Source organism: Aptenodytes patagonicus, chromosome 3 (assembly GCF_965638725.1).
Source record: "Aptenodytes patagonicus chromosome 3, bAptPat1.pri.cur, whole genome shotgun sequence".
Lineage (NCBI taxonomy): Eukaryota > Metazoa > Chordata > Aves > Sphenisciformes > Spheniscidae > Aptenodytes > Aptenodytes patagonicus.
The window spans coordinates 111,654,551-111,725,536 of record NC_134951.1 but is presented as its reverse complement, the minus strand read 5'-3'; the positions used below and the strand labels follow the sequence as shown (position 1 = coordinate 111,725,536).

The 70,986-nt window shown below is 45.7% G+C and overlaps 1 protein-coding gene across 1 annotated transcript; it reads left to right on the top strand.

Annotated features, from left to right (window-relative positions):
- The first annotated feature begins 35,274 nt into the window (after positions 1-35,274).
- On the top strand, positions 35,275-69,614 carry PARP1 (poly(ADP-ribose) polymerase 1). The gene is made up of 23 exons (XM_076334680.1): positions 35,275-35,409; positions 39,455-39,617; positions 40,494-40,612; positions 41,711-41,925; positions 47,435-47,531; positions 49,196-49,312; positions 50,288-50,464; positions 50,791-50,932; positions 52,539-52,679; positions 53,416-53,658; positions 54,663-54,731; positions 55,514-55,646; positions 57,119-57,314; positions 58,602-58,730; positions 61,988-62,071; positions 62,895-63,017; positions 63,459-63,587; positions 64,345-64,443; positions 65,003-65,155; positions 65,449-65,576; positions 65,975-66,036; positions 67,139-67,253; positions 68,789-69,614. The coding sequence occupies exons 1-23, from the start codon at positions 35,290-35,292 to the stop codon at positions 68,868-68,870; spliced, it is 3,036 nt and encodes a 1,011-aa protein (XP_076190795.1). The 5' UTR covers positions 35,275-35,289; the 3' UTR covers positions 68,871-69,614.
- Positions 69,615-70,986: the final 1,372 nt, after the last annotated feature.

Genomic DNA, 70,986 nt, shown 5'->3' with positions numbered 1-70,986 from the left:
TTAACACTGAACTAGCATATATCTAGGGACTAATAATCATAGATTCTTCTCTTAGTCTGCCAAGTGCATATAGCATTATATATACTCTGAATAACCAACAGGGACATGTATTACGTGTACTGAAATAAAATAGAGTTGCAATCATGCTGCTTTCATCAGCTGCTGCAGCGGCAGCTTATTTATGTAAAGGGAGGAAATGTTTTGAAGTGATTTCTTTTCCTACTGGCACCAAGAGGACTAACTCATTCTAAAACACTGAAATAGATCAGCCAGTTCAAATGAACTGAAGCAGGCCTGAAATACAAATCTGTATTTGGATTCACATCTGACCCTGACCTTGGGCCTGTCTTGATTAAGCAAGCCAATGTAAATTCATTGACTTACACTGACTTGGACAGGAGCAGCATTGAGCACTGAGCTACTACAGAAGAATGCAGAATGAGTCTTGGTGTTTTATTTCTTTACAGTGGTGAGCAGTTTTTTTTTTTTTTTTTTGTAGTTCTGAGTACTTCTTTGCCATGACTTTAACCTGGTGGGGACCAGACTGCAAAATGCAAAGAGAGGGCTAACCAGGCATGCACAAGCACACTTGCCTCGTATTTGGGAAACTAGTGTTCAAGTCCCTGCTCTGCCACTGATTCACTGTCTCACCCTGAGCCAGGCTGTTTAGGCCCATAGCCAGAGAAGTACTAAGGCTGTTGTCTTCTGCTGACTTAAGAGTGATGGGCAGAGCCTGCTAGGGTCAGTGAGACACAGCTGGAGTGGGAGAGACCAGCTCTGACCATGGGAACTGGAGATTCTTAAGGCAGTATGTTGCAAGCCTGACTCTTCAGCCCCACTTCTGCAAATGCCAGCCTCGGTGGCAGGGTTGGCGGTAGGGACCACGGGTACCTCCCTCACCAGCTTTTGGCCCCATCCAGCAGGGCACCGGTGCCGTGGGGGTGTGCTAGAGCTGCCAGGCCAAATGCAGTCACTGGCACTGACCCCGTCAGAGGGGCAGGAACTCCCTGCAGAGGGACGGGGCACACAGCTCAGCTGCTGCAGTGCAGAGCCCCTTGTCTCCCTGCGCTGCGGTTCCTTGGGGGCCCTTGGAATGGGGATAGCAACACTGCCCTCACAGAGAAGTTGTGAGGATAAGGAAATTAAAGGTCACAAGAGTGCATACACTAAGTTAATCGGTGACAGACAATTGCCTGAGACAGATGTCAAAATATAGCTTCCCTTTCTCTCATCTTCCCTAATTACACAAAGCATTTGAAAGGCCTTTATTATTCTCTGTATTACACTGGAACATAATCTATGGTGTTTATCAGTAGAAAGTGACAGAAAAGCCATCACAGCAACAGGCTGCTGAAGGAAAGATTGGTTTCTTTCTTTTCTTTTTTTATTGTGCTAGGGTTTTCATTATTCTACAAGAAATAAAAAGGCTTTCTCGCATTTATTCCTGCTGATTTCCTTCTACGTTGAATTCGGTGCTTCTCCACTCAGATATTGGTTTGTTAGATATACTTCAGAAGCCCAGAAAGATCTCAGGTCAATTTACTGCCCTAAAGGTATTCATCCCCATGAGCTATGCTGCTGATACACATGCTAAAGCAAAGATGGAGTCTGTCACTGTGCAGCAGGGACCTCTGGAAGATGAGACATCTAAAACGCCAACTCAAATGTTAAGAAAATCAGGAAGTGAATGATTACCCCCTAACAAAAAGATGAACTACAGACCCCCTAAAGATGTGCAGTCAAGCAGCTGCTTCACACATGTGCAGTACAACCATAGGACCACAACTAAGCCTCTGTCTGCTTGGGTGTTAGCTGAAAAAAGTCTTCAGCATAACAGCTACCGTTATTTTTTTTTTATTTTGTGATAGCGCTGCAAAGTCAAGCAGGTCAAGCCCCATTGTCTGAAGCACGCACAAACACACTGCAGAGAGCTGATAGTCTGAGAGGTGAGACTTTTAAGGTGGCTAAGACAGAGAGACAGATCAGAGACAGCCAGCAATGTAACAGCAGCAGCGATTAATGTCATGGCTGTATTCAAAGTGATGCTCTCTGCTCTTTCACCCCATAAGAAATGCTGGAGCCGAGTGAAGGCTCACGTGGCTGGCCTCTTCTTCCTCAGGCTCCTATTTGTGTGGTCAGTTATTTTCTATGCATCTCATTTAGGGGAGTTTATACCCACAGCATAATCCAACCCTTTTATTTAGGTACCATCTTACTTCATTGTCTGAACCATAAGATGACACACAGGTAGGTATTTGACATGGAAATCTTAAATCTGCTCCATGGAAAATTTTTCCAAGTTGGAGACCACTGAACGTATGGCCTTACAGAGGGGAAACAGTCAGGACACATCATTTATAAGCAGTGCTCATTTCCTCAGCAATAATACAGTGTGTGCCCAGTGCCTTCTAGTCTTTTTTTCATTATTCTTCTCCTGCATGTGTTACTGATTGTCTGTGGCAATGCATGTGGAAATTAAACAATTTTTCTGTTACACTTAAAAGAGAAAAGAAAAAAAAAATGTTAGAAGCAAAGCTCATGCTTTCTTTTTTCTCATACTTCATAAAGACCCTATTTCTAATAAAACAAGACATTCTGCACTGACAAGTCTTCCACTTGCAGCATTTGGCTAAGCTGTTTTACTGTTAGCTGGGGTACTTGTTCCTTCGCCATTTGACTTGGCCAGCTGCTAGTGTTGCCTCTCAATCACACTGGTTTAATCTTCAGTCTCATTTCATTTTGTGATTATTTCTTGCTGCTCTGTGCTCTTGTTTTGATAATTCAAAAGGGAGTATTTCCATCAAGTGCCAAAGTGTGACCAAATGCTGTTTTAGTGTTTTTTATTGTTTGGGGTTTTTTTGCAATTCAAACTTCATTTTCCTTCTCTTTTGCAAGATCGTAGGTCAAGATATGCAATGGCCTAGATTCATTCCCGCTTACTTCACTAGGAATGTGCCTGCTAACTGACTGGGGGTTTCTTTACCTATTGCATTTCTTCCTGCCTTTTTTTTCCCATGCAGACCCCTCCATCCTCTCAATTTCTCTGCATCTCTATGCACTTCTGATTGATTTCTCTGTTTTATGGCCACTCCTGGTATAGCCCCAGTGACCCAATAGCAGTTACAGGATTTGAGACCGAAGAAGCTGAGATGAAAGCACTTCACCCGATGCAGCTGTATTTTGTCACACCTGCATCGGTGGCACGAGAGGGCACTTAAAACACTAAACTGAATCCAGACTGAAAGGCCTGCCAGTTTTGTGGTTCTCAAAGCTCAGCTGCCTGGGAAGATTTTTAGTAGTTGCTGTCAAGTTCTCAGAAAGACTCGGGTCGGCTGAGCACCTAAAATTCAGAGCAGAAACTATTTGTGCAGCCCTTGGTCCATGTGCCAGCCTCCTCAAGGAGGGATGTGTCAGGCCTTTGCAGAGCATGAGGCCTCTTCAGTCCTTGAAAGTAGCACTAAAGTGGCACCTGGTCCCTTCCACATAGACAAGGAAGTCAGAGAATGAGCTCTCAGATTTAATCTGGGCCAGCAGCTTTAATGGAAATCAATGTTAATTAAAGAAAACTCATTCCTATTTAGAATGAAGCAAATGCTGGTGAAGTTGCAGGATTAATCACTCCAGGGGCAGACTGGCATTTCCCGTTTTCTCTTGCTCATGGGTAGAAACCACCTACATGTTTATAACTTCCAGCTCCCTCCTGCTGCTGATGGCACGAAGGTGCAGATTTGCCAGTCTCTGGGGACCAACCATATGAAACTGTTTTCTTTGCTCAGTCATTTGCAGAGGGTGTAGGGAGCAGAGCTGTGTGGCTGGCTTGCGCCTGGGAAAGCCAGCTGGTATTGCGATGGCTGCTTTAACAATTAGGAAAGAGTGCTATTACTGCTGTCTCTGGGGAAGTAATCCATCAGAGACAGCAAATATCTTTTCACTGAGCACAAATGACCGTTTCCACGAGCACGGAGCCAGGAATACCTTCCTAACTCACTGCAAAGGAGGTCAGGGCCTGTGGGAGAAGCTACAACAAACCGCAACTACTGCTTCTCCTGGGGAGCGCAAGGGTGGAGGGAAGAGAAATCAAAGCCTCGGAAAGGGCTTTTCCCTTCCCTCCTGATAGATTAGGGTACACTAACCTTAATTACAGCATTAGTGTAAAATCCCTGTGTCCAGAAACCCTTCAAGTAGCAGTTCTCCAACTTTTCCGGTGTTGCCACCTTTGAGCCCCAGGCCCCAGCAAAGGCAGTTCTGGCCCTGTTTGCCTCTTGCTCACCTCGTCTCCTTGGGCTCAGGTTAAATGTTATGCTCTTCATGCCACTGCTAAAGAGAGCGGGTCTCAGTATGGGTGAGAGGGAGGGAAGAGGCAAGGGCAGGAGCCGACTTCCCTGAGGCTGCTCTAGCCCTGATGGGAATCAATCAGCCCCTCTCCCACCTGCAAGCAGAAATGCCCAAGTGGGCAAGTTTGGTGTCCACCCAGGAAGAAGCAGCTGGCAGCCGTGAGGGATGGAGAGGAGCCCTGTGGGGAAGGGAGATTTGTCACTATCTGCTGACAAGTGGTGGAAAATAACTTACTAGGGCAGGCCTTTTCAGGTACAGCTTGGGGCATTTTGTCAGCTGATGAAGGGAAATAGCCACATTGACAAAGCGTCAGCCTGAGGCTGCCCTGTAAGGGACCCTAAAAAAAGAAAAACAAAAGGAGAAAGGAGAGGAGATTGTTTTGTTTGTTGGTTTGGGGTGGTGGGTGGTTTTTTTTTGTAAATTGGCCTTTTTTAATTACAAAATTATTTTTAATTACAAAATCTCTATTAAGAGTCACATGGACTCTTCCTTATGAGATTCAGATGGATACCTGAGTGGATCTGAGGCAGTGGACAGGCACTTGGACCAGAGCAAGTGGCTGTGATGGCTTTGAGGAGGTAGTCACAGCTGCTAGGTAGCAAGCATTGGAGATGCTGCGGGGCCTGAGGGATGGGGCTAGGATGGCTGGGGCTGAGCAGATAGCCCTAGGCGGAGGTGTCCCATTTTAAGAAATATGCGCTAAATTGCTTCTCTAGAGGGGGTAAAGAAGGCATCCCTGGGGTAGAACAAAAGTCAGGACTGGTGAAAACTGGAGGAAAAAGCGCGTGAGGCATAGAGAGGCAGTTAATGCAAAAACACGTCTCATAAGAGCACCTTCACTGCAGGAGGACTAGGATTAAGAGGGTTGTCTTCTGTCCTTTCCCACTGCCTCCCCCAGTACAGCTGCCTGTTTTAGACCCTCGGTCTCAGCTTCCCGATCTGGGAGGACTCACGACCTGGGCAGCAAGCTGAAATGATGGTGCTCTCCTGTAGAGGGCGGAGGGTAACACTGTTCAAATTTTCCCCTGAAGTGCTTGAGCCCTGCCCCCGTTAGAGCCTGCCAGGAGGGTTTCAGATGCAAATTCAGGTGTATTCACCGAACAAACTTTTCCCCATCCCGCAGAGATTGTAGTTTAATCAATATAGCCTAAAACCAGACCATCCTACAGCTGCTTTCCACGCTGCTGGTTTTTGCCAGGAGCAGAACGGTTCTGTATTATAAACTCTGTGGCCCCAGAGGTTGGTTTGTGCCTAGACTCCCACTAGCCTGGGAGGGGAAAGAAAATAAAAGCCAAGTGCAGACAAGGCAGGGAAGCGAGGCCTGCTGATAGAACTGAGGACAGATGGCAAGCAATGCAACTGAAAGTACTCCAGGGCTTACTTCTGATCCAGTGGATAGTTTGGAACAGAAGAGGTAACACCCGTGGCCTATCCTTGGCCTCTTATCAAGAAGAGATTGATTACTGTAGGAGTGGTGGTGAGCCATGGGCATCTGCGAGCCCCCACATGTTAGGCTTCATGTCAACTTTCAGCCAGTTCTAATCAGAATCTGATTTAAGATGCAAGTTTTTTTTAGGCTATTCCTGGTATCTTTCAAGTTTTGTTCAACCTTTAAGTATCCTTTTCCAAGTTACATGTTTCTTTGGACATTTTTCTACCAGCCCAAACACAAAATGTCTCGCAACCTGGACAGAAGTGTCAAGTTACTTTCTAGATGTCTCACTTGCAGCTTCGTCTGTCTTATAGTGAAGGCGACTTTCCCCTTCATGCCACCTACAACTGATGGATAAATTAGACTTGCTTTTCCCCAGAGGCTGCAAGATCTCATGCACCTGATATTAACTGAATTATCGAACCAGCTTTTTGTGCAGTGTAAACCGATATGCTAAGGAAGGGTGTGCCTAGTAGTCAAGCATTTTCTAGATTACTCTTCCATTTACTAAAAGCAAGCAATTGCTCAAAAAAAAAAAAGCCAGATTTCATCTTGATGTGCAAGATGTGCATTCCAACAGCTGTAGGTTTCTCAAAAGGCTTTTTGGAGTTATTCAGCAAAAGGGCAGGCAAAATCCGGGCCAGGAGATTTTCTTGGCAGATTTTCAACCTCCGTTAATAACAGCTCAATCACTTGCAGGGTGGGGGAGCAGACGAGATGGGGGGTGAAGGCAGATGCACTGAGCTGCTGGAAGGAGCGCTGAGCTTTGCTGCACTGTGATGGCTGAGAGAGGGGAGAGGAGTCGAGTTTCCAGACTGGCAAGACCACAGCACCAATATGTGGCACAAAGCACTGAGCAGCTGCTGGAAAGGGACAATGTTTCATTGTATGCATTTCCGTGCCAGTGGCACCCCAGTGGGTGCCTTGGCCATGGGATCAGGGCTTGTGACCTGTGTCCAACCTCAGGGATGACAGCAGGGAGCTGCCCCAGGGGCTACTCTCTTGCCTGGGATTGCTGCCTCCTCACTGCCCTGACTTCTTGCTCCAGCTTAGCATGGGCTGAGAGGCTTGTCTGCATCGTTCTTATGTTCGCTTTTCTGCTTCTGAGAGAAACAGGGCACTTGGACCTTTGCTTCTCTCACCATCTCCAGCATGTGCCCAGCTGGGGGGTCACTGGTTACCTGTGCCAGGAGCCAGCAGCGTGTTGCTGCTTTGGAGAGCTGCTGAGTGGTCCTTGGGAGAGGTTTCCTGGCCCATTAACAACACAGAGATGTGTCTGGGAACGGCATGGAGAGAAGCTCCCCTGTATCCTCGTGTCTCTTTGCACAAGAGGCATGTGCTGGGGCCAGCCCGCTGGCTTGCAGAACCCACATCCTTCAGCCGGCTGCTCTGGCCCAGTGCTCGCCAGCCACTCTCATGCCAGAAGTCCTGCCACACAGAGTCCTGAAGTCTGTGCTTCACTCTTGCTTTCTCTCGTATTTGTGTTGGCAGAGGAACCTGGGAAGAATTTTTGATGCCAGAGTGCATGCGTGCACTCTGGATGCCACTCCAGACCCTCCTTGGCTGACTCTTTTTCTCTTCCAGTGGGTCAGGAAGCCTCCCCTCTGCAGTTAGCAGGGCTGGAGCCTATGTGCCTGCATTCAATCCCTCGCTATCCCCCCTTTGTGATGTGCTGTTGGCAGGGGCTGGGAGGATGTTTTCCTAATTCTGCAGCACCAAAGTGCTAGGAGCAGATGGGCTAAGCCTGTTGCCGAGTGTCCCGATCCAATGTCAGGAGAGGTTTCGGTATGATCCCAAGAGCGAGATTAAGACACAAACAAGGTCAAATGCCATATACCCAAGACAGCTTGTATTATCAAGAGTAAAAAAAAAAAAAAAAAAAATTATTAGCGACAAGGTGGAATAGAATAAAAAGACAGAGGTCAAGCAAGCATTCAGGACAGAGTTGCAAGGATAGTCACCACCATGGATCCGCGGTGTCCCAAGGGTCCAAGTCTCTTGATGTTTTGGCAGTGGGCGATCGCACAGGGCTTGTCTTGGCAGTCCCTTTTATTCTCATTTCAGGGCTGCAGTTTCCATGACAGTGACATGTACTTGCATGTCTCCGCATTCCTGCACATGCACACGCTTCACACGACCCCAGCCCCGCTCTTCACGCGACTGTCACATGACCCAAGGGCACATGACTCGGCAGGATGTTTTTCACAAACCGGAGGTCTTTGTGGCCTTGTAGCCGTTATTAAGCAGCCAGAGGATTTTTCGCTTAGACAAACAATCTTTGAGACAAATGTTTTACAGTTCAGTCTCTCACACCAGTCAGTGGCTCAAAGATTGCTTCAGGACCCATGGCGGTTTTAAGAAAAGATAGTTATGTAGAGAAAGCCAGAAAAGAGCATTTAATACAATCTGCGCTACTGGTGGCATTGTCTGACGCATAGCGCAAATTTGCTTAACACCGTCAGGTGAAACAGTGGTTACAAATTGCATATTAGTTACAACACATTGAATTAACTGTATAAAACATGGAATAATACATGGTAAAAACAACAACATGGCAAAACCATATAGCAAATAAAATAGAATTCGCTTAATCTATGGGCTGCCTGGGAGCCAGGAAAACAAATCAATATCCCAGCCTTTCCATGACTGGACAGGAACATGGGCCAGTTTCTGTATTCCTGCGGTAATTTAACAATTTTACCGCTGTCATCAATTTTTAAGCAACAGTTGGAATCATTTAGTTTACCACAAACACCCCCTTCTTTGGCTAGCAGGTAATCGAGAACCATGCGATGTTGGAATATCGCTGTTCGCGTTTGTGTGGTCTGGTCTGCTAATAGATCCAGGGCACGGGCTGTCTCGTTAGTAATAATCTCTAGAATGGCTTGCAACCAAATAATGCAGTTTAGGTTATAGATAGGTTCTCGAGCACCGCTAGCCCACTCGTTGGAGTTCCAGGTGGCAGGTCCATAATGTTGTATAGTACGTTGAGGGGTCCACTCGTCTTTGCCCCAAGTTTGACCACTTCCACCTGCTATAGAGGTATCAATAGACAGCCGATATCGATTGAGATCATCATACAACTTAACACCCAATCCGTCGCCTTCATCCTCCAGGAGTAAAAAGAACAAGGGGCAAACTAGCCCCACATAACACACCTGTTGGTGTGTTGGCAACTGAGTTCCACACAGCCGCTTGCTCACTCCTTCCCTCCCCCCCCGGTGGGATGGGGGAGAGAATCGGAAGAGTAGAAGTGAGAAAAACTCATGCATTGAGATAAAAACAGTTTAATAATTGAAATAAAATAATAATAACAATAATAATAATGTAATAATAATACACAAAGCAAGTGATGCACAGTGCAATTGCTCACCACCCGCCGACTGATGCCCAGCCAGTCCCCGAGCAGCGGCCCCCCCAGCCAGCTTTCCCCAGTTTATGTACTGAGCATGACGTCACATGGTATGGAATGTCCCTCTGGCCAGTTTGGCTGTGCCCCCTCCCAGCTTCTTGTGCACCTCCAGCCTTCTCAGTCGGTAGAGCATGGGAAGCTGAAAAGTCCTTGGCTAGTGTAAGCATTACCTAGCAACAACTAAAACATGGGTGTGTTACCAACTTTGTTCTCATCCTAAATCCACAACACAGCACTGTACCAGCTACTAGGAAGGAAATTAACTCTATCCCTGCCGAAACCAGGACAATATCCACCCCTTATTCTATACCATCTACGTCATGCTCAAGTCTCATATTTTCCAGTACATTTCCATTAATCACCACTGCTTTTCCTAGCTTTCTTTTTATATATATATATATACACACACAGATATCATTCCCTTAGTCTGTGGGCCATCCCTCTAAAATGTTTGGTGAGTTCATTTAGTCCATGACTTCGGGCTCCATCTGTCGTAATAATCTTCCAGGGCAGGAAAAATGGAGATGGTATGTGGTGTTGGATTGTTTCATGTTGAAGTCAGTTCTGGTACCATCATCACTGTGCTTTGCTTGGTTTCACTGAAGTTATTCTTCATTAATCTGTGTGATTCTTATTGTAATATCATTAGTATGGCATATAATATTATGTAGCACTTAACATCACATAATTCAGATCATTGGCTATTCTCATCCAAAATCAAATCCCCTTGAGGTACGCATCGGACTTCCCCATCCTTCCGCATTTTCCACCAAGTGCACCCAGGTCCTTGAGCAAAAGCAATCCCACAGATGGGTTTGCCTTTGCCCGAGGCAGGAATCACCCAAACTGTTTTCCCCAGCATATTTTTTATGTGCACTACAGGGACTTTATTCCCATCTACAGTATGTAAAAGTTTTGACTGGGCAGGGCCAGCTCGATTGGCAGATCCCCTTGTGTTGACTAACCAGGTGGCCTTTGCTAAATGTGTATCCCAATGTTTGAACGTCCCACCACCCATTGCTCTCAGCGTAGTCTTTAACAGTCCATTGTATCATTCAATTTTCCCAGAGGCTGGTGCATGATAGGGGATGTGATACACCCACTCAATGCCGTGCTCTTTGGCCCAGGTGTCTATGAGGTTGTTTCGGAAATGAGTCCCGTTGTCTGACTCAGTTCTTTCTGGGGTGCCATGTCGCCATAGGACTTGCTTTTCAAGGCCCAGGATAGTGTTCCGGGCAGTAGCATGGGGCACGGGATATGTTTCCAGCCATCCGGTGGTTGCCTCCACCATTGTAAGCACGTGGTGCTTGCCTTGGCGGGTTTGTGGGAGTGTGATATAATCGATCTGCCGGGCCTCCCCATATTTATATTTCAGCCATCGTCCTCCATACCAGAGAGGCTTTAACCGCTTGGCTCGCTTGATCACAGCGCATGTTTCGCGTTCATGGATAACCTGCGCAATAGTGTCCGTGGTCAAGTCCACCCCTCGATCACGAGCCCATCTATATGTTGCATCTCTTCCTTGGTGACCTGAGGTGTCATGGGCCCACCGAGCTAGAAATAAGTCACCCTTATGTTGCCAGTCCAGATCCACCTGAGCCACTTCAATCTTAGCAGCCTGATCCACCTGCTGGTTGTTTTGATGTTCTTCAGTGGCCCGACTCTTGGGTACGTGAGCATCTACGTGACAGACTTTTACAACCAGGTTCTCCACCCGGGCAGCAATATCTTGCCACAATGCGGCAGCCCAGATGGGTTTGCCTCTGCGCTGCCAGTTGCTCTGCTTCCATTGCTGCAACCACCCCCACAGGGCATTTGCCACCATCCATGAGCCAGTATAGAGATAGAGCACTGGCCACTTTTCTCGATCAGCAATGTCTAAAGCCAGCTGGATGGCCTTTACTTCTGCAAATTGGCTCGATTCACCTTCTCCTTCAGCAGTTTCTACAACTTGTCGCATAGGACTCCATACAGCAGCTTTCCACCTCCGATGCTTTCCCACAAGACGACAGGACCCATCAGTGAACAGGGCATATTGCTTCTCATTTTCTGGTAGTTCATTATACATTGGGGCCTCTTCAGCACGCGTTACCTCCTCCTCTGGCAATATTCCAAAATCTTTGCCCTCTGGCCAATCCATGATCACTTCCAGGATTCCTGGGCGACTGGGGTTTCCTATTTGAGCCCGTTGTGTGATCAGTGCGACCCACTTACTCCGTGTAGCATCAGTTGCATGATGTGTACATGGGACCCTCCCTCTGAACATCCAGCCTAGCACTGGCAGTCGGGGTGCCAGGAGGAGCTGTGCTTCAGTGCCGATCACTTCCGAAGCAGCTCAAACCCCTTCATATGCTGCCAATATCTCTTTTTCAGTTGGAGTATAGTGGGCCTCGGATCCTCTGTATCCCCGACTCCAAAACCCTAGGGGTCGACCGTGAGTCTCCCCAGGTGCTTTCTGCCAGAGGCTCCAGGTAGGGCCATTCTCCCCGGCTGCGGTGTAGAGCACTTTTTTTACATCTTGTCCTGCCCGGACTGGCCCCAGGGCTACTGCATGAACTGTCTCCTGTTTAATTTGTTCAAAGGCTTGTCGTTGCTCAGGGCCCCATTTGAAATCGTTCTTCTTCCGGGTCACTTGATAGAGAGGGTTTACAATCAGACTGTAATTTGGAATATGCATTCTCCAAAAACCCACAACACCTAAGAAAGCTTGTGTTTCCTTTTTGCTAGTTGGTGGAGACATGGCTGTTATTTTGTTGATCACATCCATTGGGATTTGACGACGTCTGTCTTGCCATTTTATTCCTAAAAGTTGGATCTCCTGTGCAGGTCCCTTGACTTTACTTTGTTTTATGGCAAAACCAGCCTTTCGCAGGATTTGGACTATTTTCTTCCCTTTTTCAAAAACTTCTCCTGCTGTGTTGCCCCACACAATGATGTCATCAATGTACTGTAGGTGTTCTGGAGCCTCACCCTGTTCCAGTGCAGTCTGGATCAGTCCATGGCAAATGGTGGGGCTGTGTTTCCACCCCTGGGGCAGTCGGTTCCAGGTGTACTGGACGCCCCTCCAAGTGAAAGCAAATTGTGGCCTGCACTCTGCTGCCAATGGGATTGAGAAAAACGCATTAGTGACATCAATTGTGGCATACCACTTGGCTGCCTTTGACTCCAGTTCGTATTGAAGTTCTAGCATGTCCGGCACAGCAGCACTCAGCGGTGGCGTGACTTCATTTAGGCCACGATAGTCTACTGTTAGTCTCCAATCTCCATTAGACTTCCGCACTGGCCATATGGGACTGTTAAAGGGTGAGCGAGTCTTGCTGATCACTCCTTGGCTCTCCAGTCGACAAATCAGCTCATGGATGGGAATTGGGGAGTCTCAGTTAGTGCGATATTGCCGCCGGTGCAACGTGGTGGTAGCAATTGGCACCTGTTGGTCTTCGACCTTCAGCAACCCCACAACAGAGGGGTCCTCCGAGAGACCGGGCAAGGTGGACAGCTGTTTAATTTCTTATGTCTCCAAGGCAGCTATACCAAAAGCCCACCGGTACCCTTTTGGGTCCTTGAAATACCCTCTCCTGAGGTAGTCTATGCCAAGGATGCACGGAGCCTCTGGGCCAGTCACAATGGGGTCCTTTTGCCACTCATTCCCAGTTAGACTTACTTCGGCTTCCAATACAGTTAGCTGTTGGGATCCCCCCGTCACCCCAGAAATACAGATGGGTTCTGCCCCTATATAGCTTGATGGCATTAGGGCACACTGTGCACTGGTGTCCACTAGAGCCTTATACTTCTGTGGGTCCGATGGGATTCTCTCCCCAGAGGGGCACTTTTAGTATCGTTCATCTTATATAAAGCAGGGAAACGGTTGTCTCAGGAAGGCAGCACATAAATTTCAAACACAAACCTGCACCCCTTGCTTTCCTGAGAGGTCTCACATATTTGGGAAACAATGCAGCACTCTCATCTCAAGGGATCCTCTCCGTGACGCCAATTAATGTCCCAATCCAATGTCGGGAGAGGTTTTGGTATGATCCCGAGAGCAAGATTAAGACACAAATGAGGTCGAATGCCATATACCCAAGACAGCTTTTATTATCAAAAGTAAAAAAAAAAGAAATTATTAGCGACAGGATAGAATAGAATAAAAAGACAGAGGTCTAGCAAGCATTCGGGACAGAGTTGCAAGGATGGTCACCACCATGGATCCGCGGCGTCCCGAGAGTCCAAGTCTCTCGATGTTTTGGCAGTGGGCGATCACGCCAGAGGCTAAGCAGCAGAGATTAAGCAGCCAGAGGATTTTTCGCTTAGACAAGCAATCTTTGAGACAAATGTTTTACAGTTCAGTCTCTCACACTGAGTCTGCTTCCTCCCCTCACAGTGTATTTGGCGCAGGGGATGGTGTGCTGGCAGCTCAGTCTCTTGCTGGGCTTCTGTTGGGACCAGCCCCCGGCAAAGGGTTGGTGCTTGCTGCAGATCCGCAGCCGAGTTTGCAGGGTGGGCTCACCCCAATGGCTCACACTAAACCGCAGTGTGAGAGCGGGCAGAGTTACGCAAATCTGGTTCTGGCTCCTGGGGACATGGGCAGGGCCTGGGGTATGTTGTGTGCTGTCCATGTGCTTGGCTTGCTGGTCAGCAGTAATGAAGACTTTGCATGTCTCTCAAGAGCTGAGGCTGCTGTGCCCAAATGGAGGGAAAGGGGTGAGAAGCTGTGCAGGAGCAGCTATATCACAGCATGCCAGGATGTCCCACTCAGTGTCACTGGAGGAATAGCACTAAATCCACATTTATCCCATGCTTTTCTCTCACGTGCAGCCTGTGAAAGGGCTTCCCTTGCTGTTGTGTTTGCTTCCTTACCGCTGCACGGTGCTGTCACAGCACACAGAACATGTATGGAAGATAATGATTTTTCACAAGACTAAGCACTGCCCCTGAAAAAAACCAAACCTTTAAAGTTTATAAAGTAACAGAAATAGGTACTCAAGATTAGCTTCCACGAGACAAACTTTCTGCCTTGCTTGACTCACACTAGCTTATGCTAGTAAAGCAGGAGTAAATCAATAGGATTTAACAGTGTAGCTATCTAAGGCCTCTCTGGCTACTTCTTTCTTAGCCAGGGAAGGCTGGAGGAAAAACTAGCAGAAAAACCAATGTTAGGGTGAGATCCCTCCTTTCTCACCCACACCACTTCCCACAGAGGATATAGGCATAAACCAGCCATGCTACAGCAGCTCAGGTGAGCAAGCAGAATTGGAGACACCCTGAGGTTATCTCACATGGACAAAATGGCTCTCAAGGATAGGCTGAGCCTTTCTACTGACAAGATGAGGAGCCTAGTGATATTAGTCTTCACCATAAATACCTCAGTTGAATGTCTTAAATGGAACGAATCCACATGGAGGACCTTACACCAAGCATGTGTCCTCCAAAGCATCTTTCCCCAGCAGTCTTTTCCACGGTGGGTCCTGGAACACCTTACAAGTGCTTGACTTGCCCTGCCCATAGCCATCCCTGTTCACAACACTTACCTGGCCCTGCATCATTGACTCCAGCTGCTGTTTAGGGAGCGTGTCCTCCAACTTGTACAAGCCCTCCCTGGGCACCATACCAACATTCCTGGTAGGCCAGCGTGGAGGCAGGGGTAAAATGAACACAGAGCAGTTATTCACCAAATGGCACAAAGGCTACCACTTTGTGCCAGACTTGGCCATAGCCACCATGATGACAGTAGTCCCAGGGTGCTGTTCCCTTCCTCCTCTGACGCTTCTGGCCCAGAGAGCTGCCTCAGCACCTTCCCTACTCTCCATGTCTGTGGGCCAGGACAGGAAAACAAATATTTGAAGGTTTGAGAGGAAAATGAGGACAGGGACAGAGATCTTCACTGTTCTTTTCAGGAAGATCTGGCTCACAACTTTGACTTCTAGCACCAAGGATTTTTCTAGAGTGCCAAACTAGGATTAGAGCATCATTCCTCTAGCCCACTTCTAACACACTTTCTTCCTTCTTGAACAGAATTTGGTTTTCCTCACTTCCCCTAGCAAAATGCGTATCTCAGTATCTCATCTCCCATTGCCGCAGCCCTTTCCCAGGCTTGTCTGCTCTACTTTGCACTCAAATTGCTGTCACTTTTTAATTGCAGTCCTAGTACTTGATGCAGTTATTGTCCAGTAGGGTGAAATGAGGCATCAGGCAGTAGCTATGGTCTCTTCCATGGTGTCTGAAGTGCACATGCTGTCACATACATGTAGCTCCTTTGCAGGTTACACAGCCCCTAATTGCTGTGTGTCTACTTTTTTTAAGCAATATTTCTACCATAATTCTATGGGGTAAGAAACTGATTAAAATGTACCAAACTATATCATCTTTAATGCTTTGAAAAAATCCCTGCAGTGGGTGGGTGGCTGTGGGGGAGGGAGTGATTGATGCAAAATGTCCCCTCTCCCCAGGAGATCTTTCTCCCCCACACCCATAATCCTACTACTTTGTACTTATATAACGTCCTCTCATATAGCGCATATGCAATTGATTTGTCACCAGAAGAAAGCTCAGCCAGAAGTTGGAGCAAGGGGCTGAGAGTTGAGGGGTCCTGACTTCTGCTGCTGGTGTGCGGTGGGCTCTTGGCTTCGGTTTTCCTCTCTGCAGAAGAGATCCTACTGATTTTTGCCTTGCCCACTTAGCTGATGTGAAATGAAGTTTATGTTGATAGATACGTTTTGAGATCCCTTCGTGGAACATATTAATTTATTAATGGAATCTTCTGTAATCATCAAATTTCTTTCAATTAACTAATGAAACTCCCTTGCAAGGGTGCAGTATGCTGTTCAGCAAGCAAAATAAAAACCCTGACCCTCAGGCAGCTCCCCTAGGTGCGCAGAGAGAAGCAGTGCTGGAGTCTTAAAGGGTGGCAGGACCAGAGCTCTGCTGGTGCTGCACATATTGCCAGATTGCACTGGGGCCTGGTAGCCTGCAGCACATGGGATGGGCTTGTAAAGGATGGGTATCTTTAGGGAGAATGAATTAGGCAATATAGACAAAACAGGTCCCAGCTGAGGGGAAACACTGAGTGATGCTTAATGTGTATGTGCATGATGCATGTCTGTTATTTTAGGTGATCGAGAAAGCTGATCTGTCTGTCCCTTAAAACACATGACAATGCTGGGACACCGCTCTTGGGCTCTGTCAGCAGCCTTATGAAGCACAGGGGACCACAGCCCCAGGTTGAACTGGGGAGAGTTTTATTCAGGCCCAAAACGCCATAGATGTTTCTTGTAATGTAAGATGTAATCTTGGCTCAAGGGGGCTAAGGGAGCTGGTCAGCCCAAACACGTTTATAAAAAGTTTTGTATCTATGTAGCAGCAATGGGAGTGTTAAATTACTGGCACCAGTGCCACATGGCTGGGATATGACCAGATAAGGAGAGGCTGTTATCCTGCCGGAGCGTGCAAGGGGCAGTAGGGGAGGGAGAGAGTGTGTGCAGTCACTGTGCAACAAGTCAGGACAGGGAAGGCAGAATTAATTTTTGTCTGCTGTACAGTTTCAGTGTAACATCAGTGAATTAATCTCTTGAGCTTTAATATTTAGCTCTTTGTATTTCTGTATATTAAATCTGGAGAAGTAGTTCTTGAGGCAGGAGCAGGGGTTGTTTGTGTTCCTGCAGCGCCCAGGTTGGGTAGCTGTTGTATTCAGCTAGCAGCAACAAGTATCATTAGGTTTAACTCTGGTGATCAATATGTCATTTCAACTAATGTGAGAAAGTTTACCAGATAAGAGTGTCTTGGATTTGCTGGGAGCAACACAAGGAATGGAAATATTTCAAGAACCCTTAAAATGAGCAGACGCTGCTGCTAGGCCAGGCTTATCTTCATGGTGTGGAAGAGGGATGTGCCTATGACACTTGGGCTCAGCCTTAGTGCAGGGCCAGATGGGAGTCATTGGTCCATGGCTCCCAAACCCCTTCTGCTACTGCTCAGCAAACTCACTTGTTAGCTTTCTAACTTCCTTCTTGATTTGTTAGGGTTTCTTACTTTGACATACATGCTATTCATCTGCCCTATTAAGGTTAGCCCATCACTGTTAGAAACATGATGTCTCTACAAATTTAGCCTGCTTTATAGCAGAAATTCCTCTCCAGCAAGGCTTCCTGCTTCGTCAGAGCCATTCCTCCTCCCAGTCCTGCATGCAAGGCATGCACTGCATGTGGTCCTCATGGCGGGACCTCTGGGAGGGCAGCAGGAGCAGCTACGCATCAGCTGGCCACAGTCACAGCACTGTGAGCACATCCTTTTCTCCAAAAGCTCTGACACACAGTTTCAGTGCGTGACTACGTAGCAAGTGTGTCATATCATCACATCCAGTATGAGCTTTAGTGAGTCTGGTTTATTTCTGGCTTTAGGTTCATGCACAGCAGCCTTTTTTCTTCCTTTCCCTCCATCCCCTACAGAAACTTGGATCTGGTTTTTACTTATAAGACAGCATCTCTTCAAATTGCTTTTTTTGTCCCATAAAATATGAGTGCTCAACTGGAACTTGCACTGGATAGAACATGAGGAATTTCTTTCTCGGTTAATGTAGCATACATGTTTTGTAAATTCGTTCTTTCTTTTCCCCTAAAGCTTTACTCTCTAGTTAGATGTTGGATTGCGATGATATCCAATTTACAGATACACCTGGCAGAAGCAGTGAAGGCAAGAAAACATCAGATTAAGGGATAAAAGGAAAAAGGTAGAATGGAAAAAAAAAAAGATAAAAAAAAAGAAAGATGTATAGTTCAATTGTGAAATCCACACTGTTCCTTTGGGCCATTGAGTTATATTGGTCTGACTGGGACTTCTGCTCTTTGCTAGGTCCCACTAAGCACTTTCCATGTACTTTTGGGAACTAGCACAAGCTGGAGGAAACAACTTCCAGCCCTTGCTTCACAGGGAGAATCCAGAGTTGGTTACACCTTGCTGCCTTGCTTGCCGCTATCCTGTACTTCTGAAAGGCAGCAAAACAAAATTAGATCTAGTTAAACAGGACAGAGTATAGCCTCTGGGTCTGGTACATTTTGATTAGCGTGTATCTCTGGCTGGCACATCCAAGCAGCCAAGGTTAACAGACGTGCTTCCACTGACAGCTCCGTGGGTCGCGCTTGCAGGACCCACTCTCTGGGGACAGTGCTGGCACCTGGGTCACCTGTGGTGCTGGGCCCAATTTGCTGCTCTTCAGAGCACAGCAAAAGCTTGTATTTGCATCCCAGCATTTGCTGATTCAAAGAGAAATAAAAAAATATTGATATAGTTGTAGGTTAGTAAAAGGCTATTTGGCCATCACACATAAAGTGATTGTAGTGTTGTTCCTTTAGGGCTATCAGTGTATCTACACTGTCATGCAGTGGGTGTATTGTGTGGACACATTCACACCTCTTATGTCTCCAGTCCTATTCCAGCCAAAACCAGCACAACTGTCTTAAATATTCTGTGAGCTATATCCCTCCGCTTTCCAGATCCATAAATTCAAAGTACAGCTGGGCTAACACGAAATGTTTGACTTAAGAGTAACTTCAGAAACAGCATTCAGTACTGAAACACAGCTACATCACAGCTTTGGATTTCAAAGCACAGCACTTGCACTTTTTGCATGAGTTCCGTCATCCTGAGTAGCAGAAACCAGCTGTTTTGAAAAGCTTCTTGCCAATGTTGAGTGAAAATCATGTCCTCCTAACATTTCAAACATTTCTACCCAAAAATACAGCGATCTTTTGGTTTTAGATTAGAAATGGAGACATTGTTTAGAAAATTGGATTTGTAGCAGGCTACCCTCTAAAATCTGAAGACCTTCCACCTATTTATTAAACTGTATTATAACCAAAATGTCCCAAGCCATCACACAGTAAAATGGCAGTCATTGGTATGTGGCAGTCATTTTCCCTCACCAGTGGAGAACACCCAGCTCAGAGAGATCACTGGCTGTCTGGACTTTTCCAGCATATGTGACTTGCTGGTCGTCTTCATTAGCAGATATCAACAGCAATCGGCATGTCATTTTTGTGGCCTCAGACCACCAGGCTTGCACACCAAAGGAACCAGAGGTTCCTACCTAATAAGAATTGACATTTTGTTCACTTTGACCTAATAGTCAGAGATATGTCCTTAAATTGGACTCAAAATATGCAGAGCTGCAAAGAAGAAACCACAAGCACAAGGTACTCTGTTGCTACTGCAGTCACGTTTTTAGACCTTGTAGTTTACCTACTTCTGAGCTGTGGGACCCACAAGTCATGTCATATGTTGGAGGAAATCCTGTCCAGGGACAAGGCAGTCCCACTCACTCTCCCAGCTCGCACAGGTGGCAGCTCTCTGCTGAAGTCATACTAAAGCAGTATTTTTAACATGACTTGAAAGGACTGCCAGCTCTTCTGCTGCTGAAAATGGGGCTATTTTTAGCAATTAGCTGTATTCAGATGTTCCTTTCATGATTTGCACAGGCAGCAAATGGTTTAGTAGATTACCAGAAAGGATCAGATATTCCCCTGGATAAAAGCAGTGTTTACCATTTTTAACACAGATTAAAATCTTCACACTTCATAGTACAAAGTGACCCTGAGGCAGGGTCGGAAAGGGATTTAACCTTGGGGCATCCTGTTAACATTTGTTTGCCCCCATTCTGAGCAGAACTTGACTATTCGTCTGTCTTGCCTAGTTCATGATAGCGCTTTGCATTACTATAGCTTCTTTCAGCTCACAATCTCAGACCTTCCCCTGAAACATCATGGAGGTGGACAAGATACTCAGTAGGTGAGTGTGATCTGTTCCCATCTGGCAAACTCTTACTGTTGAATGTAGTCCTCAATAAAATCCATTTGAGCTTCCTGACATGTGGCAGTCTGTGCCTTCCCATAAACTATATTGTGTTGTTAATAATAACCAATTAATATTCCCAGGATTCACAAAAATACACTTAAGGGGAGTTCCCAGGGAGGCACAGGGCTGCAGTACTGGCTCTAGTCTCAGATTAACACAGCAAATTTTGACATAAGGCTTGGTGCTGCAGTATGAGGGTTGCAGTGGCAGCCAGAGCCAGCTTTCTACTTGCAGTAGTCAAAGCTTCCTCCTGTTTCCATAGGCAAAAGACAGAGGAAGGGGCTGACGATAAGTATCTGGCATTTTGCAGGTCAGGCTGTTATTTCATTGGCCTTTCCAGAAGGCACAAGTGTCTGTCTGTCTGCAGCAGCAGCAGAGCCTGCTGTAGCCTGTGCCGTAGGTTACTCAATGTGTGCTTTGGGGTCTGGGAGAGCATCTACTGCTGTGAGGGTGGTGGCAGAGAGCAGGGCCAGGGTGGCTGGCAAGCAGTTTCTGAACACATGGTCATCTCTCAGAGTTCAGTGTGTCATATTATACGTGGCACTTCACTAAAATTAACACTGGTTTCTTAAACAGGTCTGGCATCAGCCATCAGGCTGCCATGGGGTGGCAGGAGATGGCTGTGATCTAGCTATTACATAGACTGTCATGTAATACGAACAGTGCCTCAGATGGCCCTGATTCTGCAAATATTTGAATCGTTATTGCACAAAGCATATGCTTATACTTTAAGTCTGCAGTCAAGGAATTTAAGCAGAGACACAAAATTAAACAAGTGTTATACAGATTTGTTATAATTGTAAGTCCTCCGTATGCCTCAGAGGGCCTGGCATTCAGTATTGCAAAGCAATTTTAATGCCTCTTGCTTGATCTGTAAAGCTGGGGAATTATTCAGCTGGGGAAAAATTCAAAACATTGATTGCATGCAATTGGCAGGTTTCCCTGACTTCTGGACAGGAGCGAGCCACAGGCCTGCCAGAGTCAGTGTTTCTTTGAATGGAGTGTGTGGGTGCTGGAGGCAACTCTCCCATCACTCAGAGCCCTTCAGGAAGGTCTGGGTGGAAAAAGCTCCTTTCAGACATAAAACCACCTATGCAATCGGATAGCAGAGCTACACCAAGACAAATCCTTTCCTATGTATGGCAGGGAAGGGAGGCATGGTCTGCCTTTTCTTTCTCTTGACAAGCATCTCTGTGAGTCGAGATTTCCTCTGCAAGCCAATATGGAAACTTTAATGCCTGACATTAAATATTCCTTTTTAAAGCTGTACTCAACTGAAAAAAAAAAAAAAAAGGCAATTAGAGCCTCTTGCAAAGGAAAGAAAAAAGTGTATTAGCTAAAGCAGTGACATTTTCTTTTGATAGAAAGCTGGTGTTTCCAAGAGTCTGAGATAAAGGCTAATAGGCGGTAATCAAAGAACACAGGAACCAGTCCTTATGTAATACCTCTCCCGTCTGTTTGGCACAAATCCGTGTGATCTTCACTATTAAGCAATGGAATTTAGCTTCATCCCACAAAAAAAATCTCTTGGAGTACATGAGAAGAATTGTGTCCAGGCCACAAGCTTTCTGTCTGGGCTCACAGGCACATTTCCCCACAGTCAAGCTACATTCAGATGTAGAGTTTGGTTTGGCCTACTGTAAAATTAGTCACCAGCCATAAATATAGATCTCAGAGCTTGAGGTGATCTCAGAGCTTGAGGAGGTACTAGAGCCTGAGCCCCAAACTCAAATTTGTCTCTAAGATGTGGGGAAAGTGCCACTCTGCAGCCCAGCTCTGGATCTTAGGTTGTCCTTCATCCTTCTCTTTCTCTTTTCTCTATGTTCCTATTCTGTTCCTTTTTATCCTCCTCCTAGTTCTCCTCTTACTTATCTGCTAACATTTTTTTTCTGTAGCATCTTATTCTTTCACTATTTCATATTGCCAATACTAAACCACCTATTTCTAAAAGTCAGAGGCGACAATTTCTTACGCCAAAAAGCATTGCATCTAACATAGGAGGAATGTTGTATTAGAACTGAGTTTTCTGTACGAGATTCACTAGATGGAGAAGTAGAATTTCTTATTTTGGTGCCAGCAGTGACGTTTTGATTACACTTGTTACGTGCAAATAGATAAAGTGCAGAGCACAGCATCCGTAGGTAGTGCATCATGGAAGGGGGTCAGGTTCACAAAGTTAAACCACTTCTTGAGCTAAGTGGGCTCCATACTCCACTTGGGTGCAAAGAAACGTTTGCAGTGTGACCCGGTGCCCCGTTGGTGGGGGAAGAGCTCAGGCACTAGCTGCCCTCCTATGTCACAGACAGTAAGCAGAGACCTGGGGGTGGAGGGCTAATTACCAGCATCCTTAACCCCTTCAAGCCTGGCAGCCACCTCTTTTTCAGTCAAGGCACGGTATTGACACTTGTCTTTTCCAGTCAGAGCTCTGCTGCTGCCCAGCAAATCAGGCCTTGAAGAATTGTTTGGTTGATTTAGTGCAGCAGAGTGTGCAAAACAGCAGCTTCTGCCAGGGCTGTGACTTGTTATGAAACTTGTGTGTGTATTTTCTTCACTTTGCATATGTAAAGAGGAAGCAGACTTTACAGTCATGGTGTGCTGAAATGCAGAGAGGGTAAAGTCTTGTAACTGTGCACCAGCCACCGTGACTTGAAGTGGGGGTATTGGTGAAGCCAAACTTTTGGTGGGAAAGGAGGAGAACAAAGATCCAAGCTCTAACATACCTACCCCAGAGGTAGAAACAACAGAGAGCCATTCATCCACACCCAGTAGAAAAGCGAGACTGGCCAGCTGTGAAGAACCAGAGAGAAATGGCCTGCCAGAGTCATTCCTTGGCAACGCATCTGCTGCGCTTGTGCAGGGCCTGGGGGATGGCCGGCTGCGGAGCCTTACAGCATGTCTTGTGCTCCGAGATCTCTGCCCATACTCTGAATGCTGGGGGGGTGAGGCCGATATGTGTGTGCCAATAGCTACTTTGAACAAGCAAACACCAAGAGGTTTATTCCTTTGGCTGCTTTGCTCATCCCAGTGCGTGTTACACAGAGCCTCAGTGTCCTGTGCCGTAAGACTGTGCGTTACAAAATACTTTCAGTGCAGAGCCTACCTCGTGAACTTGATCCAGCCAGCAGGATGCACCTGCACCCCGTGAGGAGTACAATGATTTTTCTCCTTGTGAAGCAGGTGCAGAAATCTGAGCCCAGAAAAGGCAGGAGCCAGGCAAGGGCTCAGGAGCACTTCTCTGTGCTGCCAACTGCAAGCAGAGTGGGGTGACCCCGTGGTTTTTGAGGTTGCCTGATAAGGGACAGCCCCCAACTCATGAGTTTGTAGAGCAGGACTGTGCCTGTCCCGCTCAGTAAGCATGTGAGCAGCCAGAGCGCTGTCATGCCTGGGGTTAATGACTGGGGCAACACAGCCCTCAAGGAAGGGAAGGACTTCAGCCCCAACTGCCTTCTGACTCAAAGCCTCTTGGAGCCATTGCCAGGCCGAAGTCCTGGAGCCACCCCTGCTCAGAAAGATGGGGTTAAATTCCTGACTACGGCCACAGCTGCAGGCTACAGTAGGAATTCCTGAGCCTCATATGGTTGGTTTTCCTACTGTGAAGGTCAGAGGAGCTCAAAAGGGCGGAAACATACTTTCTCCAAGTGTGGGCGTTTTTTGTAGCTTCTTAAAAGCAGAGACTTCTGCTGCTTGTAAAGCAAGCTAAAGAAGCTGCCTTCAATGGGCTTTCCTCCTCACCCATGAATGAGATGTCCAAACAAGCATTTGGAAACCTCTGGAGTTGTATCAGGCAGTCCAGTTCCTTTAGGCAACGCTGCTCTGGTTGTGAGTTCAGGCAATTTCTGTTTTGACTATCCAGTGCATTTTTTTCTAATCTTCTTTAGAGGAAACACTAATTAGCCTCAATCAAGAGTAAAGAATCTGATGCTTCATCCTCTGGCACTGCATGTTCCTTGATTGAAAAGAGACAAGCTGGTGTTTGTGTCTTTCCTCTGTGAAGAAGAAAAGCTTGAGTGGGATTTGAAACCCGGTGTGAAAACAGGTTTTGCTGAGAAAGCCACTGGAAGTCAGAAAGCCATCCAGAACAGCTGAGGCCACCAGGGAGGTAACTGAAGGGAAATGGTTGTGATTCCAGCCCCCCTTCAGAAAGCAGCCACAATGTTACCTTTCTGGGTGTGCTTTCTGGTTTTAGCTATAAAAAAGGATGGGGTGAAGCACTTTGCACAAATCTTTATCAGACTCCACTACGATGCGTATTCTGAGCTTGAAAACTGAGGCATCCGTGCTTGCATTCACTGAACTTGCTGGACATTTTGACATGTACTTTAGTGTGAAAAGGATCTCATACTGGTTCCCTTTCTTAAAAACTGATCTTGCAAAATGATGAATAGCCTCAAATTCCATTAAGCTCAATGCATGTGCTCAGCTACTGGCAGGATTTGGTCCCTATGCTTGTATGTAGTTTATGACTCTTTCTCCTTGGTGACATGTCAAATGCCATATTAGCCCATTGGTTCTTCACCAGGAACACAAGAATTACTGCTCCTTTAAAGAAAATGTAGAAATTATTACTTTTTTCCATGTGCTGCTAACAGGCTTCGTAACACAGTCACAGACTGGGGTGTGTGGAAAGGGACCACTGCTGACCTCTGCTCGAATCAAGTCCAGCAAGAGCAGGTTGCTCAGGGCTTCATCCAGCTGAGTTTTGAATATGTCCAAGGATGGAGATCCCACAGCCTCCCTGGGCACCTGTTCCAGTGCTTCATCAGACTCATGATAATCCTTTTTTCCTACTTTCAAAGTGATAATCTCTTGTGTTTCAAATTGTCTCTGTTGCCTTTCATCCTTCTGCTGTACACCTCTCGGGAGGGTCTGGCTCCATCTTCTCTAAACACTCCCAATTAACAAAATTTGGGTCACATAAGAAAAAAAGATGGGCAGAGTTGCAGAATGCATGTCCAGACTGAAACTTGAGATATTACAGCTCCAGGGGAATTAGTCTGAGCTACTGGTTCAGATGACCTTTAAGTGAGGAACAAAAATGTACAAAAATCGTGTTTGATCTGAGAGTCAAACATCACTCAGAGCCTTGCATAGATCAAGGAATTCAGACCAGATCTGTCACTAAGACGAGCCAAAGAGAAACTCCTCTCCAAACAAGTTTCCAAATAAATTGTCCAATTTTCTTTTGAAAAACCCTCTGAGTGCCCCAACATTTTGTGGTGGTCACATCTGAGATGGCCCTTTGTCCTTCCAGGTGGATTTGATAATGTGATGTTAAGTGCTGATCCCCTCGGGAATGCAGATCCCCTTAAAACTGGTTGGTGTAATGAGTCAAAGCCAAAGACAGAGTAAAAGGCTGCAATTCTGTCAATGTGTTCAGACTTCAAGGTCAGCTCTGAATTTGACTCACTGCATTGGTCACCTGATGGCAATGGCAGCAATGTAGGATCATAAGAGTAACATCTGTGAAACAGGAAACCTTAAAGAACTGTAAGTAAGAGGTCTCTTGGGAACTGTACTCTCAAGTATCTGAAGAGCTATAGTAAGTCTCTTCTCCTGTTGAAGCTCACACTTTTGGGTGCTAGTGTCACCTTGATAGATAACTGTAATACAAAGTTATGAAGAAAATATGTGTTGGGCGTCAGGCTTAAGAATCCAACAAGACATGTTAAGTGTATGTTTAACTCTAGACAGGCATGTAAGACCCATGCACGTGAGTAAGTTCAGAAACATTGCTGAATCAGGACTAGGGAAGGCAGAAAGCTTTGCGAGTTCCTCTTTTTTTTAAATCAGTGGCATTTGAAAACTAGAGCATACATCAGTCTAAAAGCCTTCATTTTCCTTATAGCAGCTACAAAAGTACATGCCACTAACTACACAGGCACTGGAGAAAAATTCAGTGCCTATTTCAGCAGCAGGGCTCCAGTTCATCACCCGGTTTCAGTAATGATACCACAGCAGCATCAGTGTGGCCAGGAGAACTGCTTATACATAGAAATGGCATTGGCTGCTTCACCATGGCATCGCCATCACCCGCCCTCGCATGACTTCTCTGCCCCCATGTGCCAGATGCTGAAGACTGGCTGTGACCAGCACAACTGACACCAAACTTCCTCAGAGCAGCTCCAGGCTCAATTTGCCTACCCGGATTGTGCACGTAGGAGCGACTGTGTGGGGCTGCTTCACACCAGGATCCTCCCTGGCCAGGATGCTCTGACCTCCGAGGTGTCAGGAGGCCAAAATAGAGATGCAGTATGAAAGCTACGCCTTATGAAAGCTGGTGTAAACCAAAGTGCTGCTATACTTTTTTTTTTATACTTTGTTCTGAGAAGCATACACTGTCATATTCTGGCCTATTTTGATTCCTGGGGATGTGAATAGAAATATGACGCATGATAACTAATTAAGACTAGTTGCAGAACAATTAAACTAAACAGTATTTTCCTTTGGGAGAACCATAAGCATTTCATGCCCCAGATAATTGATTTCCATATTCTTTCCCTTGGCTAGGAAATGCAAGTTCCTTGCCACATGTTCCCTGCTGGTTTTGGTCACTGAATTCTTGATGTTAGAGAAGGAGATAATGAAAGTTATCATATCCCATTCACTCCTACAGACTCTCGGTTCAGTGGGGGGTCTGAGCATTTCTTCCCATCAGCAATAATGATAATGGGTCTCACTTAATGAGCAGCCACTGAGATAAGCATGGACATCACAACAAATTAGCAACTACACATGCAACCCTGGAAAGAGGAAGACCATGGGACTCCAGGATCTCTCCCAGATGTCATTGATTTGTCAGTCCTTTAATGAAACAGAGGATTACCAGCCTAGGCACTGGTCCCTGCAACTAGCTGATTCTGTTAAAGGGGCACTGTAAAGGAGGACCACGCTTTCCAAAAGCAGTTTGTGAAATGTAACTGTAGACCATGGGATCAGGCTGACACAGCAGAGAGGACATGCCCTGAGGAGGCTGAGAATAGCAATGAGGCCTCTGCCGAAGCTGACCCTGGGGCAGGTGAGAATAACTCCCTTATTCAGACAGAGCAAAAGCAGGGAGAAGGCAAGGTACCTGTAAACAAGACCAGGTGAGCAAACTTGGAGCATTCTGCTTTGAGGAATGCCAAAGCTGGTTTCTCTGCAGCAGCAGCGGCCACTGCCAGTGCGTCAGGGCAGGCAAGAGCTGCTTGTCCTCTGCATCGCCCTCCACAGCACTGGACTGTAGGCAGCGGTGTTGCAGGAAGTCAGGGCCATGTAAGCTCCCCATAGGTAATTGAAAGTTGATTGCATCCAAAATTAGCTGCCAGCCGCTGAACATGTGCTAAGTCTCATGAAGCAGGCACCTGGTCTCAGCTCACTTGCAGAAGGGATGTGTCCACTTCTCAGCACCAATGGCCCAGCCAGCTCTGGCTGCCCATAACCTCAGCAAAGAGGTGGATTGGTTCTCCTCCTACCCCTACCAAGATGCCAGTGTGCCCAGGAATAAGATGTACTGGTGGCAAAACTGGCCTTGCACTGCCCTCATGCAGTTTTTCTCTGGGTGAAGAGAGGACTTCAGTTTCCAGGGCTGCTAATCCTCTGTAAAGTTTACTTAGTAGCTGGAGAGATTGCTGCAGCTTTACTGAAAACTAACATCTTCCTCTGAAATGTGTTGCCTTTGGCTGGACTGATGTATTTATCAAGCAGTCACTTTCATCATTGCTTTCTTTAATTTATGCCATATATTATCACTGTCCTGTATGCTTTAGCTCTCTGATGTGCTTTGTGAATAGTTTGTCTACAAACACAGTGCAAACAAAGTTAATCTGATTGTACCTGGTTTGCTCTAATTAGAGCAATACTTAAGCATGGGTACTCAGTGTTGACATTATTCTCCGAGATCAGGAGAGCAGACATCAGGACTCCTGGGTTCTGCTTCCAGCCTTCCCTCTCTGTGCGATCACTACAGAGTAAATTGTGTAAATGGGATCTCTAGAATTAGAACCCTGAGTAAATGCAAGGCACCTAAATTAGTGGCTGAATATTTTGCAGATTTGTGAATACATCAGATGCCCTTAAAAATTCATTTTTATTAGGACAAAGAAACCAATTATCCTTTAAGCAACCCCCTAACAGTTATTAGTCACAGAGGAAGACTAAGATTATGTATCAGGAATATACTATTTAAAAGAAGACTGTCAAGATAAAATCCATACTTGGAGATATTTATTGACATGAACTTGTGTGATTGTAATAGTCAGAGCTGAGAAATACTTCAGAAAGCAAACTCGATTAGGTAAATGGTCAGTGCTCCTTGTTGTGGCATTTTATACAAGCAGTTCACAGTTTTCTGTGAAACCAGCTGATAACAGAGGAGCTAGACTGGCTTTTTACCAAGTTATGACCCAGGCAGAAATATTTAGCTCTTCTAAATGAGTGTAGGCAATGCTGAGCTCTTAGTTAAACCCGGGGTCCTATAGACAGGAAGCATCTTGCAGGTTTTTGGCAACTGAGGAAAAAGAGCATACAAAGTTTCTGGGACTGGACATGTTTGTGTCTGAAGGCAACTGAGAATGAGCGCAAGCTTGTAAGGAGAGCGATGAGGACAGGTCTGTCCAGCGTAACAGGAAACCTCCTCCTCAAGAGTCAAGGGAGATGAATATGGGGTAGTGTAGCCTCCACTGTCACCACTCATTTGTTGCACTTAATGAATTACTGGAATTAATCACATAATGGGTGCTCAAAGACCTGAAAAAACATCCGGCTGCTCACCTGGGCAGAACTGCAGAGCATCTGAACAAATGCATGTCTGGCCTTTGCCTGACAAAACGAGCTGGTGTGGGTACATGCAAAGCAACGTCTGTCTTCAGCTGGGCTGGGAAAGCAAGGTCTCAACTGTTTGTGTCCATCAAAATCAGATGGAATTTAGATTTTGGATAAACTATAGGGACTAGCTGGGTCAGTAACTTGACATGTTTCAATTCTATGTGCAGTTTCACTGCTTTTTAACAGAATGCAGGATGCTGTAAGAAATAGCCATTTCAAAGATGGATTTGTTTCAGAGGCAGGTGATATCTGTGGAAGGGGCCTATAGATCTGTGCAGCCTGAATCTACCACAAAGTATGCACAAGATACAGAAGAAAATGACATTTTCACTATCGCATTAGCGCAATGCTACTGAGAGTGTCATTGGCTACTCTGTCCCTTTTAGCTCTCTGGCTCTTCTTTTTTTGCTTTTTTAAATTCATTTTCAAGAACTCAAACTGGGACCCATATCCAGACTCTCTAGTTGGTATCTCATGCTGCCCAATATGTATTTTGGCAGCTGTGCTGGGCCAGAGGATACCCAGACTGCTGGCACAGGTAGGGCAGGTATCTGCCACGCCAGGGGTGTGGTCATCTGCCATGGGGCCAGAGTAGCGTGGTGCTCTAGTCAGGAGTCACAGCTTGGTTTCAAGCCTACATGGAGGCGAGATGTATTTGAGATTAGAGCTTCGGATGGGGAAACTGCCAGCCCTAACTAAACTCCTCCATAATGCTATAGCTTGGGGCTGGCACATACCGATCTCAGAACATGAACTTTCCAACTGTCTCTCCTAGTTCCTGCTCTTGAATGTTTCCAGTGTTGCAGCTGGTGCTTCATTCCTTTGACAGCAAAGATTTTTATGAGTGGCATCCATGCAGGCAGGATGCTTAACAGCCACACTGCACCACACGGGGGAAGGATGGTGCTTGGGAACTCAGGTGGGGAACATGCTTCTGGGCAGCATCCACACAAAAATGTAGCAAGGTAGCCCAAGGAGTTTGCCATAATTTTTCTTAAACTGTGCCCAAGGCTGACCAAATGGCTGTGGGATTAGCCCAGGATTTGGGAGACCTGCGATCTGCTTTTTGCTTGGATGTGATTTCTTATTCTTGTTGGCAGGTAGCAGAAATCAAGAATGGACTACAGCTGCCCATTCGGCGAGTGCTCATCCATCTCCAACTCACTGGACTGAGCGTTTCAAAGGAAGGCCCCATGGTGAGACTGAGGATCATCTCTTCCCCATGTTATATCTCCTCATGACCATCATTAATTAGGTATGGGCTTAATCTCCAAAGCTCAATGTTTTATGTCCCTTTTAACATTTGCAGTTAGGAGAAGTCTAAGTAATTTCTTTCAGCATTACTTTGCCACAACATCTGCCTTTGGCTGTAGACTCTGTGGTTTAATTAACCTGCCATGAGAACAAATTTCCTTTTACCCTGTTTTAATTTCCCACTCTCTAATTTCATCAAATAGTCATTTGTGTCTCAGTTGCCACATGGGGACTGTAAAACAGGGATAATGGCACAGTCCTTCCTATATGGGGAGAATGTCGGAGTGAATAACCTCAGAGCCTGGCAAGCACCCAGATACTAACTATGGCAAGTACTGTGGCTGCACTCAGCTCTCTGCCACTGGCTCCAGACTATGATCTTCCCCAGACTCAGGATGTGTAAGTCACACCACTGTTATGTTACCACTGAATTTACTGAGAGAAGGCTGCTCAGTTAAGCTCCCAGTCAGTCTGAAATGCTGCTTCTCCTCTATCACTCCCTCCTTCCTTGCCTTTTCCCACATCTATTTTCCCAGGCATCTGGAAAGCTGAAAAAACAGGTTTATTTAAGGAAGCTTTTTAAAGAATGGAGGAACCATCAGAGCTGCTTCCCAGAGAGCTCTGTGCTGGTCTGTAATGCAAAATTGCTCAGGAGGGCTGAGAAGGAAGTCAGCTCTGGGCACGAAAACTTCACCTCTGCCCTGCGGGAACACTCTAATTCAGCCTAAGAGATTGCATATGTTAATTATCATCCAGGAGAGAGGAGCCATGGGAGTTTATTAAGCTATTCAAGACATTTTTAGAACGCCCAGACAGGAAGATAAGCCCTCTGATTTATTCAGAGGAAAGAAAAGACAATACGATGCTCAGTTAGATGTGGGGTGCATGATCTTGCATCCCTTTCCCATTGGCGTAGTCTCCCTGATGTCAGTGGGATGATCACTTGCATAAGCAAGGAAGGCACAGCTGAGCCATAGCAGTTGTTGCCTGTAGCCTATTGCCTAAATGCAAGCAGGGTCATAGCAGCCATACTGACTATGTGCAGCAGCATGAAAGAAGTGGATCATCAATATAGACAGGATAACCTAGCACTGAACGGGTTTTTGTTACAAAACTCTCAAGCTGTCCAATATCAAAGGCCAGATAATATAAAGTCTCCCCCAGCAACAAATCCAGACTTGAGCAAGAACAGTTCTGACTCCCCTACAGGCTATAAGCAATAATGTTCCCTATGTATGTCCAACATTTTCTCACCCTTTATGAGATGCTTAGCAGGGTGGAAATCTTGTAGGAAGGCATCTCAAGCATGTGTGGAGCCCAAAGCAACACAGTCTGGAAGATTTAGTGCTCAGGGTACTGTCAGCACAATGTGAGGGGAAGTATTTAGTCCTGTGACACTGAAGAGATATCTTATGGCTTGCTGGTACCGGGAGTTTGACCCGCTTCCCTCTGGCTTTCAGAGGAATCTAATGCAAAATGGCCCAGAAAGGAAAAGACAATTCTTTGTGGTGCCCTGAAGTCGCAAGCCAGGCACCTGAATGCTTGGCATTGTTTCACATCATGAGATACTCAAAACTGTCAGAGCTGGGGTTTCTTGGGTTGCTCTTTTCTTCTTTGCTGTTTTTTTGGGGTTTGCCTCTGGAGGTCAGAAATTGCTGGGGGCTTCGTAAAGGTAAGTGAGATCCCTATGTAATCCCATGACTCCAGAAACACAGGCTTTAAGAAAAATACCAAATATCCTGGCATTTATGATGAAGCCTGCAGCGAGCTATGGGAGCCCATGGTCGCATGTGTAATATGGATTTTTCCTGGCAAGCACCGCATTGTAAGCACCAGCAGCCAGTTTGGCATCTCAGCGTCAGTATTTGGAGATAAACAAAACTTTTCTCTAAGGATTTTGGTGCTGTAACCCATGATTTCTCCTCTGGTAACAGAGAGGAAAAACAAACCATTGGTCTCACACGTCCGTGCAGCACTTGTCACCCAACGGGATCCCAAAAGTCAGCAGGCCACTGAGATGGGAATATTGTTAGAAAGGGATGTAGACAGCCTGCATGGGGTCATAAAAATGTTTCCCTCTTTAACTGCCCCTGCTCCTGCTGCAGCCTCTGGTAAAACCCAGCAGCCAAATACCGGGGCTCTTGAAATACCAGATTTACTTAAAGGGGTGGTCCCCCAGGAAACTGGCCTTGCAGATGCCGCTTCTCACAGCTGCCGCCAGAGCATTCTCTGTTTTGTAACAAAACATCCTCAGCGCTGTTTGTGTTACTGAGGGCCCCGCGTGAGCACTAACTCACTGGTCCCCCACTGCCCTGGGAGAGGGGAAGGGATGTGTTGTGATCCACATGTCACACTTGGGAAACAAAGACGCAGAGCGAGGCAGGTCTGTTGAGATCAACAGATTTATGAAAGGGATTAACGTGATTTGGCAACTCTAACACCACAAATCAGGATGACAGTTTGCCTACAGAGGAAATTACATTGCAGTGAAAAGAATCATAACAATGTAATTCTTTTTGTGTAGACATTCCTGTTTCAAAGCGAGACTTACACTGGTTATAACCATACAAACTCTTGTATGCATTCTCAAAGTAAGGTGGACAAGGTAAAGTGCCCAGAGCTTTGAACGTGATCCTTTCGAGCAGTGTGTTTGAGCTCATTCATACAGAAGAACCACCTACCCCTTTAAAAAAGAAAATCCACTAAACCCCATTTTGTATAGTATTAATTTAGTGGTTTGCATTCACAACCAAAAAAAATTAGGCTAAACTTTGAACAGCCATTTGTTACCGTCACTTTCTTTGCTTTTTTTCATGCTTGCGTGCCTGTGAATGTCTGTGTATGGTTCTGTAGACTACATGATATCTCACAGATCCCCTGCTGGTCTCTAGGCTGCAGGTTGTGGAGCAGCGCTTTGGTATTTAGACAGGGCTGCCTTTCCTGAGAAGTGAAAATGGCCCCAGCCGGAGGAAACACTAACAAGAACCCATTTCTCTTTTGCTCAAACCCTATAAATAAATACCTTATAAACAAAAGAGTATTTTCAGAGGAACTGGATAAATTCTTGGAAGAAAAATTCCCCCCAGATTGATGGCATGCAGGAAATCCCTGAGCCACAAATCTTGGGAGGCTGGGAAATATTTGGGAGAGCAAGTGCTGCTTGCTTGGCCTTTCTTATGTCAGCTCCTGGCAGACGGTCACTGGGAGAGGCAGGATACAGGTTAAACAGGCCATTGACGTGACTCAGGACAACTCTTGCGAGTCAACCGTTATTTGTGTGTAATTTGCTTTTCTCTTGGAAAACCTGACGGAGCAGGGTGGCAGTAGGTTTGTTGAAACGGGTGCATGCAACTCCACGCTTCACTGCTAGTCACCTTCAAACTGGGCAAAGCCCCTGGCAGACGTGCTAGGTGGCATGGGGAGGAGCCACCTCCGGCTCCTGGTCACATCACCCGGGTGAGCTCTCCCAGGTCTTTCACTTTTTTTCTCTAGTGCGAGACTAAATGCGCTGATCTGCCTCTGAACCACCGGTGTCTGGTTCAAGAATTTCTGTAAGAAGTAATTAGAAGTAGCGAGGACTCTGCTGTGTTGAGCATCGGTATCTGACTGTGCGTACGCAGCACCACCTAGCGCTTTACAGAGATTTTTTTTCCCCTCTTTCCCCAAATCTGTAGTGATGTGTTCAGGGTACGTCCTTTCATCCCCGGCACACTGCTAGTCTGTATGCTGCCGGAGGGCTCACTGCGAAGGCAAACGCTGTGTACGTTCATAGCAAACGTGTGACAACTTGGGAGATGGAAAGTACAGGATTAGAGGTGCGTTAACAACTCAGGCCACATACAGGTTTGCTGAGATGCCGGTGTGCAACTCCAACGGATGCCCACGAGGTGTCTGAGGCCCAGCCGGCACTGAACGTCCTGCTTTACTTGAACCCTAATTCCAGAATCGCTGTAAAACTAATGACAAATACTTAGCAAGGGTTTGGAATAACTTCGGTGCTCTCTTCCTTTCTGCGGTGAAGCTGCAGAACCAATGCCCTCTGCTGATACTAGAGGATATTACCTCCTGTAAGCGAGAAGAAGCCAAGATTTAACTAATCAAAGAGCTCTTTTTTGCTTTCTTCAGCACCCATGCTGTTATCCCCAGGGACTGGAGGAAACTCCTGCCTGGGGGTGAAATCACCTGGCCAGTATTTGGCTGAGGGATAGCTGCTAAGCACAGGTTCTCCCAAGACCTAGGCAGTCCGCTTTCTGCGGCAGGCTCTACGCTGGGTGGCATGGCCGTTTCAGGCAGCGGCACCAGCGTGTCTGGACGCAAAATCCCGTTTTTCTCCACCTGCCGGGGCTCCCCAGCGTGTCCTCCGTGCAGGCTCCCCAGGGACTCGCCTGCATCTTCCCGGGCGCACCAGGCAGAGCGCGGGGTGCTGCGTTTCCTTGGAGGGGTGACTTACACCCCGCCGCAGCGCCTGCTGAGTCTCTGCACGCCAGGGAAAGCGACCGGCCAAGGCTGGCTTCGCGCTGGAGGGCAGGGCAGGGCAGGGCAGGGGCCCGCGGGGTGGCAAGCGCTCGCCGAGAGAGGCGGCGGCTTTGCGCGGTGCTAACGAAAGGCCCTTTTCTCGGCCCCAGGAGCTCGGGGCCCTCCGTGCAGCTGAACAAGATGAGCTGCCGGGCCTGGAGAGCTCAGACCGAGGGCGCGGGTGATGGAGCACGGGGAGAGGCACCGGGAGAAGCCGGTTACCGTTCGGCACCCCCTTTTCTTTTACCGAGTTAACGTCTCGTGAGGGCTTTTTTGGGGAAGGGGACTCCCTTTCTTCAGTGCAGGCCGGGGAACCGGCCGCCCCCTCCCCACTCGGGCGCCTCAGGCCGCTCCCGGCTGCAGGAGTGGGGTCAAAGGGGCTCGGTCAGGCTGTGGGGGCCGAGCCCGGGCGTCGCCGCGACCGCGTAGCCCCGCGGTCGGAGCGGAGCGGAGCGGGCCGGGCCACGGCGCCCCCGCCGCCACGTGACCCGCCGCCGCTCCCCACCCCCCATTGATACACTGTAGTAAACCGGAACGTTCCAGGCGCCGCCAGGCGCGTCGAAACGATGGCCGAGCGGCAGATCCGGGCGGCCGCTGAGGCGGAGGTGGGCGCTCGGCGCTCAGCTAGCGCTCCCGCGGGCGGGGCGGCGGGTGCGCGGCGCGGGGCGGCTCCGCGGCGGCGGGAGCGGCGGCGGCGGCGATGGCGGAGCCGGCGGAGAAGCTGTACCGGGCGGAGTATGCCAAGAGCGGCCGCGCTTCCTGCAAGAAGTGCGGCGAGAGCATCGCCAAGGACTCGCTGCGCCTGGCCCTCATGGTGCAGGTACCGCGTGGCGGGGCCCGGGCCGGCAGGGGGGCGGGCTGGCCGCTCGGCTCCGCACCGGCGGCGGCTCGGCCGGGGGGCGGCGGGGCCGGGCCAGGGCTCCCCTCCCTGCGCCCGCCGCGGCGGTCGGGAGCCGCTCGGCCGGGCCTCTCTCCGCCGCGGGGGCGAGCGCAGCCTATTTTTAGCAGCGGCGCCTTCGCCTGCCGCTCCCTGCGGTCTCCGCAGCAGCGCCGGTCCCCGGAGCACCCCTGCCCGCAGCCCTCCCCGCCGCCCCCGGAGCAGCGGTCGGGTGGGAGCCGGTCCCCGCGGGGCCGCTCGCCGTGCGGGCGGGCGCTGTCGATAGCCTGAGCTGTAAAGCCGCCTGGAGGTGAAGCGGTGCAAAGTTCACCGTTGAGTGCCTTAGCGGAGGATTGCGGAGGCGGAGGGGTCGGCTCGGGGGCGCTCACAGAGGCTCTTTGTTGTCATCCGGCGAACGCGGAGTGGGGGAGCAGAACGGTGGGTGTAGGAGGGAAGCGAGCGCAGTGGCTCGAGTTTTGTGTGCCCTGGGAAGCGTCTGTCACTCGGGCTGTTTTGCGTCGGGTCAGGGAAATCTCCGTTTGGTGCGTGCTTTGCATATGAAACAGAAAAACTGAGACCCGAGACATGTTAGAGGTCGTGAACAGTCCAATATTTTCCCCTCTGTTTTCCCTTACAGCACGGAGAGCTGTAGGGTTAGCGGTCAGGCTTGTGCTGCCAGCAGTAGAGAGGTGTTTTTAGAGAGCTGGCTGGCACATTGCAGACGTGAAACTGAGAGCTGAACTGCAATTAGCAAACTGAATACGAAGGGATGTTTTGGTGTCAGCTGTCCCCAGATTATTTGCCTTTTGGGGAAGAGACTTGCTCAGCTTCCTTTCAAAATGAAGGGAAGGGCCCCGGCTGGTGTTGGAGGGCTGGGAATTGCGCACAGACCTGTACTGCCGTTTTGGCTGGCCTGAAATCCCACCCTGTTGTGGGAGGACGGGGAGAGAATCGGCCTCTCTGCAGGGGAGGTAAACGCCGCTCTCCCGGGAGGTGGGGGTTTGCTTGGGAAAGGGTGAGGAGCTGCCTTCCCAGGCTGTGGGCCTTGGCCTGCCTCTAGCAAGGAAGATGGAAAGGCATCTCCAGTGTTCAGGTGGTGCAGATGGACAGCGGGCTGAATTTGGTGTGTGTCTCGTGAAAGATAAGTAAATGCATATATGTATATTTATGGAAGGCTAGCAAGGACGTGGGGTGCGAACGCTTGAGCAAAGCCCTACAGATGGGTGCTGTGGCTCCCAGCCGCTTGAGGAGCAATTTCTGGAGAATGTACCACGCTGTGCGGCTGAGAGTCACTTGTGCCTCTGGGAGAGGCTGCGCTTGGAGACAGGCGAGAAAGGGCTCAGTCACCCCTTGCCCGGACTGCGGGGGGCTTGGCTGCCCCACAGGGGATGCCTGGCTGCCGGGGCAGGGCTGGCAGGTCTGCCCGGATTGGAGGCAGGAGCTGGTTCCCTGGAGGGGAAATACCTGCTTCTGCTTTTGTTCCCCAGAGCCTCCTTCCCCTGGGAAAGATGTTTAACCGTGCGGTGCCAAGCTGCAGCGTTTGCTCGCACGTGTTCCTGCTGCCTTTTTCTTTTGTTTCTCCTGCTGCCCTTGGTCGCTCGCTGGAGGTGTCTGCTTGCCTCCACTCCTCCTCCCCTGCTCCGGCTGCTTCTTCTACAGTTCCCTCAAGTTTGTTATCCCTTCCTGTCTTGCGTTTCCCCAGCAGTTTAAGCTGATGCGAGGTGGGTTGGCCTTCCTCAGCCTGGGGGCCTGTGGGACCGCAGCGTGCCTTAGTTCAGGGAGACGAGCAGAATGGCTGTCTTTGGTTTTGCAGGGTCAGGTTTACTGAGTGATCTCCTAGGGGCAGGTGGGGGGACGACAGCTGGGACCCTGGCATCCATCGCAGAGCCACTGCCTTTTAGCCAATCATCTCCCCAAAACTGCTGGTCTGACACCAACCACTTGTAAAATTTTTTTTTTTTCCCCCCACAACCTCTTGAATTTGCTTGATCCCTTCTGCAAAGGGCTCCTTCTACCCACTGCCAGTTTTTGTGCCACCACTTTTCACACCCTGCTGCTGAGCATTGCTCCCTGCAAGGGCCCAAATCTCACCAGAGCTCCCGGGCCCCTTGTTTCCTCTTGGGGAAATCCCCTGCACAGCAGCCTCTGCGCCACCTTCAGTGCACCGAGGTCTTTTGCAAATTGTGCAGAAGAAATTAAAGGGAAGCCCAGACCAACTCGTTAGCTTGGTGCCATTTCTACTATAGCCTTTTGTTTCGGTTTTTCCCGTGAAGAGCTCTAAATGACAGTGGGATGCTCAGTGTTTGGCATGGGGCAGGCACCCAGGCCCTGCATGACCAGCATGGCTTTGACTTTTGCTTCCAGCTGGAACTGAGCGGTTTCTGTTATTTGCACGTGCAATGTGAAAGCGAATCGGTCTCTCCTTTTTCCATAGTTTGTTTAGGAAAACTATGGTCTAGAGATAGGTGAGCTGGGATAAGTTGTGTAAACAAGGTCTAGCTCGCCTGGAGGTTTCATTTCCCATAAAGAGAGAAGTTGTGCCCCAGGTGCACAACTGCATGTGGTGGAGCAGATCTCACTGCTTGCATGGTTGTCCTAAGAATTGAGCCAGCTCTGCCCCCTTCCACGCACCCCAGTGCCTTGTGCCCCCAAAGCCTTTGTCTTAGGGACAGAGCCATGAGTCCTTCTCTGGGCAAAATCCAAACATGAGCCCAGAGCTCAGGGGTGACCAACTTTCAGTGCCAGAGCTGTGTGTGACTTCCAGACATGTTGAGAGCAACCCCAGGGTGGCTGCTGTGTGGCTGTGGTGCTGTGAGGGTAACCGGGTAATCTGAATCCTGGCTTGTGGGAAGAGTCCAGCTGGAAATATAAATGTCCTCTTACAGTTTTGGTTGACGGTTAGTTGTAATTGGGGCTCCCAGCTCTCCTAGTCCCATGCTGTGGTCTTCGAAGCCTTTTCCTCCTCCTTCCTGCTCCTGCATGAAACTGCTGTTTTTTTCAGCTTGGAGATCTCCCTCCTGTTGGTGAGTGATACATAGAATGCTTTCTTAGGTCGTTAATTCTGTATCATCAGTAATAATAATTGTACAATGTTGAGTATTATTAGTACAGCACTTGTTTGTGTGCATTACTTGGAGCCAAACCACTATACGGTTATTTTGTCTGATGGGTAACCGGAACGATGCCAGGTTGGTACTTAATGTGTCTGAGTCATGAGCAAGCGGAGCACTTCCACGACGAGGCTCCTGTGAGGCAAGGCACTCTGGAGCAGCCGTTCGGGGAGGATGTGGGTGGTGCTTCTGTCCTGATGCAGGACTTCGTTGGGCTCTGGTGTTTCCCTTAAATTTTGCCTCTGCCTCCTGCAGCCCCCTCAGGACTTTCTTCAGGCCACAGTCTTTGGAGCTGCTCCTGCGTCGTGTGCCTGGTGATGGGCTCTCTGGGGCATGGACAGTTTTCTTGAGAAGTGGCTCTCAAAGGGATTGTGCATTGCACTCGGAGGTCCTGCAGAGCAAGGCCAGCGGCCTCGTGTGCTGCAGGAGTCTTGAAGGAGGTTGTAGCAAATGAGTCAAGTGCTGTTACTTGTCTTACTTTTTCCACAACCTCTGTTTTGCTTTGCTCATGCCTGCAAATGGTCGAACTCTCATAGAGATGAAACCTTTCCTTGTCTGCTCAGGGTTGGTATAACCACGCTGAGGCTATGACCTTTTTGTTTTGAGTAATGCAGATGGACTAAGCAGCAGGGTGATGAACTGGTTAAGCTAGGTAAATGCTCCTTTCATATCTGTGCCCTTCAGGACCTCTCTCCAGCAGCTTGTCTGTTATTAGATTTTCTTCTTAGACTGTCATAAATAGTGTCCATTTCAATTAAAAAAAAAAAAGATGAAAAAAAAGAAATCACTTGGTGTTTTCCCAGATTCTCCTTTTCATCTCCCCCCCCCTTGGTTCTGTCCAAGTTGCTTCATCTTGGCCTAATGTGCTTTCCTCCTAGTCACCCATGTTTGATGGCAAAGTCCCTCACTGGCACCACTACAGCTGCTTCTGGAAGAGGGCTCGAATCGTGTCCCACACGGACATCGATGGCTTCCCTGAGCTCCGGTGGGAAGATCAGGAAAAAATCAAGAAAGCCATTGAAACTGGAGGCCCTGGAGGAGGTAAGCAGAAGTCTCCTGGTGTTTGGAGGTTCAGCTGGAACTGTGCTCTCTCTTCTCAGGCTGTTATTGTGGTTATTTGATTGCTGTGTCCCTTCAGCAAGTGATGTCGGAAGAATTGTTGTGGTGTCTCTATGCTCCAGAGGTAGGACGTTGGCAGTATGATCGAGCATGTTAAATCAACGAGGGAAGAAGCCAAGTCAGTTGGCAGATGTATTGCCAAATATTTCTTGTTTTCATGATTGGTGTATTTTGGTTTTAGTTCTTTAATATTAACAAATGCCGTTGTATGTTGTTTTAACGGTACCTTCAGTGCAGCGTATGGTTATGGTGGCTCTTTGAAATTGTTGCACCATGAACTAGTGAGTCAGGGGAGCAAGTGAGAAGGGTCTAAGTACAGACCAGACTAAACTCAACCACGCCTCTGTGTAAACCAAGGATGATGGGCAGTTTTAGATTGGTGTCTGCCTGTTGAAACACAGTAATACAGAAAATAGAAGGAAACTGGCACTTGGGAAGAGGAGTTCTGCTTTGAAGCAGAGCTATTTGTGACTCCTGTTACAGTCAGTTCTTCAGGAAGATCTCATTTTACACTACTTTCAGGAAAGAGGTAAAAAGGGTCAGCTCTGTGCGCCTTTGGAAGTCTTTTAAAATCATAAAATAAGCAATCCTGTACAATTGCTACTTGGTTGCTTAAAGAATTCTTCCTATTTCAAAAGTGCTTTTGAGCATGGACTGCTTATCTTGCTCTGTATTCAGACTCTTGACAGATGGATTGCTGGAACACAGAGGTTTATTAATCCAGACTGCTAACAATCTGGGACAGAGAATAAGGGAATGCCTTTCAAAGCCGAACTTTGTATTTGCTTTGTTCTCCAGGAAAAGGAGGGGAACAGGAAGGAGGTGGCAAGGCTGAGAAGAGCCTAAATGACTTTGCTGCAGAATACGCCAAGTCTAACAGAAGTACTTGCAAAGGCTGTGAACAGAAAATAGAAAAGGTAAAAAGTTTTTCTTAGTTCTCCATCTCTTGCCTTTTCTCCCACCAGTTCCAAGTCAAACAGTGACTTTTATAATTGCTTCCTGTCTGTCCTGCATGTGGAAAGCACTTGCAGAGCTGCATTTCTGTGTCTGAGGAGCAGCTGTGTCCTGGACAGCTGACAGTAGAGGCATCCCTCAGGCGTTGTAGCCTGGGCTTCAAACCTGCTGATGCTTCCTTTCACTTGGGTCTTAGAGCAGGCTGGAACGCCACTCGCCAGCATTTCTGTGGCAAGAGAGCCACGAGTAACTGCGGCTTTTCCTGCTTGTTGCAGTACTGCAGAGGCGTTGGTCTCTTCCTCCTCCTCAGCAAGACCAGCTCTGTTTGTGTGCGGTGTATCCATATTAACTCCATGAAAGCAGACAAAAACAGTGATGCAGCTAATTAACGATGCAGCCCTGTAGTTGAACATGTCTTAGTGCTCTGCTTTTAGAGACAGTTGGCAAAATGAAGCTGTGAGCCTCTAATAGATGTGAATAGACCTGCCAGTTGGGTAAAGTTGGCAAGGGCCAAACAGCAGTATGCTTGTATCTGCAGAAACATTGGTGACTGTTGTGTAGACATTTCCTTGTTGGAGCATGAAGTATTGCAGTCTAAAAGCTCCTAAACAACTGCTTGGTGGGCATCTGAAAAGTACTTTGCAGTAAGATGGGGTGAGATCATATTGGCACTGATGCTTGAGTGGTAGGGACATAAAGTTAATTTTTAAAGTTGCCTGCATGGGGTTTAGTCATGTGAGTTTTGCTTGTTCAAGCTTGCTTGGAGTTGGGGAGTTGGAGTAAAGCCTACAGGATTACCTGTTTTGAGTGTTTTTTGAACAGAAAACTACCTAAAAAGCTGGGTTGTTTTTTTTTTCAACCTAGAAAGAATATTGAAGAAAGCAGAGGAACTGTAATGAAAGGGCTTGAACAAAAGTTGCAGGCTTTGATAGAGGAACTGTTGCTATTTTACAGGTGTTTAGGGTTTTTTTTAACCATCATGTTGGTAGCAAGCTTGTTAACATCCTGCTCTTTCCAGAACAGCCTAACAATTGCTCTTGTGTTGCTTTAATCTGCCTCAGGGCCAGATCCGGATTTCCAAGAAGATGGTGCATCCTGAAAAGCCACAGCTGGGAATGATAGATAACTGGTACCACCCGGACTGCTTTGTGAGCCGCCGAGCAGAGCTGGGCTTCCTCCCAGCATATGGGGCTGCCCAGCTCCTGGGCTTCAGCATCTTGAAAGCTGAAGATAAAGAAACTTTGAAGAAGCAGCTCCCAGCTACCAAAAGTGACGGGTATGTGGGGAATGCAACAAATTGCATTGTCTAGAGGAGCCATTGCTTGCCCTCAAATACATCCATGATAAATGTGTTGTGACATTGTTGTCTCTCTCGAAACAATGTTGGTCGTAGGAGGATTTGGTCCTTCCTGTGACCTTATGCAGATGACAACAGGCAAATTCCCCATCCCTGGGAGCATGCAGTCCACTTGCCCCCTGTGACTGCCTTGAGAAAATGCAGAGACCAGCAGCTGTGACTTGGAGGACTGATGTAGGGCTTTCAACCATAAAATACTGCATGCTTAAGACAAATGGATACTGGGTTCTGCGCCTTCTCGTGTGATGCTGTTATCAGTGATGGTTTCTCTGCTCTAACCACTTGTTAGAGAATTGATTTGACATGTCCTATCTATGAGCTGCTGATCTGTGACAGGCACGGAATCTGATAATGATGTTTATTGGCTGCATAGTGCTTACACTTGGATGCTTTTGTTTGCTAAATCTTCTATGGTACAACTGAAATTTCATTGCTTTGCATTGAAATTTTTAGTGGAGGCTTTTGATGGAACTTGTACTGACAGAGAAGTGCTTCCAGGTGGCTTGCTAGCATTGGTCAATCTTTCTCTGTTAATGAAGGCTTTTGTTATTTGTTTTTGAAGTGACTTCGCCTAGAGTCATGCTTCATAACACAAGCCAGTGTTGCATTGTCCCCATGGAGGAAGGAACATAAGGTGTTCCTGGGTCGTACAAATAGGAAAGATCTTGCTTTTGTAAAACACTGGGCTTCTCCATGTACCTTGTAGGCTGAATTCAGCTTTGCTTTTACAAGGATTCACCATGAAACTCTCCAGTGGGACTGATGTTAGGTTCTGAGGTGCCATAGCCATGTCAAATCTGTGTAGTCTTTGTCAGTATTGGTCCTCCAGATATGTGGCTGATGGGCATGGCGTGCTGTTCAGAGCCATGCGTGTGTGTGAATGTCATCCTCGGCCATAGGTAACAGAGCAGAGCGTGCGTAAACTGATGTCTGTGTTAAGAGGCTGCCATTCAACTTCCATGCTTTATTGTTGGTTGGCAAGCAGTTACTCCAGAAGTGTTCAGCAGTGGTGCAGGTGCCGTGGGGAGGGTCCTGCAGTGCCGCAGGAGTGGGTGTTTCTGCTGGAGCCCTGTCAGGTTCTGCACTGTTCGCCTCACTTGGCTGAACTACTGGAGGCTGAGACAAGCTGTCTGCCTCTGCCCAGCAGCCTGCCGTCTTTTCACGCAGGTCTTTTACCTCTGTGTGTGTTGCAGGATGTAAGTAGAAGTACAGTGTTTTGAAGCACTGGCAGCTTTTCAAGTAGTCCTTTGCTTTTTGTGCCGAGGTGTGTGTTCCGCTTTGTCCTAGAGCAGTGCGTGAGTTTAATAGGGTTATTTGTCGTTTTCTCCCATGTCTTCAGCAAAGCTCTAGAGATTTGACTGCATGTTTCTCTTGTCTGCCCTGACTCTGCTTTTCTGGGCCACTTCAGGATGCTATGCAAAATATGAAGGCTTTGTAAAGATAGACCACAGAGTAGTGTGCCAAGTCACTGTGTAAATGAAAGCCTAGAATTGCAGTGGAAAAAAGCTTAGGCTGGTGATGCAGGGTAATGTGAACCAGGACCTCATGCCAGAAAAGCAGCAGGACGCCTTATCTTTCCCGCTTTCTAAGCACTGCATGAACAAGCCCCTCAACCATGAAGGTGCTGGCTGGCTCTTACACTCCACTACCTTTCTTCTGCTGTTTGGGCTGTGTGCTTGAGCCAAGGGTATTAAGGGTCAATTGGAAAAACAGTTGTCTGTCAGACAAACTGAATGAGTGAGAGTGTAAATAAACAGAATGAGTGGAGAGGTGTGGTGTGCTTCCTACCTGGTGATTTTGTGCCAAGAAAGCACAGAAGTTCTGGAGAAGCCAAAAGAAAAACACCCCAGAAGTTTGAATGAGATGCACTTACCTCCGATAATTCATCTTGTGCATTCAATCAGATAACAGAAATTAATAACAGAAATTACAACATCTCGCAGAAATGATGCTACAGCATCTGTTGTAGGCAAAATTATCTTTAAAGATATTTCTAATTGTGCTGCGTCCAAATTATATCTTGACTCGGATGTCTCTGCAATTCAGATGTGACACATCCAAATTCATGTGCTGCTTCTGCACGTCTAGCCCGTACTCTGAGGAGAAGCTCAGACTTTGGGACTGCCCTGTCAGCCCTTTCCTTAAGGTTGGCAGTGTGACGTGCCTATTGCAGATGAGAGAAGTGAGGTGCTGAGCAGGGCTACCGAGAGTAGGTAGGAAAATCCCTTCCCTCTGAAGGGCAAAATGGGAAGGTTTCTTGCAAGGATCCTGGCTCCTTTCCTTGGTCAGCTCTGGGTGAGACATGCCGAGCCTCCCCTGGGCTATGGGCTGTTGTGCCCGAGCACCAGCACTTTGCAGGCCTGGGGAAGGAGGATCTTGTGTCCTTGCCAGCAGCTTCTCTGTGGAAAGAGTGCTCATGTACTGATGTAGGAAATGCAGTAGCAGCTTGTGAGCTCCCTTTGACTGTGCTTCTTCGGTAGCATGTGTTTTGCCCTCCTGCTCTGAGCTGTAATACTTTCCTGTATTTTCTGCCTCACTTGTTTGGGTAGAATTGCTGCCCAGGATAGGAGCAAAGTGTCATTCTGGAGATGTCATGCAACACCGGATTAACTGCAGAGGTTGCCTGAGGCAGAGGGTAAGTACTCAGGTCAGCAACAATCTGGCAGTGCTTTACAGGGAGGAGGAGAAAAGGGGAGATGTTCCTCCCTGTGTTGGCTGCTTGCTTTATCCAGGGTTGCCATGACTGTCCTTTCCACTCTTCACTTTCATTGTAGGGAGGACATGAAAAACAGAGTAGATGGTAAGGAAGGGCCAGGCTAGAGTGGGACAGTTCACCTCCCTTTTCATCTTCTCGAAAGTTGGAATAAATCTTGTCATTGCGTATCCTCCATGAAGGTGAGAAGAAGTGGTTTGCGTGGGCTGGTAAGTAGCAGTCCTTGGAAGCAAGCTGTTGGGCTATACTTGTTCAGTGTGGGAAGACTGTCCCTTCCCCAGCAGGAGAAAGGGTGTACACAGTAGCACCCAGCCGCTGTTAGCAACACATAGTGTTTGGTCCCAAGGATGTCAGATAAAGTTAATGTGTGTGTGTGAGTGTGTATTTTGTCAATTGTTCTAAAATTTGCTGTTTTGGGAAGATGTGAGATGAATTCAGCTTTGCCATTCCCTTCTCCAGCCTGTATAAAATGATGATTAGTGTTTGTTTTAAGCCTTGGGCATAGCCAGGGACGAAAGAGAAGGTGGTTACTGACAGCTTTATGCCTCTCTGCAGTTGGGATGATCCCTCCTGCTCTGCGGTTTGTTCAGGTGGCTGGAACAGGTACAGTAATTGCTCTGTCCAGGAGAGCAACCTGCTGTCCCCTTGACTCTGAGGAGAAGCTGCCAAAAGTGTGAGTCCCTGCTGGAATTTGGATGCTTTCCCTGGGTCCCGGGGCTTCTTGGCAGGGTGATTGCCTTCCAGTGGTTGGTGTGCTGGCTTTCCTCCTTCTGGAGATGGGGAGACAAGTTACAGCATAGGAATGAGTGCTGGCTTGCGGGGGCAGGCTGACTGTCAGCCTGCTGAGGGAGAGGCACTGCAGATACACAGCATTTGGGCACCCATCCTAAATACTTATATTATTAAGCCCGCTGGCCTGGGAAGGCGCAGCAGAGCGCTTTGCGCTCAAGCTGATGTGTTTTTCCCAGATTATGTTGTGTACACTTGACTCTGTTAAAACTTATAGAAGTCATAATCCTCGTGGCGGGGCTCAGTGGATGCTCTGGTCTTGACCCTTGCAGGGGCTGCAGCCAGGGGGGAGAGGGGACTTGCTTGGCCTGGGGGCTTTTGAAGGCACAGCTCTGTGTGTGCTGTATCCAGTCCTGCCACGCTGGCTCCTGCTTGCCTGATTTATAAAACAAGATGGAGGTTTTCTCAAGAAATGCAAGCAATACTGGTAGCACAGTGCAGCTGTTGTCCCCCCCGAGGCAGTGCACTTTAAAGCATAGCCCCAGCTCGGACTGATGGGACCTTGCAGGGGGACAGCTGAAAGATGAGCTCTTCTGCAAAACCAGCCCCTTAAAGACCTGCACAGTGCTCTGAATCATGGTTTGGACAGAGGTGCTAATGACGGGCTAGTGGTGGCCACTGCAAACAAAATAAGAACTTGGCCCAATTTTAGGGCCAGGACAGTTACTAGAACTTACAGGTCTCTCATTCGTGAGTCTTCGGGAGAAGAGTACCTTTTAACATCCTCCTGCAGCTTTATAGCTAATAAGCTGTCATACAGGGTTAGTCTTAACGGTAGCGAAGTACTAGAAAGTGAAGTGTTTAAAATTTTGAGTAGGAGAGCAATCGAGAATGTCAACTTCACGGCTTAACCATCAGCCACAGCTTATAAAGTTAAGACAGATGCTTTCTTAAAGAGAAACCTGGCTGATGTTTTGAAACAACAGCAGCTCTGTCAAAATGAAGTGCAAGATCCAAGCTGTGTTCATGCTCTGCCTCAGGTTCCAGACCCATCATGCTGCACGTGGGGCAAAATTTCCCTTTATTTCCTCACGAGGAGAGCACACAGTGATTTGATTTATTGATATTGATGTATTTTGAAGCCAGGCAGACCCAGGGGATGACATGACTCTGGAAACATAAATGATCTTCCTCTGAAGTCTCTTGTCATTCTGACGTCTGCCAAAATCCCCTGGTTTTCATTTGGCTTCTTCTTTCCAGTCTTTCTCAAGCAGCATTTTCTGCAACTTCTCTCTGCGTAGCTCTAAGGCCCCAGCTAATAACAATAAATTTCCTCACACACAACTGCACAGTAGTACATCACGAAAGTGCTATCAGCCTGGGAGCACTTTGCAGGTAGAAACTTCCTCCTGTCTGATTTCAGAGACCTGACTTAATTCCAGTCTGAAGAGAAACTATCTGGGAAATATCTAGTTCCCCAGTGTGTTAGCTTATTAAAGTTACCATGTTTGCTGTCCTTTATTTCAATATGGACTGTCTAAACTGAAAAATCAAGCTGTTGATTCAGCTGAAAGACACTATAGTCTTTTAACCTGCATTGCTACACCTCCTCAGATTTGGAGAGGTATGCTTATATTCAGTGATTCTTAGGTATGCCTTTGGTGTAACTAATACAGGTGTAGATGAATATGCCTGAAAATGTTGCAGTATTTCATGTGCTCTTCTGCCAGACCATACAGTTACCCTGTGGAAAAGCTCTAAGTGTACCTGACCTGATTAAGGCGGCTCGCGTTGCAGAGCCAAGTACATGTCTACAATCTAGCACTGAGGAATTTGAAAAATGGGTTTGCCTGCCAAAACTGAGGATATTCAAGCCTCCACAGATATCAGCAGTCAGTAAACTGAGCTCTGGTAGCTGCTGGACAGGCATTTAAATAACTTCCTTTTGTGTATGTGTGTGTGTTTTGTTTTGTTTTTCTCTATTAGAAAGAGAAAAGGAGAAGAGGTAGATGGAAATGTGACTGCGAAAAAGAAACAGAAAAAAGAAAAAGAGAAAGAATCAAAGCAGGAAAAACAGCTGAAGGTGAGTTTTAGCTGATCACATCCTAAAAACTGCTTCGTTAGAAGAGTGCAGTGTCGGGCACTAACTGAAGAGCTGTGGCACCTAGGGAGGGGCTGTACCTGGTGCCCAGACAGAGCAGAGTTGCAGTACAGCTGGTCCTCGTGTCCTGGTGCAGGAGATGCCCTGTCACTAAGGCTTTACTGACAGCAAAAGAAAGAGAGGAAGGAGCTTCTCTACGACTTGTGCTTATTGGATTTAAATAGATTAGGGTAATGCCTTCTCTCTCAGGGAGGCTGGTTCTGTGGTGCTTCCTGTGTCATCTGGTTGTGGTGGCTGAAGCTCTGAGCCCGAGTGCTGTTGTAGAAGAGCTTGGAAACAATAAATAGCTCATTGCAAAAATTAAACAGAGGTAAAGTGTGGAACTAGATTAATGAGAAGTCGTATCTTTTTCACCCTCCGGGGAGCTGTGTTCAGTTCTTGGGTACAAAGTGGGATAGATCACAGCTTTCTACCTTTCAGTTTCTAGAATACGTGGGAAGAATTCCCAACAGAGCATCAGGAATTTTGTATTCATTGAAAGTTTGGCATAGGTGTTTTCCAAGAAAAAATTAACAAGCTGCTTTTGCTGCAATTGAAGTCTTAATGGAGCTGTAGAAAAGTGGTATGTCCACCTTTGAACAGAAGTTTTCTTCTTTGTTGTTAACACCTTAATTTTCAACAAAACTTAGCTGAGACATTATCAAGGTTTTGCTGCTGCAGTGCAGATGTTTAGGACAGATCAAGGCAATTTGTGGATCAGGGTTTAACTGTGGGTTCACTGATTTTTTTTTTTTTTAACAGCATTTCATCAAGCACGACCATTGACACTGAAAATTAAACCATTTAACACAGTCAACCAGTTCTCCCAGGGTAAACTGCATTTTTGAGTGTAGTCAGTGAATAACATTCAGAAACTATCTGAGATATTTTAGGGTGCTTCTTTGCTGTCCAACCCTTTCACCTTTTGTAGAAAGGCTCAAAAGAATTTGCAGGCTCCTCCGCACTGCTGCAGGTGACTAATCTGGCAGAAATTCCTCATATGCTTAGGTAGCTTAAAAGAACAACAGTGTCAATCAGCATTTCTGGTTTTTGTTTTAATACAAGGCTCAAATGTAGCCACATCCCCACTGTTGGCAGTGTGAACTAGTTAGGTGATTTTTGCAAAGGCTGTTGGGAACTCACTAAAGGTAGAAGTGTGATAGAAACATGGGTTCCACTCTGCCTAAAAGCTAGCTGTCTTGTTAGTGTCACTTGTACCTTTTTGTATGGGATAGTGCTGTAAAGGTTGCTCCATGGCCTGCCTTCACATGTTCATGATGGAGAAGCCTTGGTTTATATAGAATCCCATAGGGATGTCCTTCCACATGTAATCTTGAGAAGAGAGAGTGTTTGCTGAAGCTGTGGTGTGCTCATGCGTTCATACTGAAATCTGAAGCATGTGGCTTTAAAGATCTGTTCTAGGTGTTTGGGTGAAATGTGCGACTCTCCCTTTTGGTAAAGATACTGGTTCTTGGTGCTCTTCATCTCACAGTCTGTATTTAAGATACCATGGGCTTGCTAAAACCTTGTCCACGTACTGCAGTTTCAGGAGTGTTCTTAGAAAGCAATTGACTGCAAGTAGCTAAGCTGCTGGGTTTTGTCAACAGGAGCAGACAGAGCTGATCTGGGGCATCAAGGATGAGCTGAGGAAGGTCTGCTCCACTAACGACCTGAAAGAGCTGCTGATCGCCAACAAGCAGGAAGTGCCTTCAGGGGAGAATGCCGTGAGTTGGTCTGTAGTTGCTTTGCATGTGTGCTGGGTCTTTGAATCAGAGAAGCCGACCTGAACCAATATTGCTGCAAGGTCCACAAGTTTGAAGCATGTTCCGAACATAACACTTCAGAAAGAAATTCAGTGCAAAACCCAGTCCTTTTGTCCCAGGACTCCAATGACATCGCTGTTACGCTTGCTTGTGAAGGGCTGTGTGGTGGTGTGTGATGCTGAATTCAGTGCCTTAATCTGTGATGTGCCTTTATTCTGCTATGCCCAAGCTGGTCCTTTTTTTTTGTTGTTGCTGGCTCTTCAAGAGCAGGTTAGTTATGGCACTTCATGTTGCCTCCCTCAACTGTTAAATTATGCAAAAAGAAGCAAAAACTGCACAAATACTTTCCTGGTATCTTTTCTAAAAACAGTCACTTTTCAGTCTGTGTAACTTGTGAAGGTTTTCTCTCTTTCAGAGCCACACATCACTTTAAGTACTTGTATTTATTAAGACTCTTTGTAAGGAGCGTGGGCTGGGATGTGGGAAGTGTCTAGACTCAAAATGGTCAAGAAATGTTCTCTAGGCGGGAAAACCGGGACTTGTCTGAGCCTACATTCCCACCTACCTACTCATGTGCTCAGATGCAGTAGCTCGTCTCCTCCTTGGCTGTTCTGGCATGGCTGCCTGGTCAGGTGCTGTGTGGTAGGTATGCTTTCCTGAATGCCAAATCTGAACAGGAGAGACTGCAAGCCATGGGTGTGAGCAGATAGGCGTGACTGGGGAAGTTTCATGTCGTGTCTTTAAAGCGTCGTAAATCAATCGGTGCTGGTAAGAGTCTTGGTTTATGTGTAGCGTATGCATGACAAGCGCTGGAAGCATCTACGTTTGTGTGCCAGCAGCCTGACAGTTATTTTCTTGTGCAGCCCAGTGTAATGTAGTGCATGGGCTTCCGGCCTCCTTCTGCCGTGACCTGTTTTGTATTGTGTGTTCCTTCAGATTTTGGACCGAGTAGCAGATGGGATGGCATTTGGAGCTCTGCTTCCCTGCGAGGAGTGTAAGGGGCAGTTTGTGTTCAAGAGTGATGCATATTACTGTTCAGGGGATATTACTGCCTGGACTAAGTGCGTTGCTAAAACGCAGACTCCCAACAGGAAAGACTGGGTGATCCCAAAGGTGGGTGTTTACTGCAAATTTGATGATCTGAAGCACATTTCTTAACTGATGTTACCTATTGTAAGGAGATTGAACAAGCATATTTTTTCCAGTAACACTAAATTGAAGAGATGTTGCTGATTTGATTTGAAACCCATCATTTACCCTCTTCTAGCTTTGTTTTCCCAGTCAGTAAAGTGGGTATTTGCCTACCTTAGTATGAACGTCTCAGAAATCCTTTCCAAGACCTGCAGTAAATGCCAACATCTGGCCAGTGCTCAACTTAGCCTTTAAATCTTATAATAGTATTAGTTGTTTTTAAACTCTACTTATGCTTCCATCCACAGGAGTTTCGGGAAATTCCTTACCTGAAGAAATTTAAGTGTAAGAAGCAGGACAGGGTATTCCCTCCAGATGCTGCAACTGTGAACTCTGTGCCTCCTCCCTCCGCATCTGTTCCTTTGACAGAGACTGTGTCTGCACCCAGAGGTAAGCGGCTGACTGGGCATGGGTCAGTGGAGCTCAGGATGGTTTGTAATGCCATTCCCAGCCAGACAAACATGCCACCCTGAAGAGGCGTGCTGTTCTCTTGCCCTCAAGCAGGCAGAGCTCTCCTGGTAAAAAATAGCATAGGAAAATCTCATGTGCTTCATCTTCCTAGCACAGGTCGACCCTGATGTGGTGGGTTGCCTGGGGACATGGGCTTGAGATCCCAATTGTTTTCTAACAAATCATTTTGGGTATTTGTTGATGGTGAGGAAATTATGTGTTTGCAATGAATCAGAAACTTTAAAGGCCGATGTTGCAAAATGTGTCTCAAGGGAGACCTGCTGTGAAATGCCTTCTTGCTTGGTTTCTTGGGGAACATCCAGGGACCTCCATAATGCCAGATATTCAACATCCAATATTAGGTTTTAAGGGCAAGAGTGTTTTGGTTTGGTTTTTTAAATCCTCCGTTGAGATTTGGCTTTACCAATCACTAACTCCCCTTATGCAAAATAGATATGCTGTCTCCGGCCCATGAATTGGGAAAAGGTTGGACTCCAGAAATTTCCCATAGGCTGTTGGAATGAGTTGCATGCTTTGGTGATATAGCCTGTCCACTAAGAACTATACTGACTTCTTTCTTATTCAGCCTTTTTAGCCTTGGCCATAGTTCTGGGAGCAGGGGATTATTGTTACTTGGTGAAAAGGGTGGGAGTAATTCTGCACAGCTAATTTTAGCCAGATCCTGTTATTTTAGCAGTGAAGACAAAGTAACCCAGGTCTCGGTTCTGATTGGCAAGCTGATTCCAGCCCCAGTGTGCCTTGAAAGTAAACTCAAAGCGTTGACCAGAATTAAAGCCAGGTTACTTTGTTTGCTAGCAACCCAAGTAATCTGAGTGGGGGGAAAGGAGGAAACAAACCCCTCAGTTGGTCAACCAGAGTTAATAGCATTTATCTTTAGCAGTGGAGGTACGCTCTTAGAGACTTGTCACATCCTGGACCCACCTACATTGCAAGGTGTTAACACAATGATGTGATGGAGCCTCAGATGGTTACCAGTTTGCTCCTGACTTGTTATGGGGTTTGCATGATACAACCTTGTACTGTCTATAAGATCAAGACCCAGATGTACTGTAACATGTGGGAACGCTCTTGCTTGAGAGACGATCCTCTTTCTCCAGCCACTGCGAAACAGATTTCCTTTTGAAGAGGCAGGAGCTTTCACGTTACAGTGAGTTTCTGCCATGCTGTCCAGGCATCAAAGGAAGAGGGAAGCAGAGCAGAGTCTCTAGTAGCGCAGTGCTGAAGCAGACTGACTTTTTTTTAAATTAAAAAAAAAAAAGGGCAAATAACGTGCCTACATATCCATCTTCCCTGTCTTCCATCCCTTCTGTTTGTTGGCGGGTGCTGAGCTTTGTTGCCCTTCCTAGGTGAAGGGGAGCTTCCTCCCACTTGTTTAGCGCAGGTCAGACATGCTTTTGGGCCCTTGTCTCCCTGCCTGCTGGGCTGATTGTCCTGAGCATGGGGGATGCTGTTCCTTTGTGCTTGTTATTTGCCGGGGGGGCTCTGTGCCTGTTGCTAACATGCTGTGTTATTTCCAAACCCCTAGACAAACCGCTGACCAACATGAAGATCCTGGTTCTTGGAAAGCTGTCAAAGAACAAGGAGGAGGTGAAGAGCATTGTGGAGGAGCTGGGAGGAAAGATGACAACAACAGCTAACAAGGCCACCCTGTGCATCAGCACACAGAGTGAGCAGCCGTGCCTTGGTTACTGGTAGCACTGGTAACAGCTGAGCGGATTACAGAGGGCACGCATCCTTTGAGCTCTCTGAGGATCAGTGTTTGGATTAGGGGGAGTGCTTTGTGTGTGCCCATGACCTTAATGTGCTTGGAAAAGTAAAGACAGATGCGTGCTGTTTGAGTTTTACTTACCTAGCACGTTAGTCCTGTAGGTTGTGCCATAAGGCTCTGTCGGGTCTGCAGCAGCTGGAGCTCAGGTCTGTATGCAGACCCGTGGTGGTGTGCAGGCCACCCTTGTTGGGATGAAAGGTGCTGGGGGCTGTGTCTGTGCTTGCCTTGGGGAAGCCGCAGAGCTGACTGTGGGTGCCCGAGGGCAGTTGTTTTCTCTGTTGGCAACTTAGGGTCTGCTCTTGCTCCCTGTTGAAGTCAAGGAGCAGATTGGCTGCTGAGGTAGAACTGCTTCCACCTGCCAGGAGGTCCAAGAGGGACTGTACAGCCCCAGCCTAGCTCCAGGAAGGAGGTAGCTGGACCAGCCAGATAAAACATGAGTGTTCATGCTCTAGCCCAAGCTGCGGCTTTGAGCCGATGGGGATTTTGCTCTCCAAAGAACATGGTGAATCCAAAATGTGGTGGAATTCTGTTTCCACAAAGTGTTACAGAGCCCTGAATCATGGCCAGAGGGAGGGGCTAAAGTCTGAAACCTCACTGATACTTTTTCTCTCTGTTTCCCACCCTGCCTCTACAGAGGATGTGGAGAAGATGAGCAAGAAGATGGAAGAAGTGAAGGAGGCCAAAGTCCGTGTGGTCTCAGAGGAGTTTCTTCAGGATGTGAAATCCTCCAGCAAGGACTTTCAGGAGCTTGTGTCTCTCCATGCGCTTTCGCCTTGGGGCGCGGAGGTGAAAATGGAGCATGAGGAAATGGCCGTGGATGGGAAGTGCAGCAAGCCCCCAAGTATGAAGAGTGCTGGGAAGGTCAAAGAAGAACAAGGTGAAGAACAAAGCGGTTGTTTCTCCGTAGGCCTGTTCAATGCTGTGCATGCACAAAGCAAATCTGGGTATAGTCTATCCTTGCCCTTTCCTTGAGTTCTCTGCCCTTTTTCTCATAATAAATTTAAATAATGAGACCTCAGGGCAAGACTAGCTTTAAGTATAAACATGAAGCTGTCTCCTGAGCTGGCTCTTGTTTCCCCTCGTTCAGTTGTGCTTCAGAGATCTTCTGTGCTGTACGTGCACAAACTCCCTGACACCAGTCCAGGCTCTTCCTCATAACACCTTGGCTTCTCTCTCAGTTTGGGTCACTGTTGCAGCTCCAAGGAGGTGCTGGGGCACCAAGATGTGACAGACACTACCGTGACTCCCGAGGGGTGTTAGCAAGTGAGAAAATACTGGGGCCCAGAGCAATGGGTCTTTGTTCTACTTGGTTTAGAACATAACACTTTTTTAACAGAAGAGGAAAAATACCCAACACCAGTGGCATTCCTCACCAATGCCATAGAGAGCTTGCATTATTAATGCTGGACGGTGAACAAAACCATTGCATCTGCTCGCCTGTCTTCAGAACCCATTCTTCTCCAAGCTTAGGTTTCTGTCATACAGTTGGGTATGTTACTGCCAGACTATCTCACAGCAGCAGGATCTCCAGGGGGACCTGACCACCCCCTGCACCCCGTGAGGTTTTTAAATCCCACTTAAACACAACCACAAATATGACTTTTATCTGCTGGGCAGGTGAAAAAATGATATGGCCCACCCCTTGGGGCCAGAAGGAAGGTCTGGGGAGATCTTATTTTTCATTTAATTGGGGAAGTGGGGGCTGTGAACTGGCTGCTCAAGCCAGGTAAAAAAAGCCACTGAAGTCATCCTGTTCATATACTGGGAATCTGATTTGAAGTCTCCTTAGGGTGATAATTATGCAAATTGAGAATTTAAATGTTGATTCAAGTCAGACTGTGTTGCCTGCCTAGGAAAAAAATTAACTCTCTTTTGCTGCAGGACCTAGCAAGTCTGAAAAGAAAATGAAGCTAACAGTTAAAGGTGGAGCAGCAGTAGATCCTGATTCTGGTGAGTGATAACAATGGCTGTGCCTGCATCACACGGTCTTCAGGATGCGTGATCACTTGCAAAATGTTTTTCTGTGAAAGGATAAGGGTTCCATAAAAGGAATGTGATTTTTTTTTTTTTTTTTTTTAAAAAACCACTCTTTTCTTGCTATCAAAGGAAGGATATTGGTTGACATCCAAAGCTGGATATTCCAGGATTTTCTAGTGTAACTTTCAGAAGGACCACTTCAACTAAGGAGTGCACCTTGTTCAGCTTCAGGAGCATCTATCAGTGGGGCGAATAAAGGCCCAGCCAGCAGAGGCCACAGGTCTGGCATGAGCATTCTGCCCCCAGGCTCTTGGGAGGGCAGCTGATGCTACTCTCCAAACCTATGGTGCACAGACACTGTTCTGAGTATTCATACTGCATCTGAGGCCAGCCCTTGGTTTTTCAGTCCATTTGCTAACGTGACACCTGCAGAGCTGTATCTCTTTTGAGAATTCCTCCAGCTGGTCATGCAGTGTTAAATATTAGATTTTAGATCGTCCTTTTTCAAAAGTTACAGGGTTTTTTTCCTCTAGTTAGGATTGAGGTTCACTCCAGTGTATCTAAAGGTGTGTGCTCACAATTTATTAAAAAGAAAACATGCTTCAAGTAGTTTTGCATGAGCACGTGGTCACCGTTTTTGCAGTATTTTTGTTCAGATTCACGCTACTTCATGCAATGTTTGGGTGAGCACAAATGTAGGAAGGAGACCTAAAATGGTAACCTCCTCTGTGTTCCAATTTGTTTCTTCTCTGTAGGTTTGGAGGATTCTGCTCATGTCTTTGAAAAAGGTGGAAAGATTTTCAGTGCAACCCTGGGCCTAGTAGATATTGTGAAAGGAACAAATTCCTATTACAAACTGCAGCTGCTAGAGGATGACAGAGAGAACAGGTGAGTTTTGTTTTCCCTAGAAATACTTTCGTTCACTTTTTTCCAATAAATATTGGATTTTTGGCATCTACAAAAGCAAAGTATGAGTAAAATGCCTTTTTGAGGAGATATGGATAGGTATATTTATTTAAAAAAAAAAAAAACACAACCGAAACTAAACAAAAACCCAACACCCTCCCCCCCACACCTCCCCAAACCACCAAAAACTACAAAACAACCAAACAGCCACCCCTGGAGAGATCTGTGCTCGGTGTGGGGACATTTCTTTGTGGTGTTGACAAAACCTAAGTTGGGAGGTGAGTAATTTTGCAGAATTGCATCTGGTAGTGTTCATTCCTGCATCCTAGGATGAGCGAGGCATGTACAATTGGTGTCTTTAGGATGGGGTTAATTGGAGGGCCACAGTGCTCTGTGACTAATGGCTGCCCTTGAAAGTACAGAAGCAGAATTTGGTGGAGGTTCCTCTGTTCTAACATCAAGACCCCACACGTAAAGTCATCGATGTTGGGAATCTTTCTCGTTCTCCAACTTACTCTTGTCTTCTAATTGCGGAGCTGTAACCTTGGGAAACAAAACTAGATTCTGGCTATTCTACCACAATGTTGTCCCAAGTTGGCTGCCCTGAGGCTTAACAAAATGCACTGAAATGGTCAGGGGATGATCATGTGTGTTTAGCTTTCCAGTCTCATCAGACACGTGGCAGAGCTGTCCAGTGGCTGCGTTACTGAACACAGATAAAGAAATGGAGAGGGTTCTTTAAAATGAAACTGCTCCCCCAAGCATGTAAGGGATGCACAGAAATCTAGGGGAGCTAATGGCTGTCAGCAACAACCCTGGTTCAGCTCTGGATTTATTGCACTTTACCATGTTCATAACAAGCTTTTGTTGCTGGTTCTTGTATGTGGAGTTTGTATCTGGATCTGTGATTCGGTACCTGGGGGGATCTCCGTGCCTGCATTTCATGCCTGACAAATTGGAAAGGTTGATTGATTGTATCCCTCGAAGTAATATGGAAGCTCACCCAAGGTGGTGTCAGTAATAAAAACAAATACTTGAGTTACTTTTGGTTTCTCTAAAAATCTGAACTCTAGGACTTGAGGCTTAAAGATGCATGGTGTTTGTTTTTCAAATATATAATCCCAATAGCCTGAAGATTCGTATTTGTGAAACATTAACACTGAAGAGATACTAACCTCTGTTCCTGCTGTGCACACATTTATCCTCAGGGCTGTAGGTCTGGTGTGTTAACACTGGGCAATTTTTTACACCACTTCTTGGACATACGCTCTGTGGTGGCTTTTCTGTTGTGCTCCTGCAGTCGCTGACAGAGAATGTCTTCCATAAAATTAATGGTATGGAAATGGATGATTGGCATGCAGTTGCATGGTGGTTGCAGGATCAGTTTCATTTGGACTGAGATCTAGAGCCAGAGTATCTTATGTCTGTTCTTTTCTCGTGTTTTACTTCTCTAGATACTGGGTGTTCAGATCTTGGGGTCGCGTGGGCACTGTAATTGGGAGTAACAAGCTGGAGCAGATGCCCTCAAAAGAAGATGCCGTTGAACACTTCCTGAATTTGTATGAAGAGAAAACTGGCAATTCTTGGCATTCAAAGAACTTCACTAAATATCCCAAAAAATTCTACCCGCTGGAAATAGATTATGGGCAGGTAACTCTGAAATGTCCCTGTACTAGGTGGAGCATTGCTCAGCTGCTTTCCTCTAGCTGTTCTGCGTTCACTGTTGGATCACTTGCACTTAACAAACCTGAGGAATGAAGCACAGGTGCAACTATTGCATCTTCTCTGTGCTACAGAAAGAGAGCTGTAGATCAATGAGTGTCATGCATTAAAACAGATGTGTTGGGAAACTAAGTAGTTTTCCATTGTCAAGTCTGAAGTCCCTTTATTGCTCGTTCCTGTCTACTCTGTAATTTTAAGGATGTTAATCTGAACTTAATTCAGCAGTCATTTCACATACTTCCTGTTTGAAAACACCATTTTCTTTTATTCAAAATAGATACTTCTCATCTGTCTTCTGCGCCCAATATCCTCCCAAATGGTAAAGCAACTCCTATGCAGTATTCGGCTTAGTGCACATATTGAGCAGGCTGAGAATGAGAAATTACTCATTGCCAGTAAGATTTGGCTATTTAGACAGCTACGCTAAAGAAGAATTCTCTTCCTTCTGCCCAGTAGGGGTTTGTGTGTATTTAAAGGCATACCTATAACTTAAACTATTTTCAGATTAAATAGTTCAATGCTGTTAATAGCTATAAAGATACCAGAGAACATATTTTCAAGCCGTTGCATTTTTCTGTGGCCAAATTACCGCATGTCATCTTTCAGTGCGAAGTACTCAATGCTTAGCTTTATTTCTGGAAATTTGAATATTGCAGCGGCAGTGTCTGTTACACTGCAATGTACAGTGATATTCTGAAGCATCTGGCAGATGCTTTATTGGTGCAAAGCTCTATCCATGAAAGCATCTAGATGGTATTATGGCTAATTGATGATTCCTGTACTCATCTATGACAGTTTTTATTACAAAAACTTAGTGAAACTGGTTATTGCATCTCTATTTTGTCATAAAAGCAACAAAGTAAACAGTCATTTTTTCATATCAAGGTCTCTATGCAGCAGAAAGCCTGCAGAGAAAGTAATTAATACTGTTGCTTGAGGTGAAGCAGAGATGCATGCAGAGTTCATGTTCCCTTAATTCTACTTATATTTTACAGTGCCACCTCTTAAAATAATGTCTGCCAAATTACTGAATAGGTTGATTTTTAAACCCTCTTTGTTCCAAAATGTCAGAGCAATGTCCCACGCTCCCTGTGAACTTCAGGCTAGTCATAGTATGCATACACTAAATTGGTTTTGAGTCGTTACCATGGCAGCCAGCCTGTTACTTTTATCCTTTGTGATTTTGCTAATTCTGATACTATTTTTACCTCCCAGGATGAAGAAGCTGTCAGGAAACTGACAGTGGGTGCCGGGACTAAGTCAAAACTTGCTAAGCCAATCCAAGACCTGATTAAGATGATCTTTGATGTGGAGAGCATGAAGAAAGCGATGGTGGAATTTGAGGTGACCACGCACGTTCACGTTTCTTGCTTCTAACCCTCCTTTCTCTCTTTACATCATGCTTACACAGCCAGAAGCAAGTTCTTTGCAATCCAGGGTGCATCATACTTCCCAGAAGTCAGTGTGAGTTTTAAATCAGCCTTAAAATAAGGGCAAGAGTCTGACCAGAATTTGCCAAGCACTGGAAGTAGTAACTTGGTTATGATGCGTGCAGCTTTTAAAACATTGGTGTATTCTTTGTTCTTCAGTGGGGAATGCCTGCATCAGCGTCTTCAACTTAACAAGCCTACGAGGAACTCATCTGCAGGTCCTGGGATCAGTAATCATTCTCTCTTTTTTCCAGCGACATGTGCGTCATGACCACTGTTCGCTGAATGCTCTTAAAATATTAACACAGATAGCTGATCTGCTGGTCATGTGAGGCAGGAGGCACTTCTGTTTTGAGTGGTGAACCACATTTTGGGGGGGAGCAAATGAGCATGCAGCTCGGACTTGAGAAATGCTGCCAGTTGATACATGCACTAATGAAGTGCCTTGACAGAGTCCAGATCCTCTTCTGAACAGGGCCAAACTCGGGATTTTTTTGTTGTATTTCCCATTTGTTCTAATGATATCCTATTTTCATCCGTTCTTATTTCCTCCATACTTCTTGATCCATGCTTCTAACAAGCTTTCAGAGAGTGGTTTGGTAGTATCATCTGTCTCTCCTTGCATAGAAACAGTTTTACTGGTGCTCAGAGATCCTGCAGTTTGTTTTAATGCAGCCATTCAAACTGGGTTAATTCTAAATAAAAAATTTCAATTTTCTTCAGCCAGCTTAGTTATCCTGCTCTAAGACTTCATATTTAAGCAGTTGTTGTTTGCTCTCTATACCAGTATTTCATGTATCTACTTTTCAGAACAGGCTTTGCACCATTTTGTACAGCTTGTCTGAAAGCTTTCAGATGGCTTGCCCAACATTTTGTAGTACCTTGGGTTAATTGTGTTCTCCTGTATCTTCAGTGGTTTTTTTACATCAAAGTGTTCTAAAATACTAACAATTCTTTGTTACTGGAACTGGCTAAAGACTCTGAACTGATCATCATCTGATGTCTTCTGGTTTTGTAAAACTCTGTTGAAACTATGTTAATTCACACCAGCTGCAGATCTATAGGAGACCTGGGAGTCCAGATGGGCCTGTCTTCCTATTAGATTTATCTTCCTGTACTGTTGCTGCCGAACAGCTGTTTTCCATTAGAGGAAATAATGTTTTTCCTAGATAGAGGTTTCTGTGCATCCTCTGAAAACTGCTGCTTGTTTCCTTTAATCAGCCTGATCTCAAGTATTTCGTTCCATCCAGGCACTCTCGTTCTGTCAAAACTGTAGCAAATTCTTAGTCTTTCCATTACACGACAATAGATTTATCTGACGTATTTCTCTTCCTGCTTCTAGTTTAGCTTTCAAGAGTTTTACCTCACCAAGCATACAGGAGTTTATTACAATTATCTATGTAATTGCCTTACATGACAAGGCTGTTAGAGGGCTGAGTCTGTTCTAGTGCTGTGTCCTCTCTTGCCTGGGTGGAAGGCAAACAACTCCCTTGCCTCTCGTGACAACCTTGGTGCCCACATCTGTGATGTGGAGCTAATTCTTCATGTTAACCCTCAGTACATCTGGCAGTAATTGCAGTGCTGTTGTTTTATACCCAGCCCTCTGGCTGCTGTGCTCTTTTGATGCATCTAATGATAAAGCTTTGGATGCAGTTTAGCTTTATATTAGCTCTGCAGGGCTCTGTTCACCTCCCGTGACTCACAAGAGACACAAACTCCAGCCCCTTGGCTGTATGTGGGCTCTGTAAGAGATATATTACTCAGTCACATTGTTGGGGGATGTGTTAGTTTATAGGTGTTAGTGTTTATGTGTTAGTGCTTATATGTGTTAGTTTATAGGTTTATATAACTTATAGTTAGTATAGGTGTCCGCAGCTATTCTGCACATCCAAGTTAAATGGCCCATTTTACATTTTCTTCATGATTTTTCAGCTAATAATTAGATAATACAGATGGATGGTACTCAGCAAGAACGTATTGGTCCCAAAAGTTTGGGAGCTGCAAATCTATTGCAAGTTGTTTTTCATGAGGTTTTTAATCTTGGCTTTGTGACTCTCGTGTCCCCAAGACATGATCAGTTTTGAAGCCTGTCTTTTCTCTTGCAGTCCATCTTGGCTTTTCTTAGTATCTGGCTTTACGTATGCTTAGCTGCAGCTAAAGGTGAAGGTTCTCCTAAGCCCAGTGCAGGGTGGAAATCTCCATACAAAATCAGTTCAGGGCTTTCACACCAGTCTGTAGTTTGGAAGAGCCTTCTGAGTTCAGTTTGCAGAGAAGGTTCGCATAAAGCTGGGTTTCCTAGCTCCATAATGAATAAATAATGTGGAACTTATCCAGATGGTATGTGATATACATGGTTTCATAAGATCTTCTGTCCTTGAGCTGAATCTTAAACCCATCAAGTTAAGTAAAAGCTAGTTTGACCTGCAGGGTGTACGGTGAGTGCTGTTAAGAGTCCAGAGGGTCTATGTATGATCTTTGTAAAAGACTCCATTGGACCTGACTTTTATCGAATGTTTTTGCATTCAGCTGGTCCTTAACTATGCAAGGATTTAATGCAAATTCGAAACTCTCCCAAGATCTGTCAATACACAAACAAAAGCAACGTAAATTAAATCGGTGGATAAATGCAGGCAACCAAGACATTGCTTTTAACTTAGTTGCTTTTTTTTTGGTTCATTTTTCATTAATGAATACGAAGCATCTTATAACCTCTTTGCATTTGACCCTTGATAATTGTAGGGTAAAATTGGAAGAAGGTGTCTAGGTTGTGCATGGAGACACAGGTGATCTTATGAACAAGAATTATTTAATTCAGTTTGCTGCTTTGCCAGCCTGAAATGTATGGTTACTGAAGTGATTGAGGAATCCATCTGACACCAGGGCAATATTAAACTTCTAGCCAGATGCTATTTTTGTGTTGCCCTAGCATGCATGCTTAGTTTTCCATTGCAGTATTCCTTTGTTTATAGGATGTCTTCTCAGTAGCGTGCACTGTCCTTCTGACATCATTCCTCGATCCACAGAGATTAATACCAAGTCTGAAATGTTTCCATTCTTCATGTGGTCAGTCCTACCAGGATGGAGAGATTTGTTCCCTGGAAACTAGAGGGGGAATGCTGCAGTGGTTTCAATGTATTGAAATCCTGTTTTAATCGTTTAAATCTTCATCAGATTGACCTGCAGAAGATGCCATTGGGAAAACTGAGCAAGCGACAGATCCAGAGCGCATACTCCATCCTTAATGAGGTTCAGCAGGTGAGCATGAAAGAGATGTTAGAGCAAGAGGGGAATTCAGAAGTTGTTCTGGGCTCGGAGTGGGGTGAATGCTGAGCTGTGTGTATAAAGATCTGTGCTCTCTCTCATTGGAGAAGAGGATATGGCTTCCATGGGTAACTAGTTAGTTCTCTTCACTGTTGTACCAGTTCGGGCAGTACTTGGATCTTTCACACTGTCGCAGCACAAACTTCAGGCTTAGCCAGACATAAATGGCAGTTGAGCAAATGAAGCTGGTGTCTTGATCTAGTAGCAAGCTGGTGTTTCCACCCCAGAGAAGTCTGTTTTAGGATGAGAATAAAGGTTAAGTTGACACAGGAAAGGGTCTGGCTTGATGACATTACTGTATTTACACATCATGATCTGGACCATTCCAAGAATCACTACATAGTATTATTGCCTGAACAGCTTGCAAAAGTGTACCAGCATACCCCATTTTTTGTTATGGGCTCCCTGGCAAAGCATAGATATGCGAAGTTTTACTTCAGTTGTTAGAGTAGACCAGAACCTTGCCAAGGACATGCACCCCTTCCATATCCAGAAGCCTTTATTTTGCCTTCCAGAAACATAGTCCCCATTAGATATTTCTTGTACCAGAAATTCTGTGTATTTCTGTGCAAGTACTGTGACTTACTACGTGCAAAACAAATAGAATTGCCCTTTTTAGTTCTGTGAGAGTTTCAGCATTAACGCTACTTGTATTGCTGCTTCTGTGTATTAGTCCTCAAGTATCTTGTGTGTGTCTGTTGCTATGAAGACTTAATCTTACTCACTAATTTTATTTGGTGCTTGTTGTCTTCTCTAGGCAGTTTCTGACAGTGGTTCAGAATCCCAGATCTTGGACCTCTCCAACCGCTTCTATACTCTGATTCCTCATGACTTTGGGATGAAGAAACCACCTCTCCTAAATAACTTGGAATACATTCAGGTATTGACTGGAAACAGTCACCTGTTGTTTGTAGGCAACAGGTCTGATATTCTCTGTGTTAGATGTCTGATTTGTGAGGTTTTAAGACTTACTTTAACCTCATGCTTTCATGAGGTTAAGCTTGTTTTTCTTCAGAATGTCTTTTTCTTTGTTTGTTTATATGCATATGTGTCTATATCTTATATATAATTATTTGTATATTTATTAGAAGATATATATGTTAAATATTATGGCCTATTTATGTGTATATGTGTGTGTGTATTTTAGTATATTTAAGTGTGTGTGTGTATATTTAAAATTAAAAAAAAAGGCAGCGTCGTTGTGTTGTTAGATGGCAGCATGTGGCCAGTGATTCACATACACTTTTATAATTTGGGGTATTCCAGAGTTATTCTGAACATGTGAAAGACACAAGTAAAATAATGTCTTTAAATTCTTCAGGCTAAAGTGCAAATGTTGGACAACTTGCTTGATATTGAGGTTGCTTACAGCCTTCTCAGAGGTGGAAATGAAGATGGAGATAAAGACCCAATTGACATCAACTATGAAAAACTTCGAACTGATATTAAGGTAAAGGAAATAAAAGGAAATGAGTGACTGTGAATACAAGCTGATGTCCTGTTAGTTTGGAGTATAACAAATCACCTAAACTGTAAGTGGACGATGTGTTGGCATGAGTTCAGTGAAGGACCACTGAGATGGTTAAGGGACCGGAGCATGTGTTGTACGAGGAGATGCTGAAAGAGCTGGGGCTTTTTAACCTGGAGAAAAGAAAGCTCAGGGGATATCTTGTCAATGTCTATGAATACCTGATGGGAGAAGGGTGTAAAGAAGACAGACTCTTTTCAGCGGTATCCCGTGACAAGAGGCAATGGGCAGAAACTGAAATACAGGAAATTGTATTTAAACAAAAGAAAAAGCTTTTGTTGTTGATGGTGTTTTGTTTGGGGGTTTTTGTTTGTTTGTTTACTGTGAGGGTGGTCAAACACTGAAAGTGTTGCCTGCAGAGGCTACGGAGGCGCTGTTCTTGGAGGTGTTGAAAGCCTGACTGGACTCAGCCCTTGGCAACCTCCTCCAGCTGACCGTGCTTTGAGCAGGAGAGTTGGAAATCATCTCAATTTCCAGAGGTGCCTTCCCGTCTCAGACATTCTGTACTGAGTGCTGTCTGTACACTTGTACATCTTCTCTAGCTGGGAATAAATTTCCACCTAAATGATAAAGGAGGCTTAAACTGGGGAGTTGCAAGCATATGGTGGATGTCATCATGTTATAAGAAAGCCTGCTAGTTTGTATGCTAAAGAAACTTACCTTGTTTGCCTCTTTGCAGGTTGTTGACAAAGATTCAGAAGAAGCCAAGATTATTAAACAATATGTGAAAAATACTCATGCCGCTACTCACAATGCATATGATCTCAAAGTCGTGGATGTAAGCTGGGCAATACTGGGATTTAAGTTTGTGAAGATGGACTCTTCTAAGCTGACTTACTTGTTCACAGTTTCCTTTTATTTTTGAGTAGCTTATCTAGTTTCCTTTGTTGATGGGATGGTTTCATAGACCAATTGCCATTTAATAGAATAGCAAAAGTCTAGGCAGAGATGAGTCTAAGCTTACTGAGGTGTCTTTGGGGGTGTGTTTTTATTTTAATTTAATTGGCCTCAAAAAAGAGGTGGAGGAGTAATCATCTTCTAAAATTGAGCCTTAGTTCATTGAATGATTTTTCAGAAAACTATGGTCTCATGAAAATGCAGAAGGGAAGGTGGAGAAGTAATCAATAACAAGTACTGTGTGATCAATGCTACCTCTTTTTTGCTAGCATGAAATAGCAAACTTGTAAATGCTAAAAACCATCCAGATCAACTTTCCTAGCAGATTAGTGTATATTCCAGACTGGATGATTTTTTTTTTTTTAATCTAACTAGTTGCATGATGGTAACGGTTTATTTGCTTGGTTGTTCTTTTTCTCCTATCCCTTTTTGAATTGAAGATCTTCAGGATTGAGCGTGAAGGAGAGAGTCAGCGTTACAAGCCATTTAAGCAGCTTCATAATCGCCAGCTGCTGTGGCACGGTTCCCGCACCACCAACTTTGCTGGTATCCTCTCGCAGGGTCTCCGGATAGCTCCCCCTGAAGCTCCTGTGGTATGTTAAACAGATAGCTTCTCTGGCTGCCTCCATCCCTGTGCCCAGAGATGGCCACAGTTGGAGACAACCTAAATAGGAGAATTTCTGTGTGGGGAGGGCTCAGTGTTATCTCTCAGCATGCAGGCAACATTGTGTGTCCAGAGTGGGTTGCTGACTGGTGTCCACAAGAGCTTGAGTTGCAGCTTTGCTCTCCTGGGAGGCCAGCCAGGTGGATTCAATGCTGCCTTTGTGTTACTGTCCCAATCTTTTTTTCTTTTTTTTTTTTTTTATCTTTCTTTTGCTGCTTGCAGACCGGCTACATGTTTGGGAAGGGCATCTATTTTGCAGACATGGTATCCAAGAGTGCCAACTACTGTCACACATCTCAAGCTGATCCCATAGGCTTAGTACTACTGGGAGAAGTTGCCCTTGGAAATATGTGAGTAACTTATGAAGAGTATTTGCCGAATGTCCTTAATATATCATGGCAGAAGGTGATGCTAAAATTGTAAGCCTTTTCTCCGGTGTAAAGAAAGAGCACTTTGTATTTCTTTAGAAACAAGATTTCTTTTTTCTTAAAATGAGAGCTATTTGGTGGGGCAAAAAAGTCAGTGTTACAGGTCTAGAATCTTACACTAAATGCCAATATCATTAAAATTAGTAACTGAGACAAAGAAGGAAGGCTGTTGAGTTCCAGAAGAATAGAATCTGAATTAACTTTATATTAACTCACCATAAAGTGAAGCCGGGGGGGGGGGGGGAGAAAAAGAAAGATTTTTCACCAAGATAATTTAAGGTGAATGTAAAATGCTATTGTGTGTTCTTTGTGCTGTCCAGGTATGAGCTAAAGAATGCTTCTCACATAACAAAATTGCCCAAGGGAAAACACAGTGTGAAAGGTAAGCATTAGTAGTTGTCATTGGTAATCTGTTATTGATGGCAAACTCACCTTGTGGCTCTCTGCTTAGCAAAGAGAACTATAGTAATTTCATAGCTGTACTTCCTTTAAGGGTTGCATAATGTTGCCCTATAGTTGCATCTGTATACGTGTATATGGTGTTTTGAGGTGGGAGTTAGTACACTTGGAATGTTAAGACTGAAGTTAATGTGTTGCTTGAAGTTCAGGAGGAAACTCATTTGATATTACACAAGAGAAAATGTAAGGTGCGTTCTCCAACTTATTACTTGCTTTCATCATAACAATACTATGTATTTTAGAAGAAAGATGAGAGGTTTGATAGATCAGAAGAATAATTGTTTAGCTTTCAAAGTGCCTTAGAAGCTTGGAGAGACGGGAAAATCTAAGAATAAAAGTTCAGATGGAACAGCTGTTCTCATTACATTTCTATCTGCAAAAAGTATCAGTATATTGCACTGAAAAAGAAGATGAGAGAAAAGACTTAGCTCTGTAATTCAAGCAAAAGAAATGGTAATCATGACTATCTTCTGTACCGAGATGGGAGAGTGGAGAACAGTAACATTCAGTAATGAGTGGCTTTTCTTAAACTATTCATTTTGAGAGGCTTAAAAAATCAGTTGCCTAAAATAGAATAAAATGTGATTTAGCATCTTTTTCAATACATACTACTCACAGTATTATGGATGTCAAATCAGATTTGTATTGAAGAGTTTAAAGAGAATAAGAATTGGTTTGTTACACATATCTGAAAATGCTTCAGTGTGCATATTTTCATTAATAGACCTAGGATATGAGAGCTATAAGGCTGGTCTGTTTTAGCTTTGATCATACAGATTAGACAATTAACAGCCAAAAGTCTAAAATTCTCACTTTTAATGTAGCAGAGTACGAGTACCATAAGTATGGTGATGCTGAATTGAATAAACAGACTATATCCTTTTGTGTTCTTTTTAAGATACTTTTGCACGTGCAGCATTTGAAAAGATATGTGAAGTAACATTTGGCTGGCTGAGTGATTTTCTTTATGTGCAAAGTCTGTGTTTGCCTTCTAGATTTGTAACTAATGTGTTTTCCCTTTCTAGGCTTGGGCAAAACTGCACCTGATCCCACAGCCACTACCACCCTTGGTGGTGTAGAGATTCCCTTAGGGAATGGGATCTCAACAGGAATTAATGATACCTGTCTCCTGTATAATGAGTATCCTTTGCTAGTATGTTGGCTGCACACTGTGTTTGAGTGTTGCTGAGTTTAGCAGGACCTCGCTGATGTCGGTCAGGAGTTTTGGCACACTGTGTTTTGTTTCTTTTAGATCTGCTTTGGAGTACTCACAGACAACTCAGAGTCTCTTCTCCAAGGGAGATGATTTTTACAGCTGTCACACTTAAATTGTCATTCTGCAAAAAAGGAAACAATACACATAGCAAATAGCTTTTGCCCCAAGAGGACTCAATACCTGAAGGCATTGGAGTGGCCAGGCAACACTGCCCAGTAGTGCCTTGCCCAGAGACGTGCCAGGACAAGGGAAGGGGAATGCAACCCGTGGTTGTTTCACATCACTCCAGTCTGGTTTCTTCCTTGTGGTGCTGTGGTTGGCCAGCTTGGTGAGGAGGAGGTGGGGGAGCCAGCTCTGTGGCTTGATGGAGTCTCTCATCACACAACTTCTCTTGTGTTCCCCAGACCCTTTGCAAGTATTGAGGTAAACCTCAGATGCCCATCAGAGATGTAGCCGTTAAGCCTCTTTTCTAGGCAGAAGTGCCCCCAAGTGAATGTGTGCTCAACATTCACAAGAGGTCATAAGAATAAGTGATGTCTAAGGTCCCAGATCAATCTCTTCACTGCCAATGAAGCAAGTAATCCATTAATACCACCTCTGGGTTGTGTAGAAACTGTCTTCTCTCTTGGTAGGCTGTTTTTCTTTTACAAGCGGTTTTGGCCACAGAACTCATGGCAATACTGTTTTTATCTTGAGTTTTCTTAAATACAGCATCTGTCTTGGTCAGATGATAAAATATAATACAGTTGTTAATAGCTAATTGAGGTAATATGATGTGCATTCATTTTGTTTTACAGTGTGTTTAATGGATGCTTTTCACCTAAAATTGGGATTAGAGGTAAGTTTGAGGCCTAAAGCATTGAGAAACAAATAGGCAAGGTGGGACTGTCTTCTGAAAAAATAAAATGGTGCAGTGTGGTTATAGGATGTGCAAGCACGCCAGTCATTGTAGAGCTCTTCTCTGTGATTCCAGTTTGGTTTTTTTTTTTAGTAGGAAATTAAGAGGACATTAATGACTTTGTGCTGGAAGGTAGCAATAGAGCTACAATTATAATTGTAGATGCCAGGTCTGTAACTGCAGATCTCATCTAGGCTACGTTGCTCCACTGTTTAGATAGTGAGAAAGATGTGTGTTACGGCTCTGGCTGACAAAAAATAATCTCCAAGAGCTACAGCCCCATATCTAAGTCAGTTCACCTGCCTGTCACTCAGGATTCCTGCTGCACCACCATTAATTCTGCATATGACTGTTAGTCGTTTGTTTCTAACTATTGTATAAAACATTTTCAGATTCAAAGAAAAGTCAAATTTAAAGATTTGTGGTTTGACCTGTTAGAACTGCTTAATCACACAGGCATCTATATGGTAACTTAAGTTCAAAGGTGAAGTTTGACTGTAGTTTGAGTTTTTTGTGTTGTTAATATCAACAGCTGTAATTATTCCTTAACATTCTTCCCAGATATATTGTGTATGACGTTGCTCAGGTAAATCTGAAGTACCTGCTGAAACTGAAATTCAACTATAAGACATCACTCTGGTGAACAGTATTTAGAAGCCCTGTTAGAGTTATACTGTAGTTACACTATAGCGTTGACTTCTGACATGCTTACGCATTGACTTCTCTTACCAAGATATCAAAAGCTAAACTGCAGAAGAGGTTACTAAATCCTATTTAGTACAACACTTAGTGAAAGTTTTATATAAATGTGTGGCAACACACGGACCTGAATTCTGATGAGAAACGAGTACCTGGTTTTGTTTTATACCACTTCTAATTTTGGGGCTTTCAAGTGTTTCTTTTAATTGACCAAACTGACCAAAAAAAAAAAAATCAAGCTTGTGTTTTTAGCCAAACAGAGCTGGGCAATAGCAGAAGGAACTTGAGGAAGTTTGCGATATTCACTCTGTTAAGGTTTCCTCTTGTTTAAGATACCCTTTTTCAGTTTTCATTTGAATAAATGATAAATGTGCATTTATTTTGAGGTAAAAAAATAAAAGCTAATTTCATACTAACAGCTTTATGTTTCAAAACTTCCAAATGGTTTTGGTTTGAGTCATGTTTTAAATGTATTTGGTAGAATGTTCTTAAACATGATATCTCTCTCTGAAGATCAAATGCCAAATACTGAAATCTGTAGTCACGTTTCAGGAAGTCATGGTGAATTGAAAATTTGGACTTTTCACTGCGACTTCATCTGTCAACAGTTGGTGTGGTAAACATGGAAAATGAACTTGTGGCTGTTTGAATTTAGTATTAGCCCCAATAAACCTCCTTTAAATATCTACCTTCAACGTGATGTAAGTTGGTTGTTGTAGACTCAAGTCCCAACAAAGCCGTAAGTTGAGTTTGGGTTCAGACTTTACTCATCATGACCTGGAGTGAGATATATTGCCACTCTGTGGGTAGTCTTGAATTCCCTGTCTTGAAACATCAATATAAACTAATAATTTCAATGTTCAGTGATGTTTGTTACTTCTCTTAAACTAACTCACTTTCAGTAAGTCATTGAGCAATATGGAGTACTTGACTTATAGTGCAACACCAGTCCTTTCTCTTCAAAAATTACTTATTTCCCTGAGCTATTACAGCAAGTTGGCTGATCCCCAGGGACAGCTCTGCATGGGTAGTGCATTCAGTATCTCCTCCACTGTGACAGTTCCCTTCCCAAGAAGGGGCAGTTCAAGCTCATTCTGATGGTTGCAGCTTCAGTCTTCGGTAACCTGCATGGAAAATACAGATCCATTTCCTAAAATGTTGTGATGCCCCGGTGCCTTTGAAAGAGGAGCTCCAAGCCAAAGTGGTTGCTTACAGTGCAGCTGTTCCCAGGATCTGTGAAGGAGAGGAGGATGAGGAGTGATAGATGGAAAACAGAGCAGCTGCTGATGGGGAGAGAAGGAAATGCAGAAGGACTGGGTAAGTCATATGACTTGAGGACAGTTGAACACGGAATCAGTTGAGGTTGGTGCTCGTGGATTTGAGAGGAAGTGAAGAGAGTGGCCCTTGTCTTCTGGTTCTTCAGTAGCTTAACCAGTGGCTAATCATTGTTTCACTTCCAACAGAAACTTTTGGTCAGTCATTTAAGACTTAGGTATAATCTTGTCAGTCTCTGAAAGAGAACATGAGAGATGGTTCAGTTTAGTTGTGAGGTAGATTTTTTTTTTCTTCCCCCTAAAAAAACCAGCTCAGTTTGAGACCAGGAATTAAAGGTCGATGCTTTCAATGTTCCCTCTGTCACCTGTACCAGAGGTGGCTCAGAGTTCCCTTTTGCTCTAAGACCTCTTGTCCTGCCCTAAGATATGGCCGTAAGCGCTATGTAGCACAAGAAGCATTTTACGATGTGTATGTAGTGCTGAGTTACAGTTGCAGCACAAGCAAGTATATCGCAAGCTGTCTCTAGCCTCGCAAATACAGCAGTAAAAGATACAGTGGGACAGGACTTTCTGAAGAGGCAGTGGATGCCCTTTGGGGACCATAAGAGACCCCTGGTGTGACTGTCCTGCAGTGGAATCTAATGTGAATTCAGGGTGCTGCTTCTGCTGCCAGCTCGTCCGACTGCAAAGCAGCCCTGCCTCTCCTGAAAGCAGGTGCTGGTGCTGCTGTGACCCAGCATACAGACGGCCTCTCCCTGGGGCCAGGCTGAGAAGAGCAGCTCAGTG

Bases quoted from the DNA above. Each gene is read 5' to 3' on its own strand.
- PARP1 (XM_076334680.1), top strand. From the start codon at position 35,290: ATGGCGGAGCCGGCGGAGAAGCTGTACCGGGCGGAGTATGCCAAGAGC. The intron at 50,465-50,790 runs GTGGGTGTTTAC...TTCCATCCACAG, and splicing joins AAGACTGGGTGATCCCAAAG to GAGTTTCGGGAAATTCCTTA. The intron at 65,156-65,448 runs GTATGTTAAACA...TGCTGCTTGCAG, and splicing joins CTCCCCCTGAAGCTCCTGTG to ACCGGCTACATGTTTGGGAA.